This window comes from Saccostrea cucullata, unplaced genomic scaffold, assembly GCF_032062105.1.
Source record: "Saccostrea cucullata isolate Sc308-1 unplaced genomic scaffold, CSIRO_AGI_Scuc_v1 ctg547, whole genome shotgun sequence".
Lineage (NCBI taxonomy): Eukaryota > Metazoa > Mollusca > Bivalvia > Ostreida > Ostreidae > Saccostrea > Saccostrea cuccullata.
The window spans coordinates 20521-92609 of NW_026930450.1; the positions used below are offsets into that span (position 1 = coordinate 20521).

General features: G+C 33.0%; 5 protein-coding genes across 6 annotated transcripts in view; all 5 read left to right on the forward strand.

The window, feature by feature from the left end:
• Window positions 1-5909: 5909 nt before the first annotated feature.
• On the forward strand, window positions 5910-15629 carry LOC134228627 (uncharacterized). The gene is made up of 2 exons (XM_062710295.1): window positions 5910-6105; window positions 9154-15629. Exons 1-2 carry the CDS (start codon window positions 6096-6098, stop codon window positions 10632-10634), a joined length of 1491 nt encoding a protein of 496 aa, XP_062566279.1. The 5' UTR covers window positions 5910-6095; the 3' UTR covers window positions 10635-15629.
• LOC134228622 (uncharacterized) lies at window positions 11174-12945 on the forward strand. Its single transcript, XM_062710289.1, has 2 exons — window positions 11174-11400; window positions 12249-12945. Exons 1-2 carry the CDS (start codon window positions 11174-11176, stop codon window positions 12943-12945), a joined length of 924 nt encoding a protein of 307 aa, XP_062566273.1.
• A 1875-nt stretch (window positions 15630-17504) lies between the features above and the next one.
• LOC134228617 (uncharacterized) lies at window positions 17505-19615 on the forward strand. Its single transcript, XM_062710281.1, has 2 exons — window positions 17505-17684; window positions 17960-19615. Exons 1-2 carry the CDS (start codon window positions 17675-17677, stop codon window positions 19435-19437), a joined length of 1488 nt encoding a protein of 495 aa, XP_062566265.1. The 5' UTR covers window positions 17505-17674; the 3' UTR covers window positions 19438-19615.
• Window positions 19616-46574: 26959 nt separating this feature from the next.
• Window positions 46575-72089, forward strand: part of LOC134228632 (putative oxidoreductase YteT) — a 164502-nt gene continuing 138987 nt past the window's right edge. Inside the window, exon 1 of the mRNA XM_062710308.1 lies at window positions 46575-46579. The gene's annotated coding sequence lies outside the window, so the exon portion shown is untranslated. The remainder of the gene's footprint in view (window positions 46580-72089) is intronic.
• The window catches only part of LOC134228629 (cell adhesion molecule 2-like), a 21442-nt gene continuing 10519 nt past the window's right edge, over window positions 61167-72089 (forward strand). The window contains exons 1-2 of one of the 2 annotated variants that reach the window (XM_062710301.1): window positions 61167-62115; window positions 72055-72089. The exon at window positions 72055-72089 is cut by the window's right edge and continues 105 nt beyond it. In XM_062710301.1, coding sequence (XP_062566285.1) covers window positions 61962-62115; window positions 72055-72089 — 189 coding nt within the window. In that variant the 5' untranslated portion in view covers window positions 61167-61961. The remainder of the gene's footprint in view (window positions 62116-72054) is intronic. The other variant, XM_062710300.1, reaches the window with a different exon arrangement.

Here is a 72089-nt window from a genome sequence, read left to right on the forward strand (position 1 = left end):
TAAAACGGTTGAAAATTTATATATTTTGTTTACCAATAAAAGTTACGAAAATACTGTAAATTACACCATTAAAAGAAAATGCGTTATAAATACCAAATTATAATTACTAATTATCCTGCTAGGCTATAAATGGCTCTATTTTTTAAATAAATCCACCACGTGACGGCGTCACTACTTTTAGATTGATAAACAAACATGGCGTCAAGAAAACGAGGTAGGCCGTTTGAGATACAACTCACTTTTGACATGGATGGCGTCTTACTCTTAATATTACTTATCTTTTAATGTAATCAGTATCAACCATCTACTCTGTTATGACGCATATTAACCTTTTATTAAAATAATCGTTGTCAAAATGCAACATGCCTCGTTGTCTATAGTTTCTCGTGGACATGCGTGTCTATATTTAGGCCTACTGTTTACGCACTTCCTTCATCAATATTCATTAAAAGACTGAATTCTTGATTGCAGATATTGCTTTATTGTTCTGTTATTACAACGCGTTTTATAGTTAAATTTTGTGGAAATATTATTTTTTCATTACACTTCATGTGTTTCAAATTATTTACTAATTTTGTTTCACACAAAAATCGGCATTCATGTGGCGTATATTACTTTAATTATCCACATCTAATTAAGCCTACTTCTTAGATATATTGTTGCACTGTACTCTTGAAATTATTCATTCACTACTATTAATATCTTAGTGAGGGGTAATGAAAGAGGCTAAGTTGAGAATTTACTTGAACCTGCTATGTATCTTTGTAAGGATGTTTATGTAGTGTCGGAATCCAATATACTAGTATATGGTAGTTCAAATTTATTTTGGTTCTTTGGGATCTTAGAAATATTCAAAACTGACATATGATTTTGAAGATTTTCTTCCGTATAAAAGGAACTATGAATATAAGTTTGCATACCACTTGTAGAATTAAAGTTCTTCTAAAATCCAATTTATATAATGAGTTCTAGAAACAAACAGAATGTTATTACCTGCTTTGTCAGCAAGGACCAGTACATACTGATCATGAAGATCATGAAATCTAGCTTATTCTTTTCACGCCTCTAGATCGATGAATACAGAAGGATAAATGGTTTTTATATTGCACCTCAATCTTTTAATACGTTATTGTCACATAGATCTGATACATTTGGCGATTTGATAGAACATTCACCTGAACCCGCTTCTTACCTTCGATTGTGATAATTTTTTTTATTTATCTAATAAGCAGTATGGTTTTCAAGAAAAGCATTTCATATCTGGCAAATCACAAGGTAAGGAAAGTTCCAATTTTCTTGAAGAAGCTGTTTATGATGTCGAAAAGTCTGGTCTTTTATTTATCGTAATAACAGAGTTAAATTCGTTGAACTAGGGAGGTCAACGAATATTCGAATATTCATTCGATGAGTTGACATTCGAAAATAAATTTAGAATTTATACTTAAAATTCTTTAAAGGGAACCTTAAAGTGACATGTATACGATGTAGTTAAATACATTAATGCACTCAACGACACACAGAAAAAAAGGTCAAAAGAATCCCATTACATCATACCTATTACTAGTCTAAAAATAAAAAAGAAATCATTTGTAGGCCAAAAAAATTAAATACTTGGTTCTCAGGCCAGTTTTGTCAAAAATAAATGAGGGAGGGAGGCATTTTTTTCTTTTTACCCAATAAAAAAAAGACGAGGGATTTTTTTTTTAAATTTCAAAACTCGAACTTTTAAACAACAGTGCTTCAATATGTGCATTGAACATAGAAATTGAAAACATTTACTTTCTACTTTTCTTTTTTTTTCTCTCTAGCATTTTCTACATTTTTTCTCTTGAATGGCAAAATATGGTTTGCTCTACAGCTTTCACAAGTGGAATATGTCCCTTCAATTTGCTCAACTGCTTCATCTGAGCAGTAAAAGCAAACTGAAGGGAATATGCCAGCACTAAAGTACGGAATTTCAACTGGACTTGTGCAGTGTAGATTAGCTCTGACAAATACATGATCAAGAAGGGCAGATATCTTTGGAGCCCTTCCTCTCTCTTGTGGCATGAGCTCTTGAAGCTCACATCCACAGGAATATTGATAAAGATCCAAAACACGTTTCAGAATCATGTAATCTTGCGTTGTAAGTTTGTGAGTAGAATAAATGACTCTTGGTTTATCACATGCTATACACTTCACAGTTTTGCCAACAGTTCTTGCAGTTTGAGCAGAAGGAGCAAAGGGTATGCCATGACTGTTTGCAGCAAGCCCTGGCACTTTTTGCTGTAGTGAAGGTCGATACTCTTCTGTGGTATCTGTACCATAGACTTCTTCAAACTCTTTATAATGTCCATCCTCTCCTGTGAAATACATGGTAAAACTTTTTCACATCAAATACTTTCATAAATTAAATACATTCAATTTTTACTGAAAATCTACTAAATATAGAGATAACTATTACCTGGAACTGAATCTGGAAATGCATGTAGCTGGGAAAAGACATCAGGAGGCAGGCAAGGTGGAAGGCATATCTGACATTCTGGATTCCCACACTTACGAATAGTAAAGAAATATGACCTGGACACTGTACATTGGTCAAAAAAAAATCCTGAAGCTTGGGCCTGTCAAGGAAGAAATTGATTCATTTTTGTTTCAAATAAGATTACTGTATTAATATTAGTTCTACAGAGAATGTGTGCATAACTTTCGTTATTAAAATCAGTTATTTTCTTATGATGCAAATATTTCAATGAATCTTTATTACTGATGCTGTATAATTTTATATTTTAATTTTTCTAAAATTACGAAAACTCTTTTATGCCTCCTTTTAATTTCAAGAATTCATCACATAAAATCATGAAAATACCCAACTACATTGATGTGAAAATATGTCCAGAATATCGTGATATTAAGCATAAATATGTTTTTTTTTAATAATACTAACTAAATACGTAGTACGTACCAGATTCAGCGCCAGAATCCTCCGTCCCCGATTCCGAAGGCATTTCACGTGCGGTGCTTTTTTTTGGTCTTTATCTTCTACAAGGTTGAATCTCACATCTGCCACTGTTTGGACAACATTCATATTTGCCATCACATTGTCAAACGCGTCAGTCTTTGATTTTCCCACAGAAACTAATATAGGCAAATCTCGAAGTTTTTCCGGGAAAACCCAAGTCCCGAGGTTAAGGTGGCTCATTACATCCACAGTTTATTTTAGATTTCAGTACAGCACCACTTATAATGTAGATGTCAAATATCCAGATGGGGATATTGATATCATAAATATTTTTTATAGAATTTTTTAGTTTTTGTCTAATTTTAGTGAAATGTTTTATTTCAAGTTTCTTATTAACAGAATTTCTGAACTTTCAGTGTCAAATGATGGGCATCTTCTTAAGACAAGTACACACCGTGAAAATATCTTATAATACCTAATAATAATTTTATTAGAAAAAATAATTTTCTCCTAAAAAACAATTAATGTCATTATCTTTTTAATCTATGCATAAAACATTAAGAAAATGAGTTCTGAAGAGACAAGGAATGTATTTCAATGAATTACATGTGTCAAATTGAATGAAGAATGTTTAAACGAAATGAAAAATCCAATTTCAAAATATTTGGAATAAAAAGTCCACTTTTAAGAGTTATCTTTCCTAATTACCCAAGACTCAAAACACGAAGGAACGTTTGACATTACATCTAAAATTCAGAACAAAGCTTTAAATTGCCGGAGTATACATTTGAATCAATAAAGCAAATGTATAAATCAACACCAACACAGTAAATAATGCAAGTAAATAATTTTTTAATTTCAACAAGGGAGTAGATTTTAACTCGAATTTCCTCCATACAAACATGTCATTGATTGATAGAGCTCACTGCATGCATCGCTATGAAATTGACATTACTTGTTTGGCGAAGATTTGACTGTTGTTTTCTTTTGTTTCTGCTTAAAAGCAATTCTTCTTGGTTTATGTATTATGAATCCGTTACTTTGTTTTCACTTTTTATAACACCGCATGTTTCATCTATTTTTAAAGCGTTTAATAGGTCAGGGTCATATTATAGAGTTACCTGTACAATTCGTCCCCAGAGGAAACCGGTCGACACAATGGTAGTCTCGTTCAACCAGACACTCGGCTGTCTCCGTAAATCTCCGACGAGCAGAGAGTCTGGTAAAGATACTTGATGTTGCTTGTAACGCCAAAATGAGGCTTACTGAAATTCTGGTAAAGTTTCAATTGGCTGCAAAGAACACACCTACCAAATTTAAACAAATGCATGATAAATCGGCAGAAAAATAACTTAAAGATGTAAAAATTACATGCCTAAAAGTTAAAGCTGTTAGAGAGGAATTGTTTACAGTAATGCCCACCAGTAATAGGTAAGCGTTTTTTAAAAAGTCTTAAAATATTCTGTGCGAAAGCAAAAGTGAAAGTAGGGTAGCCCTATCTGCGTTATACAAATTCCTTCGATGGATAGTGTAATTTCTCGTTTGGTGTCCCTAATTAAAGACCAGTTTATTAATATAAAGTCACAATCCAGCAGAAGAAACGTAAATAACGTTTGCTTACAAAAAGGAGTTTTAAAATGAAAACAAGATAGCGCCCTCTGACGGTTACAAACGCTCACGTGATTCTTTACCAGACTCTCTGCTCGTCGGAGATTTACGGAGACAGCCGAGTGTCTGGTTGAACGAGACTAACACAATGAAGGTTTATTTTTTTGTGTAGTACGTCATCAAAAAGTGGTGTAATGAGCCTCCTTAATGGAGCCGTTCTTTTATATGGATTGATAAAGTTCTAACATAGTACATCCCTCGGAACACCCACCAACTATATGCTAGGGAAGCAAAACAGTTGATCCCTTCCGAATTTGGGCCGAAATTAATGCCATTGTATTCAAACATTCACTGACGATTCAGTCAACCTTTTAATCCGACCGCCATTTGCATTGCCATGCTCTGTATTACTCGGAGCTCCTAGGGTCGCACACTTCCTTACCTTACAAATAGTCTCGTTCAACCAGACCCTCGGCTGTCTCCGTAAATCTCCGACCACCCAGAGTGGTCGGAGATTTACGGAGACAGCCGAGGGTCTGGTTGAACGAGACTAACCTTAAAATGGAGCGTAATGGAGTCAACCGAGGATTACCGATTGAGTCTTGGTGATTCTAAAATGCGGTCTGGGAATTCCGGATTTTTTTTTCTCAGTCTATCAGCGCACGAGAGAAATTTTATTTTATTCATTTGAGGATAAAAATGGGTAATGCGCATAGTTAAATGACATGCGGGCGGGCCTGAGAACCAAGTTAGTAATTTTTTTAGGCCTTAGTAATAAAATTTAGAATCAGATTGAAATGGTGCTGGTATATGAATGTTCATAAAACACATATCATAATGATTAATTACCAAGAAAAAAATAATACTCAAAGCATTCTGTACATTATCGTAAAACACATCAAGGCAAGGTAGATTCTGGCAATTAAGAATTTCTTTTTCGCGCTCTTACTTGAAAAACTGTTTGTTCTATGCAATAACACCTTTGTCACTTGTAATTGGTATTCAATCAAATTCATAAAAAAAAACATTTCAAATTTTGTAAAATTTAAAAGAATCTATCCCATTTTAAAATCATATTTCATATCTTTCGAAAAAGCATAGAAAATGAGTTTCCATGAAAAAATAAAAATTGTCATTCATTCAGCTGATTGGTCATTCAGTAAAATACACACAATACATGTACCTTATTAAAAAACATCAAAAAATGTATGCTGACATCAGTAAACCTATAGCATTCTTGTTTATGCAGCTGTATATTAAAAGTGAAACGTGAAGTAATGGCATGTAAAGAATTTCTTTCTTTCGAAACGTAACCAAGAGGAAGTGTAAGTTGGGAAAACCCCCAGCTGACCTTAGTACAAAATGATCATGTGTCATATCTGAATTACATAACACAGAAGAATAGCAGTTGTAGACAGGATCTGATATTCAAACAGAAAGTTGCCATTTCAAACTTCAAAAACATAAAGCTGTTGAATATTTAACAATGTGAAACTGTGTCATAGTTATTGAGTCAACCAGACGTTCTGAGAAATCCGGATATAGGATGGCGTCAGGTAAGAATGAAGTCGACACTGTCATTATAAAAAAATGATTACAACACATTAAACATAACAAGCAAAGTTCTGTTTATAAGTTACTTACTCCAATAACATTTTATGTACATTAACCTGATTCTTTACAAGTGTTAAAAGTATTTACGTGCATATATATATATATATATATATATATATATATATATATATATATATATATATATATATATATATATATATATATATATATATATATATATATATATATATATATATATATATATATTTACCATATATGCAAAAACTGAAAATTACTTTTTGTATGCATATGTATTAGTTTTAGTGATTAAGTAAAATCATAGACCTGGTAAAATCAAATAAAGAATGTTGATGGCCCCCGATACTGCAGATGGATAATGAAGTAGTGCTACTAATCTCTCGTGATTCTAGACAGAGTTCAGAAAGTAGCGCCATAGTAGTAGATATTCTAAATTTTAACTTAAAATACCATTAAATGTTCTTAGACAAAAAATCAGCATGCTTTATTAGGGGTTTTAAAAATGATATCAAATTGTGAAAAATTTTCCATTATCAAAAAAAAAAAAAAAAAAAAAAAAAAGAAAAATGTACAAAAATTACGAAACATAATTTCCAGATATTTTTCCCTTAAAAGAATGACTGCACTTAAGCTATGAGAGTTAGATCCCAATGTTTTGCGCGAAATAAAATTCCAAAATTAATTAAATTTATGTTTTATAGGTATTAAACAATATCTCAAGAGCAGGTTTTGGTATATTATATTACATGAAAGTATTAGATAATGCCGAGCGACACTAGCTTTTGAGAATCCGGGGTCTTACAGTTTTGTCTCATTTCTATTGTTATTCATATGCATATCAGTTTTCAACGACTTTGTTTACACCAAGGCGCAACTTGGCCATTTTTCTTATTTGCACAGAATGTGTATTTTAACTTAAACTTATACATATCCAAAGGATAATGTTGGCCAAATTGTGGCTCATATCTAATTTTTTTATAAAAATGTCCACAAACTAGGGTCGAGATGGCTACTAAATTAACCGGTCACCGAGCATCAACGATTGATATTATAATCACCTTTCTCACGTGACCATCTGCTGTTCGGTACGCTAACGCTTTCATTGAAAATTTCATTGTGTTTAAGTCTCTGTTGTGACCGTATTTATCGTACTTCCAACTTCAAACTATGGGAGATTTTTCGCAAATTTTAATAGGGTTTGAAGATAATATGTCTCTTATTTAATTTTATGCTTTTCATTAGGGGTGTTTTGAAAGAATTCTGGTATTGACAGTGTCATTAGTAAGTACATGGGCTTATGTCGCCTCTGTATTATGGTCTGCAAAGCAAGACACCTACCCCATCCCTTGACATCAGAATCATTTAATATTTGTGCACCATAAAATCAACACAATTTCTCTCTCTTCTCCATTTCAATTCGTAGTGCGAAAAAAATCATTTGTGCTAATGTTTACATTCCACAACCATGCGGTTTAAATCTCTCCGCCTATTTGCGGATACCTTAGATTCGAAAGTTGGTACCGTTCAAATTTCAGGAATTTAAGGCTTTTACATGTTCTTTTCAATTACATTTTATGTGATTAAAGGAAAATGTAAGACAAAAAATTCTAGAAATAAATATCAAAAGCATATGCTTACACATTAATGATAGATTAATTTAGCGATATATTGTAATGTAAGCTTAAAATGGGTAGCCGAAAAGGTTCCAAATGATGTACTTAAGTGCACTCATTCTTTCTTTTGGAAGAAGTGTACAAATCGATATATAGACATAAAAAGCTTTGCACACAGGTCCGTCATTTAGCGGAACTCTTCAACTCAAGGGAAGAACCCAATAAAGTTCAAACTACGTTACATATGACCATTAGACAAATCAAAGACGAGTATGGTAAATGAGAGAATTACTACCTATGAGAAGTCAATTTTAAAATGTCAACTTTTTAAGGGAATGAAAAAAAGCCCAATAATTCAATTTGTCAATTCTAATGGTAGAAACGTATAGCTGTTACAACGTACCACTTATTTATAAAGTCTCCATTAAAACATCGGCCTTCATAACTTTAGATGATAATTTTAAAGGACAAGTACCCTTGACACACACGAGATACGAAATAACCTAAGAGTTATGTCGTCGTACTGAAGTTCGATAATGTTATCTTTTTTTTTTACAAGAGAAGGTGACCTTAATTTATGCAAAAAGCCGTTGGAGCTGTTTTACATGTATACAACTAGCTAATAATATAATTCATAGAATTTGTGCACCCGCTATAGAAAAAAAAATGAACGCAGATCGGAGATCTTCTTTTATAACAGCGAATGTTTCAATATACATCCTGGATTTATATCGTCTACTTCGAATTAAATTTCATTTGTTGAAAAATCAATCTTTTAAAATTCCGTAATTACCTGTATAGGTTGTATACTTGAACATTAACTTGAATTCATGCAAACTAGATAACAGACGAGAAAACATTCACAGCTTATAAATGTCTGAAATATATGAGGATAAATGGTAATTGAGCTCAGAAGTCCATTAAGTATAATAAAATAGAAGCAGAGCAATCACAGGCCTTTAAAACAACAGAGGCGGGATCAGGTGCCATGAAGATGTGAAAAAATCCTGCCAGCCGGTCACACCTGCTCCTTGTCATAATTGGAAAATAACGGGAAAAATCATGATTTTTTTGGGATGTATATTATGGAGGGAAATTGCATAATGATGCAACTTTCCCGAAAGAGTTTTTTTTTTTGTAAATTTTAAATATGACAAAGCTACCATAAATTTAACGTGTATAAAGCGAGTATATATCGCGGTTTGAACTTTTTAGCACAATTTCAATCATTTGCTACATTTAAAAAGGATGCCGATATTAATCAAATGTGTGATAAGATAAGAAAAAAACATTTCGTATATGAGAATAAGTTAGAATATTTAAAAGATAACGTGAAAAATTAAACTTCGAAATTCTTTGTATGTGAAGGAGTCTTCTAAATTTGTTCCTCTTTTACAGACTCCGAGGACACCAGACAGCGCGCATTTCTTCGCTACATCCACAGACATCGCTGTGAGATCCCGATGAACGAAGCTGATAAACTGACAATAGAGCCGGGTATCAGACAAATGCTGGGACATTTAATCCAAAAAGTCGGAGAGAAAAATCCTATCTTTAAAATATCAGACATAATTTCATCAGGAAGTTTCTATGAAGGAACGAAAATTGGAAATTTTGATGAATTTGACTTCATGGTAATTTTGAAGATATTTTCGGAACCTGATAGAATTAATATTCAAAAGGGATGTTCGGACTGGTACACCAAACTCCAACTGAAAACAGACCAAAAGGAAAACCTCCAACCATACATGTGTTATTGTGCTAGTGGTAACGTTGATACTGAAACATATCATAATAGATATGAGAATTACTTCAGAAATCCAAAAGATTTGATTTCTTGTTTCTGGAATACTATTTCTGAAGTTACAGAATCCGACTCTTTTCATGTAGAAATACTCGAAGGGACCTTAATACCAACAAAAATTGAGAAAGAAAAACTCCCACTTGTATATGTTAAAAGGAGTGGTGTGTCAGAGATGAAATATGATAAATATAGCAGAACTTTGGTTAAAGTTGAGAGGACACATATTGGTGTTGATTTGATGATGGCATTGGAACATCCCAACCCCACAGCTGTTGGTGATCTGTCGGGATTTCCTTCTGAATTTCAGGATCTACTCTTAAAGTATGGCTGCCATATAATTACCAAATCTTGTCACGTCAATCACTCCCCACACCCATCCTGCTGGTTTATATCCTTCGCACGAATGGAGCTTGAGCTAATGAAAAACATGGATGAACACCATAAGTACTGTTACAAAATATTAAAAGCACTTCTAATTGAAGAAATTAACTTGTCCGGAAAGTGTATGAATTTATCTTCATATGTTTTGAAAACAGCTTTTCTATTTCATGTTTATGGAGATAATAAATGCACTCATTCTCGCCTGGACATTTCTTGTATAAACAGTGTTTTAGACTATATGTCATCGTGTTTCCACAAAATTCGAATACCGTGTTTCTTTGCAAGAGACATGAACGTCTGGGGCCACGTTTTGGAATTCCCATGCTTTAAGTGGGGGTGGCCAGGACTTTCTTTAATTGGCGGTCGAAATCAAAAGTTTGCCCTGTTGTGGATAAAGTTCTGGTACAGAATCGTTCAGTTTGTCAAATCAACTCTTTCGGAAGAAAAGATACCTGAAATGGGTAGTTGGATCTTTGCTACTGAAAAATTTGATTACACGAAGAGAACAATATATTATTTAATTAATAGGTACCTCAGTAATGAGGAAGCCGTAAAGGGCGCGCTCACAATTCAGGAACTGGCGGAAGTTAATCTGGATTCTTGCTCTGATGAAGATTTTGCTACATATATCAAGGAATTGCAGAACAATTACAATATTAAACTGGATTTCTTATTGACTGAAAATAGACATTGAATACCAACAAATGTTAACCAAAGATGGAATCATGACGACATGTGGAAAATTGACAAACGTCTTTATCAGCTTGCTTTTGTTTCTCTGAACTGGACTTAATGATAAAAAATCTTGAAGGAAAGCAAAACGAGCAAGTGAAGAGCATGAAAAATTCAAATACTGGTAACTCTACTTTGGCAGTTCATAAAGCGTGGGAAAGATGTGATTCATTTTACGGCAGCCCAGATCCTATCGCAAGAGCTCTGAAGGGAAAGTTAAGTGATGTTTTGGAGAAATTTGACTTTAACAACAAGCCTGACTACTATTGTCTCTCGGACACGCTGAATGAACTAAACGCCGTCAAAGACAATCCCAAGTACAGTAAGACATTAAGTTATTTTGAAACATCAGATGGAGTCAAACCTGTGTTACTCAAAGTTCCCATGCATGTTCAGAATAAGTGGCATGACAAGGCAATAGAATACAAGAAAAACAATGATGAAGCGTATCTCCTTTTTGTGTAATTTGTACTTTCGTGCAAGAGATGGCATATGTGATGAATGGCCCTTGATTTGACACTGAAGTTAAGCGAGTTGCTCGGCACCAAGGACAAATCAAATAAACAGTTTCACAGACAGACTGTTACTTCCAACAAAACAGAAGTGTTACAGGATGAGAGTCAGACAAAAGTGCGTGGTGCTGTCCACAATTCCGCACTCTCCACGAGTGACTACAATGCTTTCCGCACGAAGAGTATCGGTGAAAAGAGAGACATCTTAAGGAGATGGTCAGTGGTCAGTGTTTTAAGTTTTGTGATGGCAAACATTTGTCAAATGACTGCCGTGTGAAAGTAAAATGTGACACTTGTGGTAGCAAACATCATTGCACTGCCATGCAGTTTCACACATCAAACAGACCCACCCAGAATCAAGTTGAAAAACCAGCTTTACATCATCAGACGGCTGAGACGACCACACACATAAACGCAGCTTGTACAGAAATCTGAGGGGATTTCAGAGGCAAATCATGCGCTAAGAATGTACTAGTCAGCATTTACCATAAGCATAGTGAACACCCACCAGTTAATGTTTACGCCATTCTTGATAAGCAGAGTAACAAGTCACTGGCAAAACCTGAACTTTTTGAAATGTTTGACCCAAACACTACTTGTGAATCATACAAACTCTCTACTTGCAGTGGATCATCTTTAGTCAGTAGCAGACGCTCTCATGGCTTTGTGATTAAGTCGATGGACAGACAGACTAACTTTGATTTACCTACCTTAATTGAATGTAGTGCCATTTCTAACAATCGTAACAAAATCCCAACTTGTGATGTACCATTTATCACACTCATCTTGCTGAGATATCGAGCTTCATTCCGCCTACGCACCATACGGCACACATATCACTACTGATTGGCAGAGATCTCTTGGGCGCACTTTATGTCCTGGACCAGATAAGAGGTGATCCCTCTCAACCGTATGCTGAACGGCTACCATTAGGCTCGGTTGTCATATGAGAGACGTGCTTGGATGGAATCCATACACCTAAATCTGGGATATTATGAAAACTATGTGCTCGAATTCTGAACAACCGTCCCTAGGCATTGAAGTGCTCCATTACCCTTTAAAAGGACACGACCTACTTTACAAAACAACGGACAACAAGCTTTGGATCGAACTGTTAGCCTTGAAAAGAGTTTGATGAAGAACCCTCTTAAGAAAACTCATTTTCTGGAATTTATGAAGAACCTTTTTGAAGTCGGCCACATCAAGTTTGCACCACAGCTTCCACCAAACACTGAGAGCTGGCATTTGCCTCTATTTGAGGTCTATCAACCACAGAAGAAAGACAAAATCTGTGGAGTTTTCGACTCTCCTGCGAAGTGCGACGGAGTATCACTTAATGACGTCCTAATGAGTGGACCAGATTTAATGAACAATCTCATCAGTGTTTTGCTAAGATTTAGGAGAGAATCTGTAGCAATAGTTGCAGACATCGAACAGGTGTTTTACAGTTTCTTGGTGGATATTGAATACAGACGTTTCTTGAGATTCATTTGGCACAAAGACAATAAATTTGACGAACCTTTGGTCGAATATCAAATCAAAGTACATGTTTTTGGTAATAGTCCCTCCCCTGCGGTGGCGACATACGGACTACGTCTTACGGCTGATGAAGCAGAAGCACAGTATGGCTCGGATATGAGGGAGTTTGTGCATCGTAATTTCCATGTAGATGATGCTCTTTCTTTTCATTCATCTGCAAAGGAAGCAATCGACCTACTCCAGCGCACACAGAAGGCTCTGATGGAACATGGCTGTGTTTGAGACTACATGAGATAGCATCCAACTCTAGTGAGATGTTAGCAGCTTTCAATTCTCAAGATCTGGCAAAGGACCTAAAAGACACAGAACTCTGGGCAGATGACCTACCAACACAGAGAAGTTTTGGCATCTGCTGAAACCTTCAACATGACTACTTCCACAATCAAAGTAAACATGGAGGAGAAACCATTCACAAGACGTGACGTCCTTTCCTCCATCAACAGTCTCTTTGATCCACTGGATTTTGTTGCCCCAGTGATGATTGCTGGAAAGGCCATTCTTCGTGAAGCCATAACTAGTGGATTAGACTGGGATGAACCTTTACCGCCTGATCCGGAGGTCAGATCGTGTAGGACAAAATGCAGAATATTTGTCGACAAGGCTCTCATCGCTTTGAAAGATTTTCGGATTGGCTGCGACTGACCAGAGCTATTTGCTTCATACAGAAAATGATACGCAAGTGGAAACAATCAAGATTTGATGGAGATAAAGATCAAAACCCACTTACTTTGAAAGAAGCTGAAATTATTATTCTTGAGATTCAGGACGAGAAAATTTTCTGAAGAGAAATTAAAGCTCTCAAGGCAGGCAGAACAATAAACAAGAGTAGTCCAATTTTCAGTCTGGACCCATATTTGGATGAGGATGATTTACTTAGAGTGGGGGGCAGACTTTGTCACTCTAACTTGTCATTTCAAGAGAAGAATCCACTTATCGTTCCGAAAAGAGCTACATTGCCATTTTGATTGCTGAACACTTTCATAGAGAAGTGAAACATCAAGGACGCTTATTCAAAGAAGGGGCAAAAAGAAGCGCAGGGCTTTGGATCGTAGGATGTCGCCGCCTTGTAAACTCTCATATACAGAAATGTGCATCATGTAGAAAGCTGCGAGGCAAACAAAAACAACAACCAAAAATGGCTGACCTTTTTGAGGCGCATCGTCATCCGGCACCCCCTTTACATATATTGGAGTGGATGTATTTGGACCTTGGTCCATTGTTAACAGAAAGACACGAGGAGGTCAATCTCAAGCTAAGAGATGGGCAGTTATTTTTACCTGTTTGGTCATCTGCACAGTCCATATCGAGGTAATTGAGGAATTGAGCACCTCTAGCTTCATTTTTGCTTTACGTTGTGTTACAGCCCTTATAGGTGAAGTGCGCACACTTTGCTCAGATCGTGGAACAAACTTCATTGGATTCACTTCAGAAATGAACGTCATCATAATTGACATTAAAGATGCACCGCTAAAGGACTTCATGTAAAGGAGAGGAATTCAGTGGAAGTTTAACCCCCACACGCCTTACACATTGGTGGGGCCTAGGAGCTGCAAATAGGTGTCTCGAGGAAGATATTGGATTCTCTACTGACAGGGCGAAAGAAATCTTCAAGTGGGCGATGTTGTCCTTCTTCGTGACAAGACACTTCATCGCAATGACTGGCCAATGGGAATTGTCGAGAACACATATTCTAGTGATGACGCGCGTGTCCGTAAAATAGAAGTTCAGATTGGTATGGACAGAAAGATTTTCAAACGCCCAGCGACAGAAGTTCTCGTTCCAAACAAACTGTAGTGGGAATGTGTCGTGACAGGACATTCGATGAGAATGTGAAGTACAGTGTGCGCTATATTTTATTGTGTATTTTTGCTATTTTGAATACTGATATTGGGTAGAGTTACCTCTTTTTAATTTGTTTAATTTAAATATTTGTGATATTATCATATCAGACGGGGAATTTAATGTTACAACAGCCGATCTATCCGGAAATTTCATGTCCGTCTTTGTTACAACTTTATCGACGAAACTTCTTGTCATATATAGCGGCAACCTTGTAAGTTTTGTAATTGAAATTGTCTGAATAATAGATTATTTTGTTTATATTTTACTATGCAATCGTTTTCTTGTGCATATCATCAGTATTTTTGTTTATACTGCACTTGCAACTCGCAGTTGATGCTATTTTTAGATTTAAAATCCAAAGCTGTTAAAAAGTCAGATTAACTTAAAATGTAATAAAATTTTGTGTGATGTTTAAGTAAGACAAGTTGATAATCTGTTGCTTAACTATTGATGGTGTATAAGAATTAAATGTAGAATCTCAAATATAAGTTTTGAATGTCAGGATTAATTTCTGTAATATTTACCTGTGAATCTATATTAGAATTTTTTTGATTATTACCTGAAGTTGTGAGCCTACATTATTATCATTTTGTATTTTTATTTTGCGTTGCTTTCACAGAACGTCTCACAAGAGAACCTTGTATGAAGTCTGTTCCAGACCCTTGAATTCTGAATAAATCTACATGAACCCCTGGGGCATTTTGCAAACTGAAACAAAACAAGCGGATCGTCAATTTTGGCAATAGAGAAGATGCACAAAGCTTGGTTGCTAGATCAAAATTAACCCTCTATCTAGTAAAAAAAATCCAAATATGAAAATTCTGCAACTTTTACGTGTTTTTAAATGTGTACATCTGAGTAAAATCACTTCTTAAATGTAATGTAGTATACTACTCTTGAAGCTTGTGAATTTTTTGGTGAGGATAAAAGAAAACGATTTGGTAGAACATTCACCGGAACCCTCTTCATACCTTCGATTGAGATAACTTTAAATTTAGCATATAAACAGTATGGTTTCAACAAAGGCGTTTTATATCTGACAAATCACAAGGCATGGAAATTTCCGAGTTTTAATTTTCTTGAAGAAGCTGTTAATGATGTCGTAAAGTCTTTTATTTATCGTAATGACATTGTTATACTTGTGTATAAGTGAACTAAAACATATGTTGTGATTTAGACAAGACTTGAATATTTAAAATTCATTAAACTAGGGATGTCAACGAATATTCGAATATTCATTCGATAAGCTGACATTAAAATATGAATTTAGAATCTATATTTAAAATTCTTTAAAGGAAACCTTCGCAAAGTTACCCTATATACGAGGTAGTTATATACATTAATACACTCAAAGACAGAAAAATGTCAATTAATTCTAATTAAATTACACCTATTACTAATATAGAAATAAAAAAAAGAAATCATATTTTTTTCATAAAATGGCTATCATATTTGAAATGGCATTGGTATATATATACGAGGGGTGAAAAAAACATTCGCGAACTATCTCAATATTTACAAAAGCACAATATAGATGAGAATGAAATTTGGTACACCTATAGTCATGCACATGTTCTATAAAAAAGCATATGAAAAGTAATAATTTTCTCCATCATTGTGACGTCACAATTTGGATATACGTCAATATGTGGGTGACTAGTGACGAAAAATGGTTGTCGCAGTCTTACTCGAGGATACAAACAGCTGTAAAGTTTAACGTAAAACTTGGAAAATCCTTTGAGGTATCCTATGATTATTTGTACAAGGTTTATGAAGACAATCGACTTTCCGGACGATCAATCATAGATTGGATTGATTGTTTAAGTAAAGGGAGGGCTATTGTTTTGAACTGACTTTTGATTTGTAGCCCAGCCTAGAGAAGGCAAGCTGGGGAAGATATGTGTCTTTTTTGTTGGACAAAAATAGTTGAATATCTTAACAATTATATTATAATTAAATCCGAAAAATATCATTTACTATAGACTTTAAATATATTGAATATGATATAAAAAGAACAGCCCCATATATCCATATTGGATAATCAAGTTTCCGAAGACAAATGAGTCGGGTTGTGATGGTCACCGTGCTCTTTCTGGCGAAGGATATCCTTATCCAACCATCCTTTTTCCGAGATTTGGTCATTTCTGACAAATGGACTGTTCTTGTTATAAAAAATTCACTTGCAAGGCAAAAAATATAAGACTCGGAAAAATATTTTAGCGTCTATGAACAGACTGCTTCGAATTCGGAGCATGTCATGTGACCGCTTGGAATAGGACGGTGGCAGATATGCATAAAAATCAGAGAGGGCTTCTTTAAAAAATAATGAACACTGAAATCTAATTTTATTTGTTTTATGAAAGATATTCAATTTGTTCGCGAACTTTATGATCGCCCCTGATATGTTTATAATACATTAATAATAATGTTTTGTCACCAAGAAAAAATAATAATACTCTAAGCATTCTGTAAATATCGTAAAATACATCAAAGCAAGGTAGATTCTTTGTGTGCTTGTTCTACACCTAGCACCCAAGTCACTTTGAATTGATATTCAATCAAGTTAAAAAAACATACTAGTAATAAATCAAATTTTGTGAATGTAAAAGAATATATCCCATTTCAAAAATATATTTCATATCTATCAAAAAAGGGAAAATGAGTTTCCAATGGACAATAAAAATTGCCATTCATTCAGTGGATTGGTCGTTCAGTAAAGTACTCACATATATGTGTACCTTATTAAAAAAAACATCCAAACATTTTTGCTTACTTCAGAAAACTTATAGCGTTCTTGATTATGCACCTGTATATGAAAAGTAAAACATGAAGTAATGGCATGTAAAGAATTTCTTTCTCTGAAACATAACCAGGAGGGAGTATAAGTTGGAAAACCCACTTGTTTTATGTTTTGTCAACTGACCCTAGTACACAATGATCATGTGTCGTATCTAAATTACACAACACGGAAAGTTTGTTGTTGTAGACCTGGTTTGATATTCAAACAGAAAGTCGCAATTTTCAGACTTAAAAAAATAAAGCTGGTAAATATTCAACTGTGAAACTGTTTTATAGTTAGTGAGTCCATTCTTAGATATCCGGATATAGGATGGCGTCAGGTAAGAATGAAGTCGACAATGTCATCATAAAAATGTTTACATCGTGATCGGAAAATAACGGAAAAAAACCATCATTTATTATATTATAGAAGAAAAATGATGCAGTCGATTTTAAGTTTTTTCTTTCGGAAAAAATTAAATAATACCGACAAAGCTAACAAAATTTTAATGTGTCGATGTATCATGGTTTAAACATTTTATTTTTCTTTCCAAACTAAACTTCTTATTAATCTTTGTATATGAAAGAGTCTTCTGAAGTGTTTTCTCTTTTACAGCATCCCCAGACAACAGACAGCGTGCATTTCTTCGCTACGTCTATAGACAGCGCTGTGTTATCCCGATGAGCGAAGCTGAAAAACTGACAATAGAGCCTGGCATCAGGCAAATGCTGGGACATATAGTGCAGAGAGTCGGAGAGAAAAATCCTGTCTTTAAAATATCAGATATTCTTTCATCAGGAAGCTTCTATGAAGGAACAAAAATTAGAAATTTTGATGAATTTGACTTCATGGTCATTTTGCAGATATTTTCAGAACCTGATAGAATTAATATTCAAAAGGGATGTTCGGACTGGTACACGAAACTCCAACTGAAAACAGACCAAAAGGAAAAGCTCCATCCATATATGTGTTATTGTACTGGTGTAAGCCTTTATACTGAAACATTTTACAATAGATATGAGAATTACTTCAGAAATCCAAAAGATTTGATTTCTAGTTTCTGGAATACTATTTCTGAAGTTACAGAGTCCAACTCTTTTCATGTGGACATACTCGAAGGGACCTTAAAGCCAACAAAAATTGAGAAAGAAAAACTCCCACTTGTGTATGTTAAAAGGAGTGGTGTATCAGATTTGAAATATGATAAATATAGCGAAACTTTGGTTAAAGTTGAGAGAACACATATTGGTGTTGATTTGATGATGGCATTGGAACATCCCTACCCTGCAGTTGTTAATGATCTGCCGGGTTTTCCTTCTGAATTTCAGGATCTACTCTTAAAGCACGGCTGCCATATCATTACTAAATCTTGTCACGTCGATCACTCCCCACACCCATCCTGCTGGTTTATCTCTTTCGCACGAATGGAGCTTGAGCTAATGAAAAACATGGATGAACACCATAAGTACTGTTACAAAATATTAAAAGCACTTCTCATTGAAGAAATTAATTTGTCAGGAAAGTGTATGAATTTATCTTCATATGTTTTGAAAACAGCTTTTCTATTTCATGTTTATGATGATAAATGCACCCATTCTCGCCTGGACATTACTTGTATAAACAGTGTTTTAGACTATATGTCATCGTGTTTTCACAAAATTCGAATGCCATGTTTCTTTGCAAGAGACATGAACGTCTGGGGCCACGTCTTAAAATTCCCATGCTTTGGGTGGGGATGGCCAGGACTTTCTTTAAGTGGTGGTCGATATCAAAAGTTTGCCCTGTTGTGGATAAAGTTCTGGTACAGAATCGTTCAGTTTGTCAAATCAACTCTTTCGGAGGAAAGGATCCCTAAAATGGATGGTTGGATCTCTGTTTTAGACAAATTTGATTACACGAAAAAAACAATTTATTATTTAATTAATAGGTACTTAAGTAATGAGGAAGCCGTAAAGGGCGCACTCACAATTCAGGAACTGGCGGAAGTTAATCTGGATTCTTGCTCTGATGAAGATTTTGCTACATATATCAAGGAATTGCAGAACTATTACAATATTAAACTGGATTTCTTATTGACTGAAAATAGAAATTGAATAGAAACAAATGTTAACCAAAGATGGAATCATGACGACATGTGGAAAACTGACAAACTTCTTTATCAGCTTGCTTTTGTTTCTCTTGAAGCAAAGCCTAATATTTTGAAGCTGTTTTCACTTTTGGCAAAAAATATGGAAATAATGAACAATATTCAACCTTAAAAGTCCATTAGAACAATAAATACGACCTTTAAAGTTAGGTTGATTGCAAATATTCAGAATATTTCACTGAAAAGTCCATTCAGACAATGCAAATCAGGAGCAAAGCAAACATGGACCTTTAAAAAACATAAGAGGTGGGAACAACTAGGTGCCATGAAGGAGTGAGCTGCCACTGTGCTCCTTGTCACTGTTAACAAAAAATCCATTGTGTGGAGATAATGAACACTATTCAAACTCAAAAGTTCATTAAACAATACAAAATTGGTACAAAGCAAACACAGACCTAAAAAAACATCACAGGTTGGATCAGGTGCCATGGAGGATAATTCATTATTATCTATATAATGGTCTAATAATAAATACAAAAAAAAGTCAGTCAATCATCAATATACGTAATTTTAAATTGTATTTGCTGAGAAGGTCATTGTATCGACCACAGAACTTGCGAAATGATGACTTGAAAATAACTGTATATATTCTAATTTTATCAACTTGTGAATGAGTACCGTACATATACCTCGTTTTAGAAATTTTCGTATACGTAGATCATGCCCTGCGTTTGCAATTAACTTAGGAATAAAAACCTCATCATCAACAATATGTTGGTGATAAGGTTATATTGCATTATAAGAAAGGAAAGTTGACCACTGAAAAGATCACATTTTGTTTTTATGTCAACATTAACGTGTTTTCTAGTAAACTCCAAAGATAAAATATATGTTTCATGATTTTTGTTTTCAAATTGATAAAACGTTGTCGATATATCTAAAGATTGAGTTGATCATGAAGCCACGGTAAAAGATTTCTTTTAATGTAAAAGATTTTTGATAAATACTGCTTCATATAAATTCCAAATAGGTCTGCTTAATTGTTATTTGTCAAGTTTTATGGTAATGAATTTTTAACAAATGTTTAGTTTATGGAATATTTTAGCCATTTCTGCCCAGTCCTTAATACATTGGACCAGTCGTATACCACAGATTAATACATGTAGGAGTTATTCAGCTTTGTGTGTTTTACTATTAATTATGCAAATAAATTAGATGAATGTCTTGATTAATTAAGTGATGATAAAAATGCACCCGCACAATACATAGTGAATTACCTGCATAATATATTAGTATTTATCATGTATGACAGCAACCTTGCTTAATTTGAATTTAGTTGAAAATATCAATTTATTTTAAGTAAAACGTCAGATCTGATGTTGGGAATTGCAGTTTTAATTTGAAATTTTAAGGTTTGGAAAAAAAGAAAATAAAACAATTATGAAATTTGCTAAATTAAATCATAACAATACAAAGGTATTTAACTATATTAAAAAAATATCTTATTAAAAAATTAGTAAGAGTTAAAATTACATAAAATCTGACACAGAATTACATTAAACTGTTACAATATATATAAAGGAATAAGTATAAATATGAAATAAATAAAATAATATAAAATAAAGATACGTTTCTATTTATAGTTGAGGATAACAATACAAAATGTTATGAAGATTGACTAAGACTAGATCCACAATGTAGATAACATTTTGAATTGATCAGGATAATCATCAACAGTGTCATCGTGATCACAATCATTACACGTAATGAGATGGATTGCTGGCGACCGCGCTCTCGGGCATCCATATAGCAGGAGAACCACTTCCGCCATTTCAGCAATAGGGACAATGCAATAATGCTTAATGTGAAAAGATTGTAGCAGAGATTTTTTTTGTATAATGCCTTAATTGTCATGCTATAGAAGTCTCACGATTAATTACGTTCGGTAGCTAACTAATTTGATTAATGTGTAATCCACTCGCCACAAGCATACACTTCCAGATGAAGACCGAGTTAGCTCTTAGATTGCTTTGACAATGAATCTCGCTTTGATCCTGCTTTCATTACAAATACACCACTATACTTTAGTAGCAGAATTCTGTGATGGAGTAAAAAAAATAGAATCCCGCCACTGATGTTCAGAGGTCCGCGTTTGGTCTGTTCCTGGTTTTTAATGTCTGAATGGACTTTTGAGCTTTAATATATATACTGTTCGTTATCTCCATATATTTCATTTAATAGCATCTTAAACGTAACTTGCAGACATCCACTAGACGAATTATGTGCATGATTTAAATGAAAAAGAAGTTTCTACCCAAGTGTACCCTGTATTGTGGGTCTAAGTTGGTCAGATGTTGAAAATGTGCTGTCTAAATGTTTTTTTTTTCAAGAAGACAATGTAGCAGTCAGATTTTATGAACGATATAATCGAGACAGAGACCTTCCAAAAAATCTGTTCTGAGATTTCTTTATCTTTGCACAACTTAAAACATTTCATTGCAAGATTTATGAAATATACATGTACTTATGAGAAAGGCCAGTCAGCATTTGACTTAATGATAGATGAACTTGCCAAATTATGAATTAAACTGAAATACTTGTTTCATCAACTAGTTTGTCAATAGCTCGCCTCATGTTAGATAGTGTTCTCAAGTAGAGATTGCTATTGCGTAATGAATCAACTGGGAGATAAAAAAAAAAGCCATATGAGGTGGTAAGGGTTTATTTCAATATAAATATTGGGAAGTTGAGGACAGAAAAGTACAAAAAAAAGACATGTATAAAGCTGATTAAGCTATCTGGAGATGAAAGTTAAATAATATTTGACCCAAATATGGAAATAATAAAATGAATGAAAGTCCCCTTCTTGAGGGATTTTGCATTTTTTTTTAAAGTTACATTTAATTCCTTTTTGCTTAATCCTGTTTTATATAGCTAGCATACTTAACAATGCGTTTTATTGTCAACAAGAGAACGACACTTTCGGCTTTTCTTTTATTAAATAGTCTTCACATGGTTTTATTGGTAATCATTTAAACCAGATAGAGAAATATTTTTCTTGTTTTACCTAACCTAAATTCAGGATAAAACTCTTGGTGTATTTTCTGTGCAAGGGTCATTCAATAATGAAAATTTTCATACGCTGAAGTCAAGACAAATGTTCAAGGAATAAAAAAAGCCGCAGGCATATAACATGCAAATTTATATAAAATAAAAACCCAACAATATCACAACGTTTCGATGACACTGGAGCTATATCTATTTCATGGTCCATAATTTAGCAAAGAATAATTTATGGACAGGACTGGTTTCGATCATTTCTTTTAGATAAAACGTTTAATAAAGACAAACTATTTATTAATTTGGTTCGAAACTGAATTTATTGCTTTGATGATATTTTCACTCTACCGATCACCAGTAAAAATATCCTGTTTGAAAGAGTTAGGATTTTATTATTATATGCATTGAACAGAAGGGCAAAACCATCACATTACTAAACAATAACCAATTGTGTTTTTCAATGATACCTCTGAAATTTTTAAATCTATGGATAATTCCTGACTGCAAAGGACATGGGTAAAATAATAGTTTTATGATCAGATAAGGCAGTTGTATCAACAAACTTATCATATTAAGCGGTTTCAAGCTTTATATGAGATATTATTATAGACACCTGTATAAAAACAGCTAGTTCAGAAAGGCTTAATAAATACATGCACACGTAGCACAATTTAGAAATGCGTGATGTGAAATATGCGTTAGTTAGCAGCAAAAAGTATGAAAACTTCAGAAATGCCGAGAAATTAAAAGTGTGGGTATTGACGAAAGAAAAATATTTAAAATTTTGAGTTTTTTACAGTCATGCTCATAGACTTAAAATTTGCAAAACTAAACTGTAGGAGAGACTTAAAAAGTAGTAATGATCGTTTATAGACTATAGGGATATCCCAATGGGTAATATTCCTATTATTTTTATATGAAATACGGTAGTGAGTAAAAACTCGATTAGTACGAAAACGGATACATAGATTTCACGGATGAAACATATGGAGATAACGCACAGTATTTAAGATCAAAAGTCCGTAAAACAAAACCAAATAGGAGCAGAGCAAACACAGACCTCCAAAACATCAGAGGTGCATGGGACCAGGTGTCATGGAGGAGTGAACATCTCTTGCCGACCGGTCACATCCTTCGTGTCATGATCGGGAAATAACGGGAAAATCCGTTGTCAATTCAGTGTATAAATAATGAACTAAGAATTTGTATGAAAAACATCAGTCAGCATTTGACATAATGATAAATTTTATTTGCCTACAAGTTCATTGTATCCGCCATAGATCGTACGAAATGATATAATGATGAGAAATGAGACTGCTGAAATTCTTGTTTCATCAACTTGTTTGTCAATAATTATTCTCTTTTTATAAATTGTTCATACGTAGATCATGCTCATGTTTATCGTGTGAACTGAGAGATATAAACCTTGTATGCAGGTGATGAAGGTATATCACTGCATAAGTAAGGGAAGTTGACGATTGAAAAGTTAAAGTCATCACGTTTATCATAGAGGTTGGTTGTTAGATTACCATTAAGTAAAATATCAAAATATGAAACAGATATGTCAGACTCTGCGGTATCTTCCATCTCAAGCTCACTGGGATATATCGTATTGACATAAGAATGGAAATGACCATTGTTAATTGTCAACGTCGTCGTTATATATCTAAATGTCGACACAGCAAGTGTTTTCTTCTTTACTAGATAACGAAAAGTATTCAAACTCAAAAGTACGTTAAAACAATACAACTCGAGGGAAGAGCAAACACCGGAACCCTAAACACATCAGAGGTTAAATCAAGTACCAAGCATGGAGGAGTAAGCATCTCCCGTTGGCCGGTCAGATTCGCCGTGTTTTCCTCGCCATGATCGAACAATCAAAAATTCAGTAGACAATGCAGAGTGTAAAGGGTATAAAAAGGGTCAGTAAGCTTTCGACATAATGATAGATTGAACTTGCTGACAAGGGCATTTTATCGACCACTGAACTTGCAAAATAATGCTGTGCTGTTTATATTCTTGTTTCATCAACTTGTTTCCCAATAGCAGATCGGGTTATTTTTTTTATTCTACTGCAACATCTTGTTTTTTTTCGGTAATATGTGTGTATACAAATTTATCTATAAAAATCTGGCCTTTTGAAGGATAAGACTTTTTTAAACGTATACAAATTGCTAGAATTCATTGTAATATTAAAAGTATAATTAGCAACAAATCTAAAAACTTGGTTTATCTTTTCCACCACTTAGGACAATAAAATTTTTCTTTTGTTGCTTTCATGCATGTCTTTAATTATTATTTTGAAAATTTCCTACAACGTCTAAAATTATAGGGTTTATAATTCTGAATGAAAGAATAAATTTATTTTTAAAATTAACTCAAAGCTTTGATAGAGGCATAAAAAAAGATATTTAAGAGAGAAGTATGACAATTCAATGTTGTTTAGCAGGTGCCCGTTATTATTTCTCTTGTTACAGATACTTGTAGCGGAGGACCCACGACGTCGAAGTTATTGGCTTCTGTCTAGGAACCAATCCCTGGAAGATCATTTGACGCTTTAGAAAGCACGATCAGCTTACATCAAAGTCTATTTCATAAGATACAAAGATCCACTCCAGTATCGCGGTTGTTGTAAATGAATGACTCCCGAGATTAAAATATTTCGTGAAAAATGAACATCTTGTGATCCTACGGGAGCTTATGGACTTCACTGCCAAATTTTATATATCTTACCAAGTCATGTGATTAATATCAATTGACATATGTATATTGGATGCAAAAATGAAGAGACATTAAATAAATACGTATCAAGAAGATAAAGATAACAAACACTGATATGCAAATTTGTAAATTTTAATTGATAGTCTAAATGATGAAATATACAGATAACAAACAGTATTCAAGCCCAAAAATCCATTAATGAAATATAATATGAAGATAATGAACAGTATTTAAGCTAAAATGTGCATAAACATACAAAATTGAAGGAGAGCGAACACGGACCTCCAGAACATCAGAGGTGGGATCAGGTGCCTTGCAGGAGTGAGACGAACTCACACCCACTGTGTGCTTATTGTCATGATCGCGAAATAACGGAAAAATCTGTCGTCAATTTAATGTGTGTAAAAGCCTAACAATTAGTATGAAAAACCTCAGTCAACTTTTGACGTACATGTATTGTTAAATTGTATTTGATGACAAGGTCATTGTATTGAGCATAGAACTTATGAAATGATGACTTTAAACGAGACAACTGATATTCTTGTTTCCTCAATTTGTTTTAATAATTTACCTCGTTTAAGAAATTGTTCTTACGTAGATCATGCTCTTAAAGATCGAATTAACTGAGAGTATAAACACCGTATGCACGTGATTAAGGTACATTGCTGCATAAGCAAGGGGAATTGACCGTCGTCATATTTACCATAAAGCTTGGTTGTTAGATTACCATTCACTCACGTCTTTTTCAAGTAAATGTCCAGACTCTGTTGTATATTGCTACATAAATCAGGTAAAGTTTAACGGTATGATATGTTTTTTTCATATTTTTTGTGTATTACCGTTGGGCAAAATTGGTGGTATTTTGTGTTGAGATTTCTTTCTTTGTATTGTTACTACTCCACATAATATTAAAAGAATGTATGTTTAATCATCAACAGGCTCAATTCGATTTTTTTTTTGAATTCCTTTGTTCATTCATTTCTCTTAATTCGAACTGTTTGTCGACCTATCTTTATATATTGTTTAGGTTTTTAAAAAAAGTAGTTAATGTACATTTCTCTGGTTAGATAATCTTAATTTTGAAAAAACAATGTTTTATATATGCTACACTAAAATCATGCACAAAATACAACATAGAAACTGTATATTTATAAGCGCCTGTATTCATTTATTAATTAAGAAATAATGACATTTTAAGAATGATTTTTTGCAGGGTTCTTGTGTTTGTACGAGGGGCATTTCAAAAGTTCTGGCAACTGTTTGATAAAAATTTAACCGTTTTACGGAAAGTATTGAGTTTGATATCATTGGAAAGATCAGAAAAATATACATGTATTGTGACGTCACTTTGTAATTTTTATGACGTGAAAATGACGTCACAATATAGAATGTTTAGCATACTGAAAAGTTGCGTTTTTTATCCATATGAGTCGATCGTAAAAGTGCTGCCAAAGGCTTATTTGAAAAAATATTGTAAAGAAATTTTTTATATGAAAAGAAGAAGAGTAGGACTATGATACTGTTTATTAGCAATTCCATTATTTATTGTATGGTTTGTTTACGAGCACGGTTTATGTCGGCTTGTGCTATCATCGACATTCATGCAAGATTTTTATTTACATGATATGGCTGGATATTCGGTCTTTTATAAAAACAAAACAAAACTGAAGTATATTCCAATTTTTTTTTATATATGTTTACGAATAAAATGTTCTAAATGACACTTATTTTTTCATATTAATTCAACTAAAATCACTAATACTTTTGACTTTTGAATACAAAATATAAATATAGGTTACACAGACATGTAAAATACTTATTTTCCAACTAAAATTTGTTTATTTACTGCACCACCGCCACATAGGGCACACTAAACTTAACTTCTCTTCTTCATTTCCAACAAATTAATTTATGCCATCAAATAACACAATCGACTATTTTTCTTTGATTGACTTTGACATGATTTTTTTCCAATAGTTGAGGATTCGACAAAAACATGCTAAGTTTGACACCCGCTAAAACCATTTCAGAACAAAAAGATCTCTGAAATAGAACACCATATGATAGATTGTAGTCTATGTAAACATTCCACCAACTTGCATTTGCTTCCGTTAGCTTGCGTCCGAGTTATGAGCAAAAGTTGTCTTGAAAATTTTAATTTGATCAAATTTTTCTTTTGTTACGTCATTTTTTATAGTCAGTATGCTATACATTCAATATTGTGACGTCATTTTCGGAGTTATTACGATATAAAAATTATAAAGTGACGTCACAATATGTGTATATTTTTCTGATGTTTCCAATGATATCAAACTCAATACTTTCCGTAAAACGGTTAAATTTTTATCAAACAGTTGCCAGAACTTTTGAAATGCCCTTCGTACATGCTGTTTGTCATTTTTTCTGAGGTTTAGTGAGTACATCTACAATTCAAGATCGGCTTTATGTACAAACAAGAAATAAAAGGTATCACCCGAATAATAATAATGTTTAATTCGCCTGTACTATGTGACCGAACTCTTTCTAACCAATGTTATGATAAGAAAATTAAACTTTGATGTAGAAAATTATGGGTGGACTGAAAATAGTGAAAATGCACTTGAATCTGTAGTTGTGACAAAGCTTATATCTACTAAGTTTTCCTCTGTGCAGGTGCCCGTAGAAATAAAACGAGATTAAGATAACACCACAAACATGCAGTTCAATGCACTATAAAGGACGGTGGTGTTATAAATTTTTTACTATCAATATAAAATACAAATAACAACTATAGCTAGGCAGCCAGAACAGCCATTACCGAGATAGTCATGCTTTGATTAATGTTTAACCATAAAATAATTTTTATGAAAAACATCGGTTCATGCAAATGACACGCCTTTTATAGATAAAACTTGTAATGACGATTTAATGAAGTTGAATTATTGAAGGTTTAATCCAGTAACTGTAACAATTTATTTTACACTCATTCCACACATCTACGTTGAATTTTATATTTGATTTCTTGTAAACATAAAAATTCAAATATTGTTTTTTCTAACTCTAAGTTCACCTTATTCAGAAATATAAATATAATAATCTTTTAAAGTGTCCCAGTTTACTAATGAAATGTATGGAGATAACGAACAGTATTCAAACTCAAAAGTCCATTTAACAATGCAAACTAGGAGCAGAGCAAACACAGACCTCCGAAACATCAGAGGTGGGATCAGGTAAGTATCCCTCATAGGTGTTCAATTGTAACCAGTCCTGGATCCCAAAGTGAACATTTCTTGTATGGATCAACCAGAGAGAATGGTACATTGTTAACACAACGCTATACAACATTTATAAAAGATTGCTCTTCAACACTAGACTTAATGATTTTCTGTTTTGGAGCTCCGCTTCTAGACCTGTAAACAGATCAAACAACTTGTATTTTAACTATTTTTAAATAATAAGTAGTAAAATATTTCAAAATGTTTAGAAAATGATTGAATTTTAAATGTAACACAGACTATAAATCTTTAAAACTAATACTAGTAATAAATCAATTATGAACCTTATTGTTATGTAGAAAATGAAATTAAGTTATGACTTTGCACGGAACATGGACTTATTGATCCACACTCAGGACAATTTGTCTGAAAACAGAAGCTTGAAGCCCCAAAGTGCAATCCTATCGATAAGAGATCCACGGACAATACTCTCGAATTTAAAAGAGGTGGGGGAGTCTACGTTGTTGAACATTTCATCGACAAAACACTCCAATGTGTAAAAGAACTCTTCATCGTAAATATTAATTGAATGAATACTAGTTTGTGGAGATAACGAACAATAGTCCATCAAACAATATTTGAGCCCAAAAGTCCATCAAACAATACAAATTTGGAGCAGAGCAAACGCGGACCTCCAAAACATCAGAGAAGGGATCAGGTGCCATGGAGGGTGGGGGCATCCCTTGTCGACCGATCACACCCGCCGTGTGCTTCTTTTCATGATCGGGAAATAACGGGAAAAATCCTTCAACAATTCAGTGTGTATATAATGGCCTAACAATAAGAATGAAAAACGTCAGTCAGCATTTGACTAAATGATAAATTAAATTCGCTGACAAGGTCATTGTATCGAATATAGAATTTACGAAATGTTGACTTTAAACGTGTCTACTGATATTCTTGTTTCATCAACTTGTTCGTCAATAATTCACCTCGTTTTAGACATTGTTCATACGGAGAGCAAGATCTTGCGTATCGAATTAACTGAGAAATATAAACTCCGTATGCAGGAGATGAGGGTATATTGCTTCATATGTAAGGGAAGTTGACGATTGAAAAGTTAGTCATCACATTTATCATAATGCTTGGTTGTTAGATTATCATTAATGTCTTTTTCAAGTAAGATATCTAAATATGAGACAGATGTGTCAGACTCTATGGTTTGGAGTTGAAGGTCACAGCAAGTGTTTTCTTTTTACACGTACAAGATTTTGAACAAATTCTGCTTCATATGAATACAAAAATATGTCTGCTAATAACAATCCAATAGATTGTTGGAAGACATTGACAACAAAAACCACATGCATGGAGATTGTCAATCAGATATTCAAGAATTTCTTATTTATCAACTTAGAGCACTTGTGGGTACAATCAAAATTTTTTTAAAACACAAATATCAAAGCAGCTTTCAATACCAGACAATACAAGAATTTATATAGCGCATTATAATAAAGACACTTAAAATTAAAATACACGTAAGCATACAAAATGAAAAAAAAACCCAAAACAAACAATAAATTGGTTACTAGCTTATGAACAATAAAGAAGAAATAAGGTTTTTAAAAACACTTTTGACATAGTTTCTATTATTCCATTTTAAAAATGACAGTTTCTTATTAAGCATACTTTTGTTTCTTCAACAGCAGTTGGCAATTTCATACGAGAAAATGCATTGATAGAAAAACAGCTGTTGTGTTGAAAGCAGGAATTCAGTGTGAGTATTGTGATGAAAATTGCGCTATTGTCATAAAGTGCATGTTGAAACCTTTTTCTTAAGAGCCATTGAAGCATTAACGAAATGTGCTGTTACACTTAATGTTTCTTGTCGTTTGGAAATGTAACTCAAGTGCATATATACATTGATACGTTATTTGATTGTTCATGCCAGTGATTGATACATTTGTTGCCAAAAAGAGTAAAAGAATGTGGGAAAATTGGAAGGTACATGCTCTCTGAAGATAAGGAGAAAACAATTTTATGAATAAGTTCACCAAATTATTTCGCCTTCAAAGACTGACAATGCACGTTATGTAAGATGATGGTAGGGAAATGAATTAGTTTTATTGACTGTCAAGCAACGTATCGTTATGAAAGTTTTATGTGCAATGTATTATGAAATCATTTAAGAGAAAAGGTGAAGTGAAGTGAACGAAAGGTGACCATAAGACCTGTAAACTATACCAGTCGTTAAGGATTAGTTGGCTCAGTAATGGTCAGGTTTAAAAAAGAAAATCTTTCTTCAAAATTTTGTGTAAAAAACATAGGCTTAACTTGTCAGTCAGAAAAAGACGTAAAGATTTGCATACAAAAGCACTGGAACAACCATAAATTTTCTGAAAAGCAGACGTTAAACGAGATCGTGGAATGTCCTTTCATATCGATTTTTTGTCAGCAGAATCATTAGCTGTTATAACTGATTTTGGAAGAAAAAAATCATATTTTCTAAAATGTTCTTTAGAGTTTCGATCTGGAGAATCTTTATTATTTATAACACAACTTCTTGAATGAAATATATGAAGATAACGAACAGTATTCAAACTCAAATGTCCATTCAAACAAAACAAATCATGCAAAGCAGAGCAAAGACGAACCTCTAAAGCATAAGACGTTGGATCAGATGACGTGGAGGGGTGAACATCTCCTGTCGTCGTCGGGTAACACCCGCCGTGTGCTCCTTGTCAATTCGGGAAATATAAAATTTTCTTGTTTGTTTTTTAAATGTCGCTCTCAAGAATTTTTCAATCATTTATGAAGACGCTACCACTTGCCAGTGGAATGTTGTCCTATACTTGGCACTGAGACCAAGGACCTTGGTTTATATGGTTTTAAGGACCAGTTTTCTCGCCACACCTTGAGATACCAAGTGGCGACATAAGAGGATCAACTCCTTACTTTGCAACTCTAGAGCAGACGCTTCAGCCACTGCGCCACGCGGGCAACTACTCAGTATGTAAATAATGGGCTAACAATTAGTATGAAAAACGTCAGTGTGCATGACTGAGCATGTGATAAATTGTATTTTCTGAGGAAATCACGGTTTCAACCACAAAATTTGCTATGTATAATGATGTATAATGATGCTAACTTCTTAGAAAATTTACTGCATTTTTTCAAATTTTCAAATTTTAATGATTTTTTTGACTGGAATGTTAAAATTATTTAGAAGTGAAATGTGATTTAAATGAATTTTATAATTTGAAAAGAAATAGTTTTTGTTTGTGTTCCAGGTGTCGAATTTAAATTATGCATTTTCACAAATCTCTGTAATAATATTGATTTACAAACAATTAAAGCCAATTTTGTTACAAAGCTCAGTGTTGTTTATCTATTCTTAGGATAAAACAGCATTTTCTCTACCTGGTCCGCTATCTTTCAATATTTTCCAATTCCATTTGTTTTTCTCTGTGATAAGTCTCTGAAAGTTAGTTGAGTTGATTTCTTGATAAATCAATCAGAATGTAAATTTCGCCAAGCGAAAGACCAAGGGTTAAGGGGGCCTAATATGTACAAGTATGTAGATCTTCTGCGGTTGTCTTTGTTTTTGACGTCAGTGGACAGGGACTTTTGAAATTGACATGGTAGTCTTCGTGTAATTTATATTTAAGACTTTTTCTTAAACCTTGATGTACAATAATATTGAAGTAATTATTTGATGCTAAATGTAAATCAACATTTTTAAAACAAACTTGTGGGGTCATTTTTAAAGTTTTCACCCTCGTCAATGTTTAAATAAATAGCACTAAACAATTTTATGTTGTAAATGTGTAATTCAGCATCAACCTTTTATCTAATTCTGTTATCCAATATCCGATTCATGCGCTGTGTCGCTTACCTTCCTGTTTGATCGGGAATTCTGTGACGAGTGGATAATTCTATGTTACAGGTGGTTAGCTAAAGTAACCGTCAGATGCATGAGCATCATTTGTTTGTAGTACAAAGGGCAATGGATTATCGACAACTTGATTAGGGAAATGGTCTGTAATCGTGATATTTGTAATTAAAACTCGCCATTATTCGTTCCGTTGTCTTTAGCAATCACAATAATGAAGCATAAATCAACTTCTTGTTCTATGAAATGCTCCTGATGTGACTCAAATGTCCTACTCTCTGATTAACCCGGCATTTACAGAGAGAGAGAGAGGGGGGGAGGGAGAGAGAGAGATATTGTTTGTTTACTGATTTTTTGAGATGCTGACTTTAAACACCAGAAAAAGTAGCCAAGATGTAAAACAAATATCAGATGCATGTCAAGTTAAGAATAATTAATTTTACCAAAGATCTCACTTCGACAGAACAGGTACGTGTCGTTAGGATTATGTTATACCTTTAAAAGAAGGCCGCCAACTGGCCTCTTTTTGATTTAAACAATTACAATTATGAATACATAAAATGTAAAATTAAAATAATAAAACTGAACATTTAAATTTTTTGGAAAAGTAACATTCCATTAAAAGCTTCTGCATCTGTTATAAAGGCATTCTGTCAAGTATTTTCACTATGATAACAACATACCCTCTCTTAATTATTTTGTTTTATTTCATTAGTGGTTCTCGACCGAGTCTACAACTAGCAATGCATTGATTTTATATGCCACAGGAGATAAGATTTATTAACTTCGATTGTGTTTCATAATTAATGCAATTATTAAAAATCGATTAATTAAAAAGGCACCACTCCATAACACCAATTTTGCTCAGAAGCGTATGTCTAGAGAGATTAATCAGCTGATTAGCTGGAATATGGCCGCCAGTGGATTACTGTTACATCCAGTGACCTAGATTTCTATGAACCAAAGATGATATTCATAGACATTTGTTTATTTCATGATTCTGATTCTAGAAAAGTCAGAAAACTGATTGAGAAACTATTTAAATGCCTTGCAGCATATATATATCATGTTTAGAACGTTAAGACATTCATTATTTTTATTGTAAATTCGAATTCTATCAATTTCCCTCTACATTTTACAAAGCTGATGAAAAATAAACAAAAAATAAGCCCAATAGTCTGTTGAAGACCTTGTTTCATCAATTTATTTATCTCGTTTCTCGTTTGACGAATTATGTTTACGTAGAGCAGGCCCTTGCGCATCTCGATCATCATTTAGGGACATAAACACCAAATTCAAGTGGTATTGAATTTTCCAATATAAATGGCTGTCAGACCGTTGTGGAGAAAGAACTAAAGGAGATAAATCTCACCTGGGGAGAGGTGGAGAAGATTGCAAAGAATAGAGAGGAATGGAAATCCCTAGTCCTTGCCCTATGTGCCTTCGGGTGCAACAAGGACTAGGTAGGTAGGTAGGTCAGACCGTTGAAACTTGTTCAAATACACAGAAGATTTCTAAATTTTTTTTTTATATATAAGAAGCTTATTATGAAAACAAAATACTGGTTTTTCTGAAAAAATAGTATATCTTACATGACGTAGACAAACGTTTGAAAATTAATTTTCCCTTTTATAAAAGAATTTTATCTACGTTTCATTAATACATTTCACTATTAATCTGTTTTAGCATCCAATACTATGTTTTTGTTCATGTTTTAATCATGTTTTCTTATGTTAAATCATAAAAAGGCCATAGAACGGCTTCTCTTACAGGCCTTGACTAAATCTAGTAGTGTATGACACCTTGACGTCAGACAACAAGTCCCAAGAAATTCTTAAAGCATCCTGGATATGAAGAAATATAAGATCATACCGGGAGAAAAGTTACACTTCCTCTCAAACAGTGCACTAGTCGTGTGTCAGTATGTCAGTTCTAATTACTTGTAGAAAAAAATATTTGATGGAAAGCTGCATGAATGACCTATTGACCCAGGAATGGTAAATGTCGTATTTAAGAGAGAGAGAGGGAGAGAGAGGGAGAGAGCATATAATATCATTTTTTATAAATTTTTGTTTGTAAATGTACATATAAAATATGAAGAAAGCGATCTTGCTCAAAAATCTAAATAAATAATAATATGATTTTAAACAGAGTAAATACGTACACTTGAAAACCTCAGAAATAGGATCAGGTGCCATGGAAAACTATACATCCCCAGTTCACGTTTGGTTTTGATTGAGTTTATGGATAAATGTTTAGTTAGTTCAATATGAAGATAATGAACAAAAAAATTGTTTTAAAAAAACGTTAGTGAGAGTTAGTCTACCTACAATTTAGTATTCGCAAGCAAATATGTATCAAGAATTTGCGCGAAACATTTAATTCAGAAAAGAAAGGTTACACAATTATAAAATCAACATATTTGTCAGTACACTCTGTCAGTTTAAAAATATTTTTTGTTTGGCATTAATGTCATTAATGTCTTTTTCTAGTAAAGAATATACAAGTATGAAACAGACTCTGTGGTGCGTTTTTGGTCGGGTTCGTAGGGATATATCGTACCAAACTAGGAATGAAAATGAACATTGTTATTTGATAAATACGACTTCGATATATCCAAAAGTTAAATATTACAGGAGAATACATATCATGTCATACATATACATGTCATATATTTCTCAGTTGATTCGATACGCAAGAGCATGCTGTACATATTAACAATTTTTACAAGGATTGATTGTTAACGTCCCTCTCGAGAATTCTTCACTCATATGGAGACACCTTTGCTGAAACAAGAATATCAGCAGTCTCGTTTAAAGTCATCGTTTCGTAAGTTCTATCGTCGATACAATGACCTTGTCAGCATTATCATTGAGTCAAATGCTGACAGACGTTTTTTTTTTATACTTTTTGTTAGGCCATTATTTATACACTGAATTGACGACGGATTTTTCCGTTATTTCCTGATCATGACAAGGAGCACACGGCGGGTGTGACTTGTCAGCAGGGGATGCTTACTGCTACATGGCACCTGATTCCACCTCTGATGTTCTGGAGGTCCGTGTTTGCTCTGCTCCTATTCTGTATCGTTTTATGGAATTTTTGGCTCGAATGCTGTTCCTTACATCCAAATATTTTATTTGAAAAATTCTGCCCTATCTGAATAGAAAAAGGTCTCAAAAATGGGACACAATTAGGACATATAAAAATTCTATCACATTTTTCAGAAAACCATAGCACATTTATATATTTTAACATGCACTTGTCAAATGGAACTCGTAAATTTACTTACCTTGTCATTGGCCATATGCAAAATTATTTTGTTTAAAAACATTCTGATTGTACAGACAAGAACTCTGAAGTTGACATCAAAAAGATGCTTGAGTTTCTGATTGACAATATCTATGTTGTTTTTGGAGACCAGGTCTTCAAACAATCTATTGGAATTCCCATGGTACCAATTGCGCGCACCAATTGCGCCGTTATTAACAGACCTTTTTTGTATTCATTTGAAGCAGAATTTGTCCAAAATTTTATACGTGAAAAAAAAGAAACCACTTGTTGTGGCCCTCAGTTCGACATTTAGGTATATCGACGACGTATTGTCAATTAACAATGGTAATTTCCATTCTTATGTCGATACGATATATCACGGTGAGCTTGAGATAAAAAATACCAAAGAGTCTGACACATCTGTTTAATATTTGGATATTTTACTTGGAAAAGACGTTAATGCTAATCTAACAACCATGATAAATGTGATGACTAGCTTTCTATCGTCAACTTCCCTTACATATGCAGCATTATACTTATATCGCCTGCATACGGGGTTTAATTCCGTCAGTTAATTCGATACACAAGATCATCCGATACGAATGAACAATGCCGAAAACGAAGTTGATTATTAACAAGTTCTATGGTCTATACAATGACCTTGTCAGCAAGTACAATTTATCATTGAGTCAAATGCTGACAGACGTTTTTCATACGTATTGTTAGTTCATTATTTACAAACTGAATTGACGACGGATTTTTCCGTTATTTCCCGTTAGGACCTCACTGCGGGTGTGACCGGTCGGCAGGGGATGCTCACTTCTCCACGGCACCTGATTCCACCTCTGATATTTTGGAGGTCCGTGTTTGCTCTGCTCATGTTTTGTATTGTCTTATGGACTTCTGATCTTGAATACTGTTCATTATTTCCATACGTTTCATGTACTTGTCAAAGATTTATTCATTACATCTATAGGTATTTATATCTTAGACTTTTTTCAACAAAACTTGACATGTCGCTTGTGAACAAGGTTTGGTTTCCATTAAGGAGATCCACTGCTGTTTGTATATTGGTTTTATCCAAAGCAAGCAGGGATGGAATTAATAAAAATGTGTTTCATCATTATCCCCGGCCTGCTAGGCTATTTGAGCATGAAAATGAAAAGGGGAAATTCAATCAAATAGTCATTGGTGTCCCTAATGTTCCTAAGATTACACTTCTCGCTAATTCAAAAGCAATCTCTTCATTCTTCAATATTACGACTGGAAAGATCGAACTCAGTTGGTTCATACAATCAATCAATCAATGTGAAAGTTCTGTACATAAGGTTTATCTATCTGAATATTTCTAACTGCATGATAATTCATATCTCGGAATGGGTCTCCTAACATTTTAGACGTTCTTTTGATGGTTTCGTGCTAAATTCTGTGTAGCACTTATGTGATGCTTTAAATTTAGAGAAGTGTTCTTGAACGATATTTTAAAGTTGATACTAGGAACAATATAATACATAATGTTGTAACTGTAGAGAAATAGAAGAAATTGCTTTCAGGCATGATTCAGTTCTTTTAAAAAAACTCAATGACTTTCATTTTCAGTGATGTTTTGAAATTTGTTTGGAAGCGGATTTTTAACTTAAAATGAGAATTGCAATAACTAACCTATTTATCGTCACATGAAAATCTGACAAAATGATAAAATAGATCTCAAGGAAAATATTCTGCTCCATATATTATTTCTTTTCTCATAGAATCAAAGAAATAAATAATCTTCAAAACGTCAGTCTCGGAGTCAAACTTATCGTGTATTTCTATGTCTTGAAGATTGAATTATTTTGAGGACTTTTATCTTTCAGAATTTTATGAAGACAAATTACTCTTCTTTTTGAATTAGATTTTAACTGATATCATTTTCTCAACAAATTAATTTACATAAATAAGTTAACTACCGACCGCAAAGAGAAGACTTTCTGGTTTGTAATCTAGGTTAATTTTATTTTAGAATTCCCATGCGATTATTCCATAACCTTTATTATGGTACTTCTAAACAAATGTACATGAATAAAACATAAAAAGCTTACAAATTGCTGATTTGTAACGAATCGAGAATTCTGAGTTTATCAATTTCTTTACAAATTTTCAATTCTATACAGGGATATAAATGTAAACGATGACGAAAACTCTTAATACAAATTATAGCATGCATGAGCACGAGGATAAACAAAAAGTACAATACTTTTTGCAATGTTCCTTGTCATGATCGGAAATAATAGAAAAATCCGTCGTCAATTCGTTCAATTTACAATTTGTAAATGGACTAACAATTGCATGTAGTATGAAAAACGTTAGTCAGCATTTGACTCAACGACAAATTGTATTTGCTGATAAGGTCATTGTATGACCTTAGAACTTACGAAATGATGACATTAAACGAGACTGCTGATATTCTTATTTCATCAACTGGTTTGTCAGTAGGTTACTTCCTTTGAGAAATTGTACATACGTAGAGCATGCTCTTGCGTATATCGAATCAACTGAGAGATATAAACTCCATATGCAGGTAACGAAAGTGTATTGCTGAATAAGTAAGGGAAGTTGACGAATGAAAAGTAAAAGTCATCACGTTTATCAGAGAGCTTGGTTGTTAGATTACCATTAACGGCCAAATATGAAACAAATGTGTCAGACTAAGATAAAAAAAAAATAGTTTTCACTCTAATAAATCCGATAAATAGAGGGAATCGTGATCAGATCAAACAAGGACCCCTTGAATCAGGTACCTCAGAGGAGAGAGCATCCCTTATCGACCAGTCACACTTTCGTAAGGCGTGTGGCATTGATCAGTTATACGGAGTACTCCATAGTAAAATTGATTATAAACGTAATGAACTCACAAATGGCACATTTCAGACAACATAAGTTTGTATTTACAAATAGAGTCATGATAACGACAACAGAATCTACGAACAGTTGATTGAGGAATGCCATTTTATTCATCTACCAAACGTCTTAATTTTCTATTTTAAAAAAAAATAATTTTGGACCATGGAATACACTCCATCTGATCAACAAAGAGGACTCACAGCGAGTGTGCCTGGTCGACAGGTAATGCTTTCTTCTCCTAGGCCCGTTATACAAAAAACTCACAACTAAGTCCAAAAAACTTAATTTGATCGTTTAATTTTGCAAAACCAATGATTCTGTTTAAAATTGCCACCGTAAAAGTATCTTTCTACATACCTTTTGAAATATGAATATGAATTAGAATATGACTGTGAATGGTTTAAAACCGTGTCCTATTTAATGTAAAATAGAAAGTAACTAGCATAATAAAATTCTGGTCTTAGTCGTAAAACAGGCTCATGCTCGTATCCCACCACCGGTGTTTCCAGATTCTGTTTTCATGTTTACAGGATTATTGAAATGATCAAATTTCGTTCAATTCCATATTTCATACAGAAATTTCTTTGTATTGACCAAGAAAATTATCGAAACTTTTCATCATTGTTTTAAATTATATTATTTAATTTCTTATAATCAAAACCGACCAATGTTTTTTTTTTAATTCTCTTGTTTTCTCAAAGCATCTGCATGACCTAACCTTTCGCTATTTATTACAAAGTCTGACCAAGTAATGCAAAATGACTATTAAGTCAGATTGCACAAATTTTCCAAAAAAAGACGACTAAAATTGAATTTTAAAAATTCCGATAAAGCATTCTTCTTCCGTATTATTCTATTAACAAATTTCTTAATTAGACTCGATAAATCTGAATTAACTTTGGAAATAACTGTCGGCATTTTGCAACCTTTTTAAAGGTATAGTTTATTACTGATCAACATTGCAATTCGACGTAATTAATTTAAGGTCATAAGTTCAACATCAAAGTATCTCTACCGGAGCTAAAACAAGTGGTTGTTTTCGGTTTTTGGCTGCACGAGGCAAGCGTCTGTTTTACGTCTGGAAACATTTGTGTTTTACCGATTGTGAAGTTGACGCTGATTATTCTAAGAGTTAATGGTATTAAGGCTCTAGCGCCGCAAGCAATAAAACGACAAAAAAGCATGTATTCACATGCACTGGGTACATTAATTTTGTCTTCATCAACTCAACAGGTTGGTATCATATTGTAAATTTTTCAAAAGGTACAAACTGCATTTAAACACGCATTCCTTTTGTTTAAGTCCATTTCAACTTCCAAGAAATAATTATTTCTTTTTGATTTGAACCTGTGTAAATAATTTTCTCTAGAATTATAGAACAATCAGTGAGATTGAGACCATCAAAATCAATAAAAAGGTATGCATAAGCGTATATATTTAAAATGATTAATATACAAGGTGGAGGTAAATACATAATATATACTTTTATAACATAAAACTTACATTATGATGATGATTTTTTTTCACAAAAATATGACATTGAATACTCCAGTAAAGGGAAAGATTTTAGATCGAGTTTTGGAATAAATTTCAAATGTAACGGTTTTCAATAAGGATCTTTGATGTTGCTTTACAAAGTTATATAAAACCAGTGTTTGGAATACAAAGATTTGTTGAACTTAGGTATCACAAAACAGAAACTTTTACAAAGATTTTTGGGTCAAGTCCTGTCCCTCCATTTGTTTGATACACAATCTGGTACTGCAGATATAATAGTAATAAAACTCTCTGACAGACATCGGCGTTCACGGTCTCCACATTTTGTTTTTCCCCAGATAGTTTTTTATGTTTGTAATTGAGTGGAACAATTCTTAGGCCAGAATTATCTTTTTTATTCTAATATTTTGTTATCTTAGTATTTCACGCAAACAGGGTCAGTAAGAAGTAAAACATTTTGTTGAAGAACAATATTGAATATTTACGAGAGTTTCGTAACTACTAATCTAGACGTTTAATATCAAATGTTCAAAAACTCTAGTGCTCAGTAAAGATCTGAATTTGAAGGTTTAGCCGGTGTAACGACGAAAAGTGACCCCCGTAGAATATTGACCAGGGGGTCATTTTTCTACGTAGAAAAATGACCCAGGGTCAATATTCAACGAGGAGTAGGGTCATTTTTCGACCGTAGAAAAACATTCCAGACCAATGATTCTACGACTCCACACACGTTGCAAAATGACCCCCATAGAAATTTGACCCCCTACTTTTTTATACAATAAAACTTTATATCTGTGTCTCCTGGTATTATTTATACTTTCAAATGTAAGGAGGGGGAATGTACTTTACTCCTTCCCAACATTAATTGATTGCATATCTTAAGAGTAGCATCATAATCAATGTATCTGTATGGATTTTTTTTTGGCTTGCAGAATCCCAATGAATATTACTAGTAATTCATTGAGGAGCATAAATTTATCATTACTAGTATATTGGGTGTTTTTTTTATCATTCAAAGGTTTTGTTCCAAAAATGACACGATAGATTCTGGTGAGCTAGAGATAAAAGATACCACGGAGTTCGACATATCTGTTTCATACTTGGATATTTTACTTGAAAAAGACGTTAATGGTAATTGTTGACGGTTAGTTGACGGCTAGTTGACGGTCAACTACACATTTTCGTATGGGAATCTATCAACCAAGCTCTATGATAAAAATTCTAATTATACTCACAAATGCTCTGAAGTTGATAAATAAAAAATTCTTGAATATCTGATTGACAATTTCCATGTGGTTTTTGTTGACAATGTCTTCCAACAATCCAGTGGACCAATTGGGCCTTGTTATTAGCAGACATATTTTTGTATTCATATGAAGCAGAATTTGTTCAAAATCTTGTACGTGTAAAAAGAAAATACTTGCAGTGACCTTCAACTCCATACCATAGAGTCTGACACATCTGTCTCATATTTAGATATTTTACTTGAAAAAGACTTTAATGGTAATCTATCAACCAAGCTCTATGATAAACTTGGTGACCTTAACTTTTCTTTCGTCAACCCCCCTTCTTATGCAGCAATATACCTTCATCACCTGCATATGGAGTTTATATATCTCAATTCATTCGATACTCAAGAGCATGCTCTACCTACGAACAATTTCTTAAACGAGGTAAATTATTGACAAATAAGTTGATAAAACAAGAATATCAGCAGTTTAAAGTACTAGTCATCATTTCGAAAGTTCTATGGTCGATACAATAATTTTGTCAGCAAATACAATTTATCATTGAGTCAAATACTGACTGACCTTTTTCCTAATAATTGTTATTCCTTTATACACTGAATTGACGACGGATTTTTCCGTTATTTCCCGATTATGACAAGGAGCACACGGCGGGTCTGATCGGTCAGCAAGCTATGCTCACTCCTCCGTGGCACCTGATCCCACCTGCTGTTTTGTAGGTCCGTGTTTGCTCTGCTCCTATTTTGTATTGTTTAATGGACTTTGAAATTGAATCCTTTTCGTTATCTCGATATCCTTCATGTTTCTTTTAACCATAAACTTGTAGGGAGGCCCCCGAAATAAGAACTGTTAACCATTTGAATTCATATTTTTGAAAAATTTTACAAATCCAAAAACATAGTTTAGAAGCAAGAACAGCAACGTAATTTAACTGAATATCTCAATTCCCTTAGCTCTTACAGTTAAACTTTCATATATCTGTATGCATTCTGCTTTAAAATACATACTTTTTAACGACCTTATTTAAGGTACTATACTTTTTCTTGTATATAAGGGAAATACCATACACATCGAGAACGTTCTTATAAGGATTTTAAAAAAAATCCCCCAAAATTTAAATCTGAGTGAATAAAGTTCAATCTTCTCAGATATCTATAAATTCGTTTAAAAAATCTTTTTCCACACTTTTTAGCCCACAGAAACCTGGCAAATGGTTGCTGTAACATCCCCTTTCATCTGAAATTTTCTAAGACACTAACTTTGCAAATACAAATGAACTCTTAGTCGATCATGTCATTATTTCTATTTGTAAAGTCCTAGCACATATCGTTGAAAACGTATGGTCAAAGCAAAAGTTTGGAATTTTTGCGTAAAAGTGTGTAAAACTCCAAGGTCAAATTGGTTGTACCCAAAGATAGGTCTTGTCACAAAAAATACACCTGTGATCATGAAATATGAAAGCCGTAGTCCCACCAAGTCAAAAGTTATGGGCAAGATTAAAGTTTTTGCGGAAAACAGACAAGCGGACGGACAGGTAAAAACTATATAACCTCGAAACTTCGTTTACATGGGCATTGATATACAAAGGTAATCTGACAACTTTTTCATAATCCAACATTTGTTTCTTTTTTTCTATTGGTAAAACAACTCCTAAAATCATCACATGTAAGTGCATGTATAGAAAGGGGAAAAACGAAATTGCATGTGCCAATTTTTGGTAAGACGAGCATCTCTTTTTGTTATTTATTTTTTATGCTACAATCCCCATTTTGTTAGGTTTTGTACACTTGCAAACGACAAAAGACATTTTCAAGGTTTTGAGCTAACCACTTTTTGTGTCCCTAATATCACAGGTCAAAGGCAATTTAATTTAGTACTTATTCTTACAAATTAAATCATCCCTATTTTTATGAGAAGTTTGAAACTTTATTCATAGAAAACCAAATACTTTTATTAGATCCAATTTTCTAAGCAAGCGCCCTTTTTCGCGCGAGTTTTAAAAGTAGGGATCAAAAAAGTAAAACTTAAAAAAAACAGAACTTTATTTGGATATTTACAAATTATATATCCAGGGTAAAATAAGAGATTTACAATTAAGGAAACTTTTTAAAGTTTCATTTTCTGACTCCAGCTAGAAAATGACCTTTTTAAAGATTAAAATGACAGCTGTGGAGACCTACTGTATAAAATGTAATAAACAAATCTACGAATGCGCGTATCTTTGCTCGAATAGACTTAGAACATTTAATAGATATTGTTTTCCTTTCATGGGGATAAAACGGTTTGTATTACCAATGTAAAGTAAAGTATACATGTAACTTTGATTTCGTTATTTAAGCTTAAAAACTTTCAGAATAAACACTTCATATCAAAAGACTGCTCGATGCATTCGCCTAACCAATATTCCTACCTAAAACGAATGTTTTTGCATCGAAAAATGACAAGTATTAGCTTTCCTAAAAAGCTTGTCTGACGTGGTTTGCTTAAATTCATGAGCGGAAAGTCTGCCACTTACAATGATTTTTCTAATCGTGTATGTTTGCATACAAGTATTTTGGAATATTGTAATTTTGATGTATTATACCACTTATTGTGTTTGCAATGGTTATAGTTATACAGGTTTGTAAGTCTAGAATTGTACATTTTGCTAATGCCTGTAAATTTTAATTGGTCTCAACCGGTGTTTGCTTGTCACATTTTGGTTTTTGTATATACTAGCTTGAAATATATCAAGCCTTAATAAGCAACAATTTCAACACATACATGTGTTAAGTTATAGTATTCTAGGTTACTGTTCATTTAGTTTTTGCTGGAAAGAGGAAGCATAAATTATGTTATATAACTTCTTTCATTCGATAATATATCTTCAAGACACCATGCGTATTCAATATTGTATACAATAATGTACAAAGAACTTTAAATTGAAACTCCAGGCTCCAGGATCATGAAACAAACTAAGACTTAAGTGAAATTTTTAATCCCCAATAAAATATTTTTTAATTATGGAATTATTTCTTCATTTGCACATAAAACATCTTAGTGAAACAATGTAAAAATATTCCTAACCCTAACCCTAACCCTTCCGGTCTGCTTGACTTTTACAACATTTTATTATAAAACTAGAGATACTGTGAGCGATGAGCTCACTAAATAATACCCCCGCCTCCCATATAAATAAAATTGCAGTATCCATGTTTTACTCTGGAAAATCCAAAATATATATCAGATCAAAACGTAAAATAGGAGATGCACAATGGCAATATGTAATAAAGATTCTGTGAAAGTTTCATTAAATTTCCTTCAGTGGTATTAAAAGGAGTTGCGGATAAGAGATGGGGTACCCCAAAGCGTAACAGACGGACGGGCGGACGGACATACCGATTACTATATACCCTCCCACTTTTCAAGCGGGGGACATAATAAAGATTTTGATCGACGTAGGTTTAAGATGTTTCAAGATCCCGGGTCAGCATTTTTCAAGTAATGTTTTATATGTTAAATGACCTAACTGATTTTTTATTCAACAAACAGAATAAAATGAAGGTTTTAAATGATGAAATCAATGGGAAGATCTTTGATCACTTATGGGCGCGTATAACCCTAACCCTAACCCTGGCGATAACAATCTTGACAGAGCGTTACACATGCTGACCATTCCCCTGCTGTTCTTGAAAGCTTTCATTGCTTCTCAAACCATTTGATGTACAATGATTCTCTACTTAACACTGTTACGTAATTGATTGATGAAATTCTGAACTGAAGCATCTGGGAAAAGAAACAAGAAGATGCAAACTAACTTACAATGTAATATGGTCCAAAATATAACGGTTGGATAGGAGTGAAGTATGACACTTCAGCAACATACAAATCTATTTACACAATAAAGAATTAAAAGCGAACTTGAATAAGACATTTTTTCTGTTTTCAATGCATTTTTCTCAGGCACCGTATTATCAGTTTTTACAATACTTGGAGCAGGGCAACTAAGAAAAATATTTGTCATTGACTACGTGCCTGATGTTTAGGTACTAGTAATTCAATGTCAAGGTATAATTTTATTGAAAATAAGTAATCAATTATTTAATCATAACATGTAAAATGACTTAATCTTTGATACACAACACAAAAGATTTATATAATGAGGCATTTTTATAGAGAACTGAAGCAGACATCTTCAAAGATGAAAGCACGGATTATACTAAAGACAAGATCATTCAGTAGTGTAAATAAAAGCTCATTTCCTCCTGGGACGAACTACATGCGTCTTTGGAGATTATGCATGTATCGAAATTTCCACCATCGAACTGTCTAAACAATTTCATGGAACGACTGCATAAATAAGCCCTGGTTAAATCTAGTACTGTCTGACGCCGTGACGTCAGACAACAAGGAGTCATTATTCTACGGGTCATTTTTCTAGAACGCACACGGAGAAAAACGACCCCAAGGCCATAGTTTCTACAAAAAAGTGGGTCATTTTTCTACGTAGAATATTGACCAGGGGGTAAATTTCTACGTAGAAAAATGACCCCCGGTCAATATGCTATGGGGGTCACTTTTCGTCGTTACACCAGCAAGTGGTGGTATCTCAATAATAATGATAAATTCTCTGAGGGACGTGTAGCAAACAGACAAACAAACTCATTTTCTTGAAAGTCGTACTTCTAAGATAATCACTGATAATATACCCAGGACTATGAGGTGAATGTTAAATGAGCAAAGGTAAAGATAATGAAAACTAATCAGAATAAAATATCCCTTAACCAGTAAGAAATTGTGAAGAGAGCTACATGCCCATGAAAATACAATATTGATAGATTGATTGATTATTGTTTACGACGAGTCGGCAATAAAAGAAGGATCAGATGTCAAGGAATCAACATCCCCTATCCTATTAGCTGGTTAATTTGAAACACCACCAAACGATATTATAAACATCAATGGTCAGTAAAATATCAAAATATCAAACTCTGTCGTGAATTTTATCTTAAATTTGAAAGAGTAAATCTAGCCAATACATGTATATATGACAATTGTAATAATGATTAATGAAACGTCTTCTTATGTATAAAGGAATTGAAGATAACGAACAGTATTCAATATTAAAACAATACAAAATGAGAGCAGAACAAACACGGACCTCTCAAACTTCAGAGGTGGGATCAGGTGCCATGGAGGAGAGAGCATCCCCTGCTGGCTGGTCACACCCGCCGTGTGCTCCTTGTCATGATCGGGAAATAACGGAAAAAATCCGTCGTCAATTCAGTGTATAAATAATGGGCTAACAATTAGTACGAAAAAACATCTGTCAGCATTTGACTCAATGATAATAATGTATTTGCTGACAAGGTCATCGATCAAAGAACTTACGAAATGAGAACTTTAAACGAGACTGCGGATATTCTTGTTTCATCAACTTGTTTGTCGACAATTTACCTCGTTTCATAAATTGTTCATATGTAGAGATGCTCTTGCGTATCGAATCAACTGAAATATATAAACGCCGTATGCAGGTGATGAAGGTATATTGCTGCATAAGTAAGGGAAGTTGACGATAGAAAAGTTAAATTCATCACGTTTATAATAGAGCTTTTTCGGCATAGTGTCTTTTTCAGGTATAATATCTAAGTATGAAACAGATGTTTTAGACTCTGTGGAATCTTTTATCTCAAGCTCACCAGGATATATCGTATCGACATAGGGGTGGAAATTACCATTGTTAATTGACAATACGTCGTCAATATAATCTAAATGTTGAGTTGAAGGCCACAGCAAATGTTTTCTTCTTTTCATGCATAAGATTTTGCACAAATTCTGCTTCACATGAATACAAAAACAGGTCTGCTAATAACGGAACGCAATTGGTACCCATGGGAATTTCAACAGATTATTGGGAGACCTGGTCTCTAAAAAACAACATAGATATTGTCAATCAGAAACTCAAGCATCTTTTTGATGTCAACTTCAGAGTACTTAAGCTTGTGTGTGCAGTCATTTTTTTTTTACATTATAATTTTGCAAATGACCAAGTAAGTAAATTTACGAGTTCCATATTTATTGAAAAAGCAGCTGTCAATGATATAAAATAGCCTGGACTTTAATTGATCGTGGGGAATGGTTTAGTTTCTTAAAAAACGTTTGCGTCTTATGTAGAAGTTTCTTTAAAAAATTAATAATTCATAATCGAACATTTTAATACTCAATCTAATCATTAGAAATCTTGAAAACAAAATATTTTGCTAATTTACTAAATGTTATATAATCTTCACAGAAACTCCATAAATGATTCCCAACCTGTTTGTCCAGAGAGTATTCCGATGATAAATATTGCTAAAAGATTACTTGAACTTCAGAGCATATTATATAACAAATTTATTGAAATATTGATTATCAAAATAACCTCAAGTAGATAAATTAATTTATATTAGATATTAAAAGCAAGTAAATGCATAAGAATAGCATATTCAAGTATATAATTAATAATTATATACTTGAATATGCCATTCTTAATTACTTATTAAATGCTTGTTAATTTGGAAATATAAAAATTAATGTTAGGAAGAATCTTTATTAATTTTGATAATTTTTTTTTACATAAAACATTTATTTAGAAAAATTAAAAAGTACTTTGATAAAAAACCCTCAGTTTTAAAAGTGCATAGGATATTTTAAAGCAGCTGTAATTTACAAGAATGAAATTTAAATACCACACACATAGTCAGTGTGCATGATCAAAGTTTTCCAGTCCCGGCCATATCAGTGAAAATCGCACAAGGCCAGATGTACATCAATGCTAGCCTGGTCTCTTTATTCTTCATCTAATGCATGTCCTCTAAGATCCCTTGTAATTTATTTAGGAATGTGTTTATCACCACTAAAGATATTATCTATGAATGATGACAAACTCCTGAGTAATTTATGTAGTCCATAAAGAAAGCGTTACAAAAGCTTCATATAAAAAGTAATGTCCGCTAATTTGTACAAAAACGAATATATATTCGTAGTTTTTCACCCAAGTTCATTTACATGAAAGCTCTATTGATAAAGTGCTCCAACTATTTTAACAATGAGTATTGAATAAAAAGAAATGTGACGACCTAACAGACTGAAGACATTTTAGCTACAGAAATAATTTTATATTTCGATAGGGATCGAGGAACTTTGTGTATGATGAATGAAAAAAAATACACAATTGAAAACAAGGTTTCGTAATAGTAAAGTAAAATCCTGAAAGCGTAGCGCAGGGGTGTTTATTTTTGTCAAGTTTTGTAGATTTAGTATCTGTCAGTGGACTCAAGGCAACACTATAGAGCCAGGTGCGTTAAGGTTATATATATATTTTTACCTGAAGAATGTGACGTAATGACAGGTAACACGTACTTAACTCTGGATATACTGCAGATATTCAACCTTACGGATCATAGAAGCTGCTTCATGTTGAGGTATATCACTCCACAAGTTCCTGGTTATTTGTCTGTTTGCCATTAGTGATTTCTGTATTTTAACATCTAACACTTATGTTTGCATCATCATTATCTTGAAAAACTTATGTTTTCCGTCAGAGATATCTGTGTATTATTAGAGCAGAATAGAATTCTACCTGGCCATAACAATGAAGAAAACACGTGCCACGAGTTTTTACTTCAGAGGTTTTTTTCTGAACACGTGTTTTGAATCGGGCACACAGATTTGCTTTAGCTATTCACCTATAATATAGAATGAAGTTAAAAGAAAATAAAACCTGGCTGTCCAACTGACTTTAATGGAAATAATATATAAATGAAGAGATGCGAAGCATATTACACTACAAATCGCAAGTAGAGTACAAAAGGACCTCTAAATTATCAAGGATGGGATCGGATGCCATGGAGTAGTTAACATCTCCTTCCTCAACTCATATCCGCCATGCAGAACTTAATTGTCATGATCTAGCAAACAGAAATATTCATAGACAATGAAGAAATGGTGGCCTAGTAATTTGCATGAAAAATGTCGGTGAACATTCAACTTTATGGTAGACTGTGTTAGCTAACAATGACATTTTTGTATCAAGAAGAAAACTTGCAAAATATTATTTTTAAGCGAGACTGCTGATATTCTTAAGAAACGAATACATCAACTTGTTTGTCGATAAATTGCCTCGTTATAGAAATGCCACAGTAAGGGTTTTTGTCTTTTTGTGTATATGTTTTTGAATGAATTCTGCTTCATGCAATAGTATTACACAATTCCAAGTACGTCTGCCAATAAAATAACATTTGAAAGCCATAGGAATTCCTACAGATTTGGTAAAAATCTGATCTCAATAAAAATTATATACATGTAGATATATTGTCTATCCTATCAGAAACTCATGGATCTTTTAATATTAACTTCGGAATACTTTTTTGTACAATCAAAATGGTAAACATCGACAATTATAAAAGCAAAAACTGAACTGAGGAAATACAACAATCCCACCTGTGATGGAAGTCCATGTTTGCTCTTTTACCATTTTGTATTGTTGCACTGTTAGGAATGAAATATTGGTAGTTATCTTCATATTTTATTAAATATTTAGGCGAAAAAATAGGCAGAATTGCGTATCGCTGAATTTTTATTTATATTTTTAATACAACCTTTGCTTGTTTCAAAGGCATGCATTTTTGTCACGAAATTGAAATTTCACATTGACTGTATAAGTCATCATCGAGAAATGAAACTAAAAAAATGACCAATATATTTCATGAAAGCCCGTGGCTTTTAATAAAGTTTACGATATTTTTTCATTTCTAATTCCACATGAAGAAATTGATTTATGACGCCAATGCTATAAAAAAGGAAACTATCTAATCACGTCGTGGTATCTCCTTACAGAAGTGTATAATCTGACGTCAAGGATTAGTAACAGTATTTCCGCTTTCTTCTAGACTTATATCATCCTAAGACAAGGTCTAATGGTACTTCTGCTTGAGTTTCATTCCAGTACGTTACATTGTAGTAGTACTCCTGCTTGAGTTTTTTTTTCAATAGAAGAATCCTTGGATTGTGTAGTCAGGACAAAAATATCATTTCAAACAGAATCTCAAGCCATTGATCACTTTCTGAATTTTCATCATTGACAATCTTTGTGTCGTGATTTTTTTTTACCAAGTTCAAAGAATTTTTACATTTATATTTGGTTAATTTGACAAAAATACATGAGGCTTTTTCATGCATAATTCGACAAACTACACAAGGATAAAAGAGAGCGCTAATAAGAAAAACACAATATCTATTATCTAGTAGCACATATTTTTTTCTTTTCTCTCTTATATTTTAGATTAGTACTTTTGAATTTTTTATTGTCAAGTCATACGAAAAGTTTATAAAATGCATATTATACAATGTTATGTATACCTTTCATTTTAAGATATACCAGGTATTATTGCATGTTTTCATTGAAACTGTAGAACGCATCTGGACACTTTCCTCTTTTAAAGATAACCACCTGAAAATGAACCAATTATCCGCGTGCTTTTGTTGAATTTACATCATCATTCAAAAGGTCTTTTTCTTTTGACTCTTTTGAATTTACATTCATCATCCGAACGTCTTTTTCTTTTGACTTCCGTTAATTAGACCTCAGGTTGATTTTGTCTTGTTTTACTGTGTATAGATCATTACTCAATATCGACATCTTCATTAACTAAATGGGCTGTGATATAGGCCCCGGTAATTAAAAAGAAACATTAGCAGTTCCGGGAAATTTGACACAGTATCTTACTACAGATATCAGCTGGCCACGAAGCATCTGTTCAAAGATTTTTATACAACAGATACTGCGTTCTGCATACATTGCAGAAAATATATATATGAAAAATCATTGTTTCTCAATTCTTATGTGAAAAGAACAAGTAAATGATATTGGTTTTACCTGCATGTATTTGCAAATATAAAAAAAAACTTGAGAAACGTGAGAAAAATTAAATATTCTTACATGTAAATAATTTGCAATTTTTTTTTCTTTTGAGGATAATCTAGATTAAAACATTACTTTTTAAAATTTACTGTAATGTAATCGTAAACTAAGGTAATTTAAAAATACATCTTGTCTCTTTTAAAAATTGGCTTAAAATGCAAACTAGAAATTCATGCCATGATTTTACATTGAATACACTGACTTAATTTGATTTGCTCAGCATATCACAAAAAATGTGATCTTGTCGACTGGTCCAGCGAAGATTTTATGGCTTTATCACAATTATAATGGTCCCGGCGATACAGGTTAGTCATGGCGGTTCCTCTTCAGTGCCAAATAATTGAAACATTCAATCCCGAACACATCATAGGTGTGACTCAGCTTCCGATACGATGAAGGATTTCACGTCTCGTTTGACAAGAATTATCAATTCTATAGTTATATTGAATGAATGTAATTGATAAAGAGACACCCGATGAATGCCACTTAGAAATTTACCAGATTTATTTTTTGTTTTCTGATCAGGATTTTTATATATTCCTAAGACCGAATACATGTAGTTACATTTCATTTGTTTTTTGAAAACCTTATATTGACTTGCATTTATCTGCATTGATAAAATTTTCATTATTGTTCAAAGTAGCAGAGTTTTTTCCCCTAATATTTAATTCTTATTGCTAAAATCAAGCCAAACATTGCACGAAAAACCTTTTGACAAGACCCATTATTTGGAAACTTACTTCAAATATGTAAAATAAAAGAGAGACTTTCGTTAAGACTTAATGAACATATTTCTTTCTGTAAAATGAAATATAGACCCATTATTTGGTACAAACAATTACTTAGAGCAAAAAATATATATATATGCTCTTTGTCATATCGTGTAAACAGAAAAATCTGTAGAACTTTCCGAGTATAAATATAAAATGGTCAAAGACATCAGTATGACAAAACTCATAACTTTGATCTAATGATAGATTGTATTTGCTGATAAGGTCATTGTATCGAGAAGTGAGAACTTAAGAAATGATGACTTTAAATGAGGTTGTTGAAATCATTGTTTCATCAACTTACTAGTAAACGCGAGTAGCTTGCCGAGTTTAAGAAAGATATGGAGATAACGAACAGTATTCAATCTCAAAGTCCATAAAACAATACAAAATAGGAGCAGAGCAAACACGGACTTCCGAATCATCAGTGGTGGGATCAGGCCTGGGGCCATAAAACTTAGACGAGCTCACTTTTGATCTCAGTCTCACTTTTCCACTACATACTCCTTTGGAAAAAGTAAGACTGAGATCAAAAGTGAGCTCGTCTAAGTTTTATGGCCCCCAGGCCAGGTGCAATGGAGGAGTGAGCATCCCCTGCTGACCGGTCACACCCGCCGTGTGCTCCTTATCATGATCGGGAAAGAACGGAAAAATCCGTCTTTAATTCAGTGTATAGATAATGGAATAACAGTAAGTATGAAAAACGTCAGTCAGCATTTGACTCAATGATAAATTGTATTTGCTGACGAGGTCATTGCATCGACCATAGAATTTACGAAATGATGACATTAAACTAGACTGTTGATATTCTTGTTTCATCAACTTGCTTGTCAGTAATTTACCTCGTTTTAGAAATTGTTCATACGTAGAGCATGCTTTTGCGTATCGAATTAACTGAGATATATGTACTCCGTATGCAGGTGATGAAGGTATATTGCTGCATAAGTAGGGGAAGTTGACGATAGAAAAGTTAAAGTATTACGTTTATCATATGGCTTTGTTGTTAGATAACCATTAACATCATTTTCAAGTAAAATATCCAAGTATGAAACAGATGTGTTAGACTCCTGTGGTATCTTTTATCTCAAGTTCACATGGATATATCGTATCGACGTAGGAATGGAAATTACCATTGTTAATTAACAAAACGTCGTCGATATATCTAAATGTAGAGTTGGCGGCCACAGGAATTGTTCTCTTCTTTTTACGCATAAGATTTTACACAAATTCTGCTTCATATAAATATTAAAATAGGTCTGATAATAACAGAGCGCAATTGGTACCCATGGGAATTCCAATAGATAGTAAGAATACCTGGTCTCCAAAAACCACATAGATATTGTCAATCAGAAACTCAAGCATCTCTTTGATGTCAACTTCAGAGTACTAATGTGTGCAATCAGAAAGTGTTTTAACAAAATAATTTTGCAAATGACCAATAAAAAGGTAAGTAAATTTACGAGTTCCATTTTTATTGAAAAAGCAGCTGTCAATGATTTGAAAAAGCCTGGACTTTAATTTATCGTGGGGAATGGTTGTGTATGAAGTTGAAAAGTCGTAAGTTTTTAAGCTGTTGATTTTGGTAAAATCTGGTGATTTCAGGTTGTCAAAAAGCTCTTTGGAATTTTTAAGTATCCACATCTGATTCACACCACTTCTTGAATATATTGTTGCACAGTACTCTTGAAGTTTTCCCTTCACAACTGCCAATATCTTAGTGAGGAGTATCGAAAGAGGCTTGGTTGAACATTTACTGGAACACGCAGTGTATCTTTGTTTGTAAGGATTTTTATGAACTTTTGGAATCCAATATATATATATAGGGTAGTTCAAATTCATTTTGGCTTTGTGGAATATTAAAAATATTTAAAACTGACATATGATTTTGAAGAATTTCTTCCTTAGAAAGGGAAGTATGAGTATAAGTAGGATTACCACTTGTAGAATTAAATCCAAGTTCCTCTAAAATACAATTTATATAATGATCCTTACAAACGAAGACAATGTTGTTATCTAATTTGTCGGCAGGGATCAGTACGCACCAGTCATGAAATCTATCTAATTCTTTTGAATGCATGTTGAGCATGGTCTTCCTTATTAAATCAACCGAAAGACAAAACCTCCTTTTGCAGGTGTTAGGTATATTACAACATAAGAAAGACTGGCTTTAGAAAAGTTGAAGTCATCACATTTATTATAAAGTTTTATTGTTAATGTTACCGTTATCGTCTTTTTATAGAAAAAAACCGAAATATGAAACAGATGTGTTAGACATTCAGTGTCGTTTACTTCAAGTTCACTGAGATATATCATGTCGACATATGAATAAAGTAAATTTTGAAAATTGAAAATACGTTGTCGATATATCTAAATAATGAAGGCCACAGCAAGTATTTCGTCTTTTCATGCAGAAATTTTTATATAAATTCTGCTTTATAGATATAGATATATATAGCATGTTTGGATGACATGATGTCCAAAAGCTACATATTAAACATTGCCATTTAGATACTCAATCATCCTTTTTAATATCAAATCAGTTATTTGTACAATCAGAATGTTATTATAACAAACATAATTTACAAAATTTGTAAAGTCTAACGTTTTGATGTTATTATTTTTGGTAAAGTTTTGTGTCATTTAAAATTTTCAAAATGTTCCTTGGAGTTATTATGTATCCAAATCTGATTTACAAATACTTTTCTTCGTTTTACAGTTTTACAGTTCTCCTGAAGTTTCTACTTTACTGCTGTAAATATTTAGTGAGGAGTAAAGAAAAAAAGTCTTTTAACAACTACAGAATTTAATTTGTTTGATATAATCGTGTATTCTCTAAGTCACCACCGTATCTAATTGCGAAGTACGAATAAAGCCGTGTCTCGTTCTTAATCAGCTGTGAAGCAGTGATTGATACAAGCATCGTATCTAAACCTAATATAATGATCTACGGAATTGAGAGATTAAAAGATTTACGAAAGTAGAAAGTGTTTTCTATTTCCTTACAAATGAATCGAGAAAGCTTTTTGCATTTGTATTGACATTCCTCAGAAAATCAATCCACATAATGGACTCTCACGACCAAACAGATTAATATAGAGTAAGAAAACAGAATTAACCCAGCCAAAATATGATAGAGTGAGTGTAATCATCAAATTTAGTTTTCGATCATACATATAGCGATAGCTTAGAGAACAGCTATATATACGTCTATAACACTGTAGGGATAACGATTGGTCTGGGCTTGGATGTATTAAGATGTACGTTAAACTATTGACGAATGCTCACTATCATCTTTACAGACTGTGTTTGCTACCTAAGGCAACTGTCTACTAATGACGTCCTTCCTTTGATGATGGTTGCTGCTTCCAATGAATTCAGAACCCATTTTCTGGTATCATTCCTTAGAGTTTGAACACCTTTAGGTGCTTGAGAATCGTTCTCATCAAATCGATGAGGACCGTTTTGAGAGCAACAATTGAACTGCTTTTTTTCTCATCCCAAAATATATATTAAATCAATTGATTGCGCATTAAGACCTTAAGCGGTATCAGTTTCTGTAGTAGGTTTTATTTTCACTGAAATGATCAATCTAAAACACATCTGTCAAATGTAAATCCATGATTATTTTTACGATAGAATGGATGGTTGATTTTCGAACCCTGATTGATTTTCCCCTCATTATATCATTTGTCTATTCAGATTTTATCTAAAAAGACTTTTGTCCCAGATTCCTGATTTTTATGAACAAGACCTTAAAAATAAACTTTCGAAACTTTCTAGAATGTTAAAAAGTTTAAATGAATTTGTCTGATTTGAACTTGTATGTGCAAATTATGACCCCGGTTCTAGTGTGGGGCCACAATAGGGGTTTCAAAGTTTTACACGGGAATATATAGGAAAGAAGTGTTTTGCAGTGAACAAATGAAACATCCCCTCTTCTATTCTGCTGGAGAGGAATGTCCTCCATTTGCCCCAATCTAAAAAAAAACTCTAAGATTCTTTGAGGGAAACCAATGTATTTCTTTAGAAATATATGCAAATCCTACTCACGACTGTACGCGCAGATATTTTCGCTAAAGTGGCAAACTTTACATAAAGACTCTTATTAATACAAACGTATAGACATTCTTAGTCAGATAAAGTGAATTTGGTTGTTTTAATATGTCTTTTTGATTCCTTAGTCGATACAAACTTTCCGTTCAATGTGAAAAAAAGTTTCCCGGAAGTGAGCAGCTACCAGAATAAGGAAAATGCAGGATCATTGAAAGCATTAGACATTTATGACTCCTGTTTGTATGAATGAAATAAATACAGTTAAACTAAATACTTGGAATTCTGCAGCTATGAAATATTTTTTTCAATATAATGAATTCATAATGTTACACCATTACAACATCCGAAACAAGGGCGACTGAATTTGCTTTTATGCAACCCATGTTCAGTGATGTTTATGGATTGATATAGCATTTCAGGACATAAATTGGAAGAGATACAGGAGTCGTATATAAAAGATAGATAATCAAAATAAATTTGAAGTAGACAACAAATTGTTTCATTATTGTACCGAGTGGGTAATATTCTCCAGAAACTTGAGTTACTGAGTAAATCATATCTAAACCACTAATAACACACAAATTTCAAGTCACTATTATCCCCGTACACCTCGATACTGTGTTTGGATTGATAAATGGTGTATTGTCTTATAGCAGCTCATTCTCCGCCAGGAATTTCCCCTGGAGAGTAACTGGTAGATATGCCGACAGTGCACACCCTATACTATAAATATTGTATCCGATATATTATTTATATCATTCCTCACATGTTTAGTTAACCGCTACTAAATGAGCGCTATTACGGTACACAAACTCTTATATAGCATGTAAAGTACAGAAAGTGTTGTACTCTTTGTAACTATAGGTATCATATCGTATCTTTTAACCTCTCCGATGCATCTTGACACGAGATGAAGAAGAGGAGAATACGGGTAAAAAATGATCGGATTATTCGAGCTCCACCTACAAAACATGTATTTTTATATAGAAAGTATATCTGCGATTTGATGTCTTTTTGATGAAGAGAAACTTGCTTCCTTGCCAGATTCGAAATGAGAGGAGTTCATTGAGCATGACGCTGAATCTCTCCTTATGACCTTGAGTCTGGGTCAACAACAGTACTGCGGGCATAAAACTATAGGACAAAATACGCCATTACATACATGTATAGGAATTACTTACTGCCATTTTGTCTACATCAAAACTACCAGCAGTAATATTTTTTTCAAAAAATTAAGTTTTTTTTCCATATAATGATATACAGTTTCAATTTAGTTGAAGAAAGTAGGCAAAACGTAAAAAAGTTTTAGAGCTATATAATCCTTTTCTTTTCTGCCTTTTACTTTATTAGTCTGGCTACAAAATACATATGTAATGTAAAATGGTTTTGTTTGAACTATACTAAAAATAATGCTTAGGCTTCGTTTTCTATATGAAGATTTTTTTTTTTAATCTTTACGAAATAGATTGCTGTTCGAGACTGTGATAACCTACAGAATTTTATTCATTTTATCCAATGGAATCAACCAAATTGATAAAAAATGTTCACTGATCTCTAATTTCCAAGAACTTCTAATACTACGTCCTTTGAAATCTGAACTTTATATACTTGAGGAGACATATTTTCCATTGAATTCTTCCAGAAATTAGTGGATGGTATGACAAATTGTATAAACAGTTTCAGATGTAAATCCCAAGTTTAGATTTACCGATCGAATGCTGCAATAAACAAGGTTATCGCTGTGTGACTCAATGAGAGCTCTAATGTTTAACATCTTTCAATTTCTAGGGTTATATGATTCCATCGAATCTTGTTTATGGAGACGTACAAGATATCTCATAAATCAAAATTTACAAGGGGTAAAAAGAGTACTAAAGTTTTGCTCGAAAACATATCTTACGAATATAACATATTTGGGAATAGAACCATTCAAAGGATTTTGCGAAGAGTAATTTTTCATGATTTATAGTAAATTGCAACTACCTCAGTAAATTGCTCTAATTACAATATTATTTTTGTTTTTATTAACTTGTGTAAAAAAAAATGTTATACATCACGTAAATGGTTAATAAAATAACCAAGTTAAAACTTTAAATAAAAGAGATGAATTTTTCATCAAAGTTTCAGTTTCAATCAGTATAGAGATGATCGAGTGATTACCTGTGGGTATACATGCTCTGGATGATACCTTTCGGGGGAATGCTTTGATGTAATTAGTGGAAATTCTCACAGCCATGTGGTAAAATCACAGAACCACGGACCTGTCAATCCATCATTATTATTTCCAGGCCGTGCAGCAGATGCACCCCTCCAAATGTATGAATGGAGAAAGAAATTCAAAGTGCAGGGTGCTGTATGCAGCAGGAAGACTTTCATACTTTGCATGCAATGAATATTTAAACTGAAAGTAACAATTCATAGGAGAACTGATGTTCTTTCAGTATTGGTTTTTAGAAGATATAAATTACCTTTAAGAATGGAGGCAGATAGAACCTCTCTAATGTCAGTATGGAAGTTATCTGGAATTTTTCGCGCCACTAAATGTCATTAGATTTTATTTTCTATTAATTAGATTTTTCCAATATTGCGCTTCGAAGAAACAAAAATTGATTATGATGCAATTGTATCAAGTGGAAGAAACTATATTTCATCAAATTTGTTGTCAAACTTAGATAGACGGACTTTTTGTCTATGCATGTCTTTGTTCTGTTTTTGAAAATAATATTCTAATTAGTGTTGGCAACGAGTACCCGGTTAACCGGTTAACCGTCGAACGATGCGAGTATCGGTTAGTAAAACTGCTATTCGGTTACTCGGATAAAATAAATTCTACATATAGTAAAGACATAGAAAATGAATGATTTATAATTTATAAATGCACTGGTATACTAACTTACACATTTCCCTAATTTTAGGTACCGTTAGACTTGATCGATTGCATGGTTGTAGTGGATCAAACTGTTTTGATTAGTTTTCACAGTTTATATAATTGATAGCTTTGATTGCTTGGGGTATACATCTTTTGAAGGCCTGAGTTATACATGTAATTACCTCTTTTGATAATTTAACGAGATGCCGCCGCAGACATAATAAGCTTAGAGTTGTAACAGAAGAAAAGCTGATTCAAAATCTGTTAAATCAACTAATCTTTTAAAAATATTCGGAAACCAGCGATTTACTGGACACTCCACATATTAACTCTTAATTATGGAGTATGTAAATAATTATTCTCCTTGATTGCGATATATTTCAGGGGCTGAAAAGGAAAGTGTAAAATGGTGACCGACGATGACATATATATTTGTCTTCTTCGTGTGTCGAATTCCTTATTTTCTTTATTTTAAAACAGTAAATCTTTGACGATATCGTATGTGTGTATTGTAAACATTATGTCCATATACAGTATATTTGCGGATTACTTCTACCTATAAGTATAGAATAAGATAAATAATAGATATTGATACTTTTACCAAAAATCATCCGAGTAACCGGGTACTCGATCGGAAGATGAAGCGAGTAACCGGTTACTAAAAATCGTCCGATTTGCCATCACTAATTCTAATCAATAGAAGTGTTTTCAAGCATGGACTTTAACTTCATATACATAGTCAGGCGTGTTTTTTTCTCTGGCGTATACATTGTTTGTGCTCGGTACTTCAAAGGTACTAATGAAGATATTTAAGATGCGTACTCATTTCAACATTTCTGTGGAGTTTTCAAGATGATTGCATAAGTAATTATTTGTAAATATGAGATGAATTTTGAAACTTTCTAAACATGAATGACCACAATTCATTTATCTTTCTTGCGGTTTCACTAAATATACTGACAAAAAAATAAATGTTTTAATGCTAAGAAATGCAATTTTTGATAGACGACTCTTTTCGCATTCAAAAATGATAAAATGAATCGTATAGAATTAGGCGATCCATCGGAAGGCACGCAATACAAATTTTAGTTACAAACTTGCATTTGATCAATTATTCAAGTTAATACTGCACCACAGACATATAAGCTTCGCCAGAGAATAATTCACTACAAATGCTTCTAACATTTCTACAGGCCTGACATTTTAATGTAAAGTCTTATAAAGATCTTTTTAATGATGGCATTTTTCATGTAAACATTGAGATATCCACAGAGTCTCCTTAATGCGGATTTGATAATTATTAATGTGCCTGTATACAAAAGTGTTAAAACTTTCTTTCTCTTGATAATTTGATTCTCTTTTCTCTACGGTCATGACAACAAAACCCAGACATTTCCATAAATCTTAAGTCTAACAGCCTATTTAACAGAAGTTTGAAGTGTTTTCAAACTGTTCAGTTGTGGAGAAAAAAGGCACGAATGATCTTTACTGGACTGGGGTTTATACCTTGTATCAAGGCACTTAGGTTTGAAACAAATAAAGAGGTCATTCTGACCAAGCATTTATATTTAATGTGCAAAAATACTGATGTTTGTGTTGAGGTCAAATATTTATTATTGCCCTCTTTAAATTCAATGACCGTGAGCTACCTCCCTTTACCAGATGCTGGAATCTTAAGTAGGTGATTGTTAAAGTTTTGTGTTTGTACTGACTGTGCTTTATTCCCACACAAATCCTTGTTGGTATTATTGGTATATCGGTTATACTGTGAAATGTTTATTATTTAAATTTTCATCTAATTCATGAACCATTTTACTAAGTGGTCTATAATTATGTAGAATAATTAAAGATAGAACACCTTAACAAACTTTTACTGATTTGTTTTCTCCTGAACGTGAATTACTTTTTCATTCACATGTTCATTACAACCCTGTACTACCTAAAACCGTTAAGAAGAAAATGTTTTAAGAGTAGCATTCATTACAAAACAAATATTTGGAATCAACACCATTAAATTTACCCGGGGTACAAAGTTACACATCTGTTATACCATTGTGACAAGTACAGAATTCATAACAAAACCCAATAAAAGACCTCTTTTGATTATAAAAAAAGATATCACAAAATCTCAACACCTTAACGCCGCATTCAAACGCAATATAACTTTACATTTGGACACAAGTTAAATTATTCTTGAGTCACACGGGTGGCGAAATGTTTGATGGAGAAGTGAGATAATGTGCTACACGGGTCTCCAGTGAATACATAATGTTATCTGTGTATTTTCAATTCGCAATGATCCAGAAATTATAATAAGGTATTGTCGGTATCATTGCACTCCGCCTCTGTGAACCTCTCGACAGAGAGGAGCATATCGTACGCTGATAACCAACACTCAGTTTCATTTCTGGTTGTCAGAGGAGGAGGTCTCGTACAGAAAATAGGAATCAGTGTCAATGGAATTCATCAAATATTAATATTCTGTGTATGCTTTCATTTGTGAACAAGGGAGTTCCATCTTTATTTACAGTGTTTGTTTTAAATGTGATGATTTCAGGAAGTTCACATAGTTTTTATTAAATGGATTCATATTTACTATGAACGATAGAATTTCTTTAAATCATCGTTGAAACTTCAAGATATATGTGAATAAATATTTTTTTTATTTATTCGTCATTAAATTCCAATGATTTCAGAACTTTGCAGGATCAAATAATTAAAAAAGTGCAACAGTTGTCATGCGGCGGTGAGTTGCTTTAAAGTATCGTACTTGGTTAAGTAACAAGGCCATTAAGTTGATGGGAATAAATTCCCTATAGATAATTCATTACAGCAAACAGAATTAACTGTATAATTAATTTTTCGCAGTGTTAACCGCATTCGCCTTTTCGGGTCTCCAAGACATGTATCGGGAACTGAATGAGAATGTTAGCATCAGTTTGGAGGCATAGATTATTATCCACCGCGGATTAAGACAAATTACCAAATCTTTGATGCTTACTTGAATGTTCGCTAAAAATATGCTATGGAGACAAATGGAATATGTTAATACCCTAGGTACTGTATCAAGCTCAAGTATTTTGCCAAGATGTGATTGACGCCGGCAATTAGTGAACTGACATTGAGCCGCAAAGAATGCAATCGACGCATAGAGAAAACTCAATGGACACCTACAAATTTTCCCGGACTTTTTTGGAGCTGTGGAGGTGCGTGCCTGGCCCTGGAGGGTGGGCAGTAAGGGCCTGGGTCTCTGTCCTGGCTATTTCTGTGCTGTTTTGCCAAGTGTCAGGTAGGTGTTGCTCTTTTTGGCACCGCTTTTATGTTGCTGCCATCTAGAATGAAGTTGTTTTCCACTGATGAGTAGTGTAGCAAGAGATAGTATCGGAAAAAGAGTTCTCCTACTAAGGGACGGATCTTGGTTCTCACAAAAATTTATTCTTCTGGGAAATATAAACATATATATGTATACATATAATTTGTTTTGGAAATATGATGAAAAACTTGTGACGATATTATTGAGAGAATTTTCAAATTTTCAATTGCAATTTAAAATTACTTTTAACATGTTCTTACCTTGTAAACAAACATCATGGCTGCTATATTCATACTTTTAATCACTGTAGTTTACTGTTGTATTATTGCGCGGTAAATTTGAACTTATAAAAAAGCAACACAATTTTATATCAAAAGTTATTTAATTATCTTAAAATTAAATTATAAGGAAGCCTCCCCAGTATCATCAGTGAGTTTACGCTTTTTTATAATCCGCTTAATGATTTAATTAAATAGATATTATTGAGAGAATTTGAAAATTTCAATTGCAATTTAATTACATATGGCTTTCTTCTCTCTATTCATACTTTTAAGCTGTGATTTACTGGACTGAGTACATCTCACTCCAGCCTCCCCAGTCATCAGTGAGCTACTATAGTTAATGATTTAATTAGGATCGGAGATAATTACATATAAGTCTGCTCGTTCTCCAAGTGGATAAGATATCTAGTTTTTATTTCACCAAAGTCAGGGGTATAATTCACTTAAGTATACAATAATACTGTAATGAAGACAATTAGAGTCGCTTACTTTAAATTTCTATCGCTGTGTAAAATAAAACAAGGCTGTAATAGTATTGGTAAAGTAATGATATGTCTACTGACTTTTGATTGAAATATCAAATATTCATACCCTAGCTGTAGATGTTTAAACAAATTGTTGTAAGATGCGGTCTTCTTTGTATTTATAACCACAATGTACATGTAATAACTAAAAACGGCTATTTCTCTCATTTGTAAATGAAATTTGAATCATAAACATTTAAATTAGGCCATCAAATGGCTAGTTCTCTCGATTTTTTCGTCTTAATTCTGATCGGGATCGATAGTAAATGAAATTTGATGAGAAATCTGCAAAATTGAAAAAATAAAAAATATAAAATAAAAGCCGCCCGCCCGCCTCGATTTTTAAAAAAATTCATAAACATTTATTTATTATGGCCTTACCGATGTCCGTGATCTCAAAAGTGTAGAAAAGAAAAAGAAATCTGTTTTTGTATGTCTTCAATTGATACTAGGATCCTAAGATACAAATGTTAATATTGATGTGGCCGCTATTTAAAGTTAATTACTTAATCTCATGTGTAATAAAAGGTCCATTTATATAAAAGGAAGCTTTGATCAAAGAGAAAGGGGAAGACTTTTTATGAGGGAAAATACAGACGAAAAAAATTAGACTGCGCCGTAGATAATACGATATGAAATGATCGACCATACTAAAACACGAACTGAGCACAATACCCTAGTGAATTTAAACGAGCTTTTACTATTTTCCGTCTCTATGTAAATTTACAATAAACAGTCGGTTCGCTAACCTTGGGTAAGTTAACGGTCTCTGTCTCTTTGGATCTGGAGTCAACTGATCCTGTTAAATAAGGGACAAATCTATATTTTTGTTGGAGTTTTCTATACAAATTGAAAGTTATAGTCTCCGTGGAACCTTCCTCCCCCACAGGCTGTGTATAAGCTAGAATAAAACTGCTGAGCTTCATCAAAATTGTCCGATATCTAAGGGTCCAATTTAAGTTTATGAATATTAATATTTGAACTCTCCAACAAACTGTATTAATGATATGTCCTCTTGGAAATAAAGCAGTCTTATTTCATACAAAAAAAAAGTAAGCAGTCTCTTTTTTTTGTAAATATTGCTTGGTTTTGAAAACTGTAAATTGTGCTACACATGAATAAAGTCAATGATCATAGTTTATTTGGCTACTGTTCACAAATTCCTGATGATAATTTTTATTAATTGGGAATTCTGAAATTCTTAGGTAAAGAAGGTATTACCAATCTCTTTAATTAAAATAAATATAAATTTACAAATTCTGAAGCATATATATGTAAAATAAAATCCTTTAATAAATTCTGGATCAGGTTTCATATCAATTAGGCAGCCAAAAAATTAACGATTAATCTCTTTGGAGTTTAAATAATGCGGAAATAACCCACGTTAGGTTGTTCAGTGCGGTTCGAAGATTTTTTCTTAATTGTAAAGTATTTATATTCCAGATAAGCAGAGAATTTTTGTATTTGAAAAAAATCTCGGACTTTTTTTTAAAGTTCTGATATCTACACTGTACAAGTAGGTCCCACCTCTGCATAAGCATTTGAAGCCCTTCAAATGAAAATTTACAAATCCTTCTATCTGCCCTATGTTTTACATTTAATGCATAAGGAAACCCGGTGCTTTAAGACAGACTCGAGTCAATATTGCCCTGAATGGTCATGAAGTACATTTCTCATTAATTGACGACCAACTTCTGATAAAATTGTCTGATAATCTAGTAGCTCGTATATAATAACACCTACGCACTGTACACTGTACCCTAAAAAGCTGCATAGAAATACGTAAATATAACACTTTTAATTTGGAGCATTGTATTCTTTATTATCAATCATAAGACATGAAATAATCATGGAAAAACAATTTCGCAGTACTCGCGAAAATGCTCCAAAATGTTATCGGTCGTTTGCAAGCTTGTTTCACTGTTTGCCGGATGTCCCATCTTTAAGGATTATCTCATTTTCATTATTTTTCATTACAAAAAATTTTAAGCGTTTCTTTTCATTTATTCAAAGTGTTTTGCATCCTTCTTTTTAATTTCGAACCATCTTCATTAATTCTTATTGATTGCCTGGTCTGATAATGAATTAATGATTCATTTTAGAGGATATTTCCAACTTCGTGCTATTTTCCTCTTTTTACTTCATTTTCGTACACTAATTTCTTCTCATGGATAATTTATGTCCTAGATGTGAAAAGAAAAATTATATTATTGTACTTTGATAGATGTTAATTTAGATACTGTAAATGCAGTGTTGATATTTATCTGACCAGTCAAATGGTTAAAAATCAACTCTGGTGATGAGTTTAATAAGAACTAATATCAGGACAAAATTTTCTTAATTTCAAAGCTGTTTCACGCCTGCAGCATTAGGGTTGGAGAAATTCTCGCATGGCTACCATAATATTTGATTGATCGTTTAGCAGAGCTGATGAAGGCCTGCGATCAAAGAGGCTATAGCTGTCCACGAGGGGAGATCTGTTCGTCTTTTAATAATGTGCGTGGCAAAAGATGACATCCAATACCTAAACTGCATGACTTATTGACCGTTCATCAGAGGAGATATTTTATAAGGCGGTTTTGTTGGATGTGGGAAAATAATAAAAGTAAAATGAAATTTCCTAATGAAATTGGTTTTAGTCATCTTGGCAAAGTACCTTAAGACACGCAACCCCCCAAAAGACCAAACATTGAAAAAAGGATATTGTCATCAAATTGATTTTTTGCGCCATTGTAAAAACTCTGCTGTGTTTGATTATTAGTCAATGTTCATGTTTATTATGATTTCAACCCAAATTAATCCGTTTAAAGAAATTTAATTTGTAATCAATAAAATTAAAACGTGGTTATTATTTTTACATTTCTTAAAAAAAGATTTCAATCAAACAATATTCAGATCTCTCTTTTTCTCTCATTTGAAATGATAATGCAAATTTAAAAAAAAAAGAACACATGCAAGAGGATGCTCTAGGTATGGACATTTTTTTACACGAGGTAAGTTATAAAAACGATTGACAAAAGTGAAACAATAATATCATCAGTCTTGCTTAAAATTATCACTTCATGAGTTCTATAGTCGATACAATGACCTTGTCAGCAAATACAATCCCGATCATTAATTCAAATGCTGATTTCATACTAATTTTTAGGCCATAATTTACACATTGAATTTTTGACGGATTTTTCGTTATTTCCCGATCATGACAATGAGCACACGGCGGGTGTGAACCGTTGTCACGGGATGCTCACTCTCCTCCCTAACACCTGATCCGATCTTTGATATATTAGAGGTCCGTGTTTTCTCTACTCTTGATTTGTATTGTTTGAATGGACTTTTAAGTTTAAATACTGTTCGTCATCTCTATACATATTACATACAAAAACAAGAGAATGGTTTTTCCTTCTGACAATGCTAAATGGATTTCTCCATGAATTAGAAAATAACTTGGATTGCACTATCAAACGGTGAAAACTTAAACTATACTTTCTCAAAAACAAATACTACAACAGCAACTAAGGAACACAGCTAGATGCTGCTGGACGTCGTGTGTCAATTTTGCAATACTTATAGATTCATCCAAAAAACGAAATCTTTTTAGTTTTTAATTGCCAAGCATGTTTTAATGGTTGAAATATTCCTGAACACACAATCAGAGGTTTGCTGAAATGCTTGGCTGCCATGACCGGAACTGTATATCTTGATTAAAAAATAAAAATCGGGAAGTATTACAACAGAAAAACGATAATTAAACGTTTGGATTTCATAAACGGACGATTTAAAAATGACGAATTCATGCATGAACAAGATACACTGGTGTATAGCGTGAACTTTTATTCTTAAACTCCCATTTTGATTAAAAGAGGCATAAAAGAAAATAAATAAAAAAACAAACTAGATATATTGAACCAGAATTTAAAGCAATTCAATTAATTCCTGTATGGAACATAGTCTTCCAGAATAAGACAAATCTTTAGTCCATCAAGGAATTCGTTGTGATCCACAAGGTATCGGTTTACATTTCTGTTTAATAAACATCTGAAAAATTCAGTTATGAAATGGCTTAGGAAACTCTGTTAATTAGCTATTGCCTCATATTTTCACAAAACTTCTTATCTTTTGTGAAAAACTCCCGAGGAAGCACTTGTTACTTAGTGTCAAATAAAGCTATTCCGTAGGAGGACAAAAGGTATTTGTCAGTGCACCGTATTTACTCTGTTTTTTTTTATGACTAGTGAACAGACCAAATTTTGTGGTCGATGGATTTCAAAAATTTTCAGGAATTATAGGTCATTATATGAATTTTATATAAAACGTTCTTTGGAATACTGGTTCCAGTGCCAAGTTATGGGCAATTTCCTGATTTTAAAATGCTCGAATGTTTCGAAAACGGCCAAGATATTATTGAGACTTGTTAGAGCTATGTGTGGTGCATTTCTACAGGAAGCGAATTAAAAATATGCATTTTTTCAACTTTTTTGTTTTTCAATATTTTTCTTTGATATAATTAATGGTAATTAAGACCCTACTGGAAAGGCTTAATATATAATTTATTTTAGTTTCCACACATGTACACATTGACATTTACCATAAAGATCAATAACATGTAAAACATTGGATTGTATCGAATTACAAAAAATGAGGTTTCCTCAAAACTGTCAAAATTGAATAATTTCCTTGACCATTGGAGATTTTTTTCAAAAACATATAATATGAAAAATTTTAGGATACAAAATTCTTGGAAAATTTTTACCAAATTCACTGCTTTAATGTTACTTTGATTATAGTAATGTTCGAAATTCCGGTGTTGAACATATATCGATCAAACATAAATTGCTTTTGCGAAAAAATATATCGTGACCCGACTTATTTAGTAGACAATTGACAACAGAAGTGCAGTAATAGATTATTTTTCTTCTTCCTGGGAAAATTTTGTCCACGAGTGATCTTGTTAACTACACATCCGACTAAGGTAAAATGTTTTTAGGGTTAGTAGGCATAATACATGTCATTTTGCGCGCACGTGCTTTCGTGCAACACGTGAAATGACCAATATATTGATTGTAACTTTTCTATTTTTTAAAATGTTTTGAAACTCGATAATATAAGGATATATTATAGTATAAAAAAGCTGTTAAACGTGTGCTTCCCTCTGATTTGCTGAAACTAAAGTCTCACTATCTTTTTTGTTTCTTGTCATAATCTTTTGAAATTTTGAACATAGTCCTATATTATGAAGATCTACAGCATGATATATAAAAATTTTCATGAAAGCATGCGCATCTGCGTGTGCTGTAATCTGATTGGCTGAAATTTTAAATGGCTATATCTCCTTTGTTTTTTGACGAAATGTTTTGAAATTTAAAACATAGTCATGCATAAGAATATACTAAAATATGATACAGAAAAAAATTAATGAAATCACGCGCATGCAGGTGTGCTGCAATCTGATTTAGATTTTCTATATCTCCTTTGTTTTTTCGAAATATGGAATTTTAAAATATAGTCAATCATTTTGACATCCTTTCAATACGATGAAGATAAAAAAATTATGAAATCACCAAAGTCTGATTGGCTGAAAATTCAAATGGCTATAACTCCCTTGTTTTTCAACCAAACAGGATGGGATTACATAGATAAATATAAATACAAGAAGGTGAAGTCATTATGCACGTGCTTGCACGTGCGTGCAAGTCCGTGCACGTGAAATAAGTAAAATTTAAAAATACACTTGAATGTGTGCATTTTTAATGCTTCTGGATTAAATGCTTTGATATTAAGTATATTAAAATTTTAGATAGTGTAGACAAGATAATATGGTCGTTACGCACATGAACACGCGTGCAATGCCTATGTTTAAATTTTTTTTTTCGGGAAGACCTTGATTAAGTCTAAATTCCATAAAGTATTTTTTATTTAAAAGACGAGGGATAAAACAACGGTCCCTGTTACAATTAGCACTAGTTTTTTTATGTCGAACAGTTGGTCGATGGATAAAAATCCGTATAAAAACCAATTGGTCTATGAATGAACCTCTTAGCCGTTATTGAGCGTGCTATGTGTGGGGCATTTCTACATTAGGAACTTTTTTGTGTACCCTAGTTCAATGTACACATGACATTTCAAGAAAGAAAACACTTTATCGAATTACAAAAAATGAACTGTCAAAATTGAATAATTGCGCATTTTTGAAAAACATATAATATGAAATTTTAATCTCATAAGCTTTAATTTGAAAGTAATGTTAATGTGATAATCGATAATAAATTGCTTTTAAAGTCACATCCTGATATTCAAAAGGCCCAGATTGGTAGCCCCCTGAGATAATACATGTCTGCGTACGGATTCTTAATTTGATTGTTTTCGTTAAAATTTTCGATTAGCTGTTTTAAACTTTGAAAATTTGAAAAATTTTCTTGGATAAATGATATCCCCCCTTGCTTTTAGATTTTCCATTCATGATCTATAATACCCAATTCGACACTTTTACCCAAATTCAGTAGATCTGCATTACTAATTCATGGCCAAATCCGAATTTCAGCTTTATGTTTGCATGAAACATATATAGATGACGAACAGTATTCAAGATAAAAATTCCATAAAACAATACAAATTAGGAGCATGGCAAACACGGACCTCCAAAACATAACCGGTCACATAATGGACTAACATTTCAGTGTAAATAATGGACTAACAATTACTATAAAAACGTCATTTAGCATTTGACTTATTTTTTTATGTGATGTCATTGTGAACATTTGTCCAATCAATTTGTACACACCTATTGGTAATGACACTTCAATGCCAAAATGGGTTAAAATTTGTATATGACAGGTTTTTGATAAGACAGGTCTGACTGTTATTTGGCATATATTGCCAATTAAAGAATGAAAGTTCTTCAATTTGAAGGGTAATTATCAAATCATAATCTATTTAGCTTAGTTAAGAATGCTTCTTCGCAAAACACTTCGTGACAACGAAGGCCTGAGTTTAATAGACGAATTTCATCACATTTTCATTCTAGCCATTTGGATTTCTACTTCGTGATATGATTGAAATTACATAAGATAATAAAATTTAAACTTTACCATTAATTCTTCATCCAAAATACTCTGGTAAAATTTTCTACGGACCAGTTTTTTAAATTTTGGAATAGATTTTACCCAATTCGTTTATGTCATTTGCTTAGGACTACTTTTTTGCACATAATATATATAACTGCAATTTATTTGTGGCTTAACGAAAACAAAACCTTTTTTTAATTAAAGTAATGCTTTAAATATATTATTGCCTTTATTTTTAACTAAATAGGCCAGTTTATTTTTGTGTATACACACGGGACACTAGCTGTTATCAAGAATTTGACAAGTATACCACCACCAACTTCATAATTTACGGCATCTCGATATTCTGTACAATATCTACATTAGGCCTAGGAAAATGATAAAACAAGGATGAAACATATGGAGATAACGAACAGTATTCAAGGTCAAAAGTCCATAAAACAATGCGAAATAGGAGCAAGCAAACATGCACCTCCAAATCATCGTAGCTGGGATCAGGTACCATGGAGGAGTGAGCATCCCAAGCTGACCGGTCACACCCGCCGTGTGATGATTGTCATGATCGGGAGATAACGGAAAAATCTGTCGTCAATTCAGTGAATAAATAATGGTCTAACAAATAGTATATGAAAAACGTCAGTCAGCATTTGACTCAATGATAAATTTTATTTGCTGACAAGGTCATTTTATCTTTATCTTTTTCTACACTTTATATACAATGAAATATGGAGATCAAAATGTTTTAGTTTAAATGTTCACTGAAATAACTGCAAACACGACATTTTATTATATATAATATTGCGGAAACACACAAAAGAATTCGGAGGTAATTCAGTGTGTAAAATAATGATCTTATAAGAGATATAAAAACCGACAGTAAGTTTTCAACTAAATTATAAATAATACTTTCTGACCTGGTCATTGTACTGCGCAATTGCGAAATGATGACTAACGAAACTGTTAATATCCTTGTTTCCTAAATTTGTTAAACATTAATTTACTTAGTCTTAGATATTGTTCATACCTGTAGAGCATGCTTTTGCGTATCGAATTAACTGGGAGATAAAATTTACGGCGACAACGATTAGTATTCAAACTAAAAAGTTCATTAAGCAATATAAAATAAGAGCGAACACGGAGATATATACCCCAAATGCAGGTGATAAGGGCATATTGCTTCATTAGTAAGTTGAGTTGACAAATTTGAATTCATCCCGTTGATTATAAAGTTTTGTTTTTAGATTTACTTAATAAATGTATTTTTCTTAATGTCTCTTTCTAGAAAATATCCAAAAATAAAATAGATTTGTCAGATCTGAGGTTTCTTTTGTTTCAAGTTCATCGGATATATCTAGTCTACATATGAAAGGAAGTGACCATTGTTTATCAATTGACTCTATACGTCTTTGTTAAACTTAAAATTGATATAAACTGAAAGGTCAGATCAACTGACTTTGATACTTTTGGGAATACAAAGATAGGTCTGGTAGTAACGGGGAGCAATTGCACCAAACGGAATTCCAGCAGATTAATGGAGGGTCTTATCTCCAAAAACTGCATACATATTGTCAATCAGAAACCCAGCATTTTTTCATATCAACATAGAGTAATTGTGTTTATAATCAGAATATTTTAAACAAAATATTTTTGCAATGTAAAAGATGAGGAAAGCGAACAGTGTTCGATCTCAAAATATTTACAAACAGTCCACTTTTATAAAATGTTGAAAAAATGTTTTGATGATATTGACCACAACTTTTTAATTGATTTTTAAAAACAATCTGAGTTTGAATTATCGTGGAAAATAGTTTAAAATCTCCTGACAAAAACAACAGCTAGTATTATGATATTGTGTAATCTAAACATGTTTTTATATTAGCAATGAAAATTGATTTTAAAAAGAATTCAAATACAAGTAACAATAGTCAAAAATAAAGTTCTTTCTAAACATCTATGATGAGTATATTGGATGACTGCGATTTGTCTGATTTGTTTGAATGAAAATTTAGGAGGTTTGTGACAGATTTTTTTTAATATAATGTCTTGCAGGTTTCCGTCGCCGGATATCAGACCGAAGTCACGTG

Excerpts from the sequence above, each read along its gene's own strand:
- LOC134228622 (XM_062710289.1), top strand. The coding sequence starts at position 11,174 with ATGGCCCTTGATTTGACACTGAAGTTAAGCGAGTTGCTCGGCACCAAG. Across the intron at positions 11,401-12,248 it reads AGAGACATCTTAAGGAGATG|GACACGACCTACTTTACAAA; the intron begins GTCAGTGGTCAG and ends ACCCTTTAAAAG.